Source organism: Emys orbicularis, chromosome 22, assembly GCF_028017835.1.
Source record: "Emys orbicularis isolate rEmyOrb1 chromosome 22, rEmyOrb1.hap1, whole genome shotgun sequence".
In the NCBI taxonomy this organism is placed as follows: Eukaryota; Metazoa; Chordata; order Testudines; family Emydidae; genus Emys; species Emys orbicularis.
The window spans coordinates 15,561,993-15,622,940 of record NC_088704.1 but is presented as its reverse complement, the minus strand read 5'-3'; the positions used below and the strand labels follow the sequence as shown (position 1 = coordinate 15,622,940).

At 47.8% G+C, this 60,948-nt stretch overlaps 2 protein-coding genes and 1 non-coding gene across 3 annotated transcripts; 2 read left to right on the top strand and 1 right to left on the bottom strand.

Moving 5' to 3' along the window:
* Positions 1-2,174: 2,174 nt before the first annotated feature.
* On the top strand, positions 2,175-11,041 carry TNFRSF18 (TNF receptor superfamily member 18). Its single transcript, XM_065421176.1, has 6 exons — positions 2,175-2,340; positions 5,125-5,268; positions 7,509-7,596; positions 8,093-8,190; positions 9,318-9,443; positions 10,899-11,041. Exons 1-6 carry the CDS (start codon positions 2,175-2,177, stop codon positions 11,039-11,041), a joined length of 765 nt encoding a protein of 254 aa, XP_065277248.1.
* Positions 11,042-12,240: 1,199 nt separating this feature from the next.
* TRNAK-UUU (transfer RNA lysine (anticodon UUU)) lies at positions 12,241-12,313 on the top strand. The gene has a single exon. It is a non-coding gene; the product is annotated as a tRNA-Lys (tRNA).
* Positions 12,314-23,102: 10,789 nt separating this feature from the next.
* Positions 23,103-31,001, bottom strand: LOC135893347 (rho guanine nucleotide exchange factor 7-like). The gene is made up of 8 exons (XM_065421140.1): positions 30,918-31,001; positions 29,987-30,059; positions 29,251-29,387; positions 26,994-27,140; positions 25,538-25,624; positions 24,517-24,616; positions 23,828-23,910; positions 23,103-23,174 (listed from the first exon to the last, which is right to left on the bottom strand). The coding sequence occupies exons 1-8, from the start codon at positions 30,999-31,001 to the stop codon at positions 23,103-23,105; spliced, it is 783 nt and encodes a 260-aa protein (XP_065277212.1).
* Between the last annotated feature and the right edge of the window lie 29,947 nt (positions 31,002-60,948).

The window sequence follows — 60,948 nt, the reverse complement described above, 5'->3', positions numbered from 1 at the left end:
TGACAAGTCCAAAAACATATTAGTCAAACAAGTGATTCAATACATCCTCCATCCCTCTTTATTCTATGAATATAAAACTTCACAGGCTCAGGGAACCTAGTCCACAGACCCATAGGATCTACTGATTAGCCACTGCCTGGAGGAAGGGATGGGGCAGTGGTGACAGCCCGGGCCCAGAGAACTCTGGCCCCAAACTGTCCTGGGGCCCCAAGGAGGACTCCGTTGCCACAGAGAGTGTCTGACTCTGAGCAGCTAGAAATTCTCTCTCTGGATAATACAGAGGGATTCACACATGAGTGATTCCCTTGTGGAGATGGGCAGGGGAGAGAGAGCCCAAAGTTTGGGTTACCTTCCCCAAGAGAAATCCATGTTGGGGTTCAGAGAGACATCAAGCTCTGTTGGAATTAAATGATGGGACACAACACATGATGGGCCATATCAGACCCCTGAGTCCATCTAGCCCAGTATCACCCTTCACCCAGATCAGATCAATGGTCCCATCTGTCCTGGTATGCTGCCCCCTCCCTGCTACCCTGGTGTGACAGTCAGGGTCCAGACACCCCAAGGGGAGAACAGGGGGTCTGCACCCCAGAGAGTAAACAATTGAACCAACTGGTTAAATACAATATTATTATGTGTAAAACAATGTCAAGTAAGGCCTTTTAGTAAAGCTCGTAATATTCTGAATGTGATGGTCCTTATGGGATGCATAGACAGACGGTGGTTGTGAATTGATGTATTTGTGTAGGGATAAAACTGTGCTCATAATTCATGCTGCTACCTGCAGCTCCACCTCACAACAGGGAGATGCTCAGCCAGGCAGGAAGGTGGTCAGCCTGAACTCCCCAGCCAGAGAAGACTAGCTCCGAGCACCTAGCACTGTAGAACCTAGAAAAAGACAAGTGAAGGACCACTCAAGTTATTGGGAAAACATTGAAACAACTTGAAACTGAAAAGAAAATCCCAGTCTTGGAAAACTAAGAAAGGAGGGAACTTCTCCCACTTTGTCTTTCTTTCTTTCTTTCAGAAAAATTTGCGAACCCAGTTAAAAGGAAAGGGGTTTGAAGTGAAGGGTACCTAGAACCGAGGGACCGTCTCGAAGGTGGGGGGCTGTCTGTGAAGACTGGATCCCCACTTAGGGCTAAGGGGCACGCTGGGAAACTGAGCAAAGGCAATAGGTAACTTGCACTAGAAGAGGCATTTTTAATGTATAATTGTAAAACCTGAGGTTGTGTCTTTACATTGCTTTTCTGTGTAACTTGGATGTGCTTGCTTCCCCTTACTAGTTCCTCTTTGGATTGGTGTTTTTTCTATTAAAATAAACCTTTGGTTTAGTTTTGCTCCAGACAGGCCTCTGTTGTGCTGCATGGTCTGTGTGTCCCAAAGTGAACGGAAAACTGGGGAGCAGATTTCACTCCTTGGGGGGGAAAAACCAGAGGAGTAAAATCCCAGTGTCCAGTAGTGAAGACCTCCGGGAAATGGATTTGGGGAGACTCAGGACCGGAGGGGCTTTTGAGGTCACCATTCAAGGAGTAACTAGGCTGTTGGAGCCAGGATGAGACCTTTAGGCTTGTAGGCTGGCTACTGGGGTCAAGGCTCTAAGCCATACACAGCACGGCAATACGGCACTAAGGCACCCAAAGTTACCAGGCAGGCGCTGACAGAACCTCTTACTGGTCTGGATGATCCCCAAAACATCAACCGCTGAATGCAACAGAGGTTGAAAACCTGGACTCCCCGGGATTGTCTACACAAGGAGGGATTCCGGAATAGCTCAACATTCAAACCCTTCTTTTATCCAAATTAACTTGCAAGTGTAGACAAACCCCTTTGAAAATTTCCTCCTGCTGCTTCCAGGATGCGCCATCCTCACTGATTTCCTTTGTGAGTGGCCCCTTAACCCTGTCCTTAGTAGCAATTCCAGCCACTTTGTACTGCGTTCAAATAACGAAGCCTTGAGGATAGGTCAATTTTCTCCCTGCCCCCTCCCCTTCGAAACAGAAACTGCGTAGAGGAAGAAAACCACACGTAGGCGGTAGCCACACGCTACAAAAAGTGCTCTGCCAGTTCAGAAAGCATCAGAGAGACAGGCAGCACTTGGTAGAGGCAGAGCTGAAATAAGCCCAGCCGAGGTACCTGAGCTGCAGCAACCCACAGGGAGAGCAGCTTGAGACATGGCCGAGCAAAGAAGACTCCGTCTCCCCAAGCAGGGGATCTGCTTGGTTTTGTTGATGGACCTGTGGCTGAGGGTGGAGCTGGCTCTGGCGACCGAGTGCTCCAATGATGAATTCAAAGTGGTGACCAAGGAGGGTATTACAAACTGTCTCAAGTGCAGCTCAGGTAAGGGGGTGAGGGAAGGTTCCTTCTGTCTTGTCCACGTTGCATGTTGACCATAGAATCAATAAACATGGGGAAGGGAAATTTCAGTGTGACAGGAGCAGCAGTACGTGCAAAGGAAAGAAGAAGCCCGGGCTTCCCCCTTCTTGTTATCAGAGAGGGGCCTAAGCTGCAACATTCAGACCCAAGTGCAGTGTGGGGCTCTCTGGTTTTGGGTTGTCTCTTTGCAGGGATAGGAAGGAGCAGGCTGAAAAATCTGGATCTGGCTTTGGATGCAGAACCATCCCGAAGCTGAGGGGTGGTTTGTTTCCAGCATGTTGGGCCACGCCCAGCTCTCCTTAGGATTCGCTGCCAGATCTCTCAGCCAGCAGGGTAGTCACATCCTCTGCATTTGGGCTAGAAATGCTCTAATGTGTGGGACCAAAAGAGGAGCGCTGGATTCTCCCCCAGCCTTGCAAAATGGGTATCAAATGCCACTAAATCCTAATGCTTTGCACAGGCCTAAATGACAACCAAAGGTGCAAGGTAATAGGGACCCAGGCCCAGAGGCTCAGGGTCATTCCAAACTGTGTGCAGGTCTTAGGATGTTCATGGGAAAATGCAACTGGGACGTGGTGGAATCTCCATCACTTGCAGTCTTGAAGTCAAGATGGGATGTCTTTCTAAATGATATGCTGTAGCTCACTCAGAAGTTATGGGCTTGATGCTGAAATTACTGGGTGAGGTTCTATGGCCTGTCTTATGCAGAAGGTCAGACCAGATGATCATAATGGTCCCTTCTACCTTTAATATCTATAAATTGCCACACCAGCATAGATCTAAGGTTCTTCTGGTCTGTTATCATGTCTATGACAGTGGCCAATGTTGGATGCTTCAGAGCAAACAGTTAATTGTGCACTATACAGCTAGTAGGGATGTACCTTCCTGACCCCGCAACTGATGATCAGCTGATGCTTGGAAGCCATTGTAAATTTTACCCTGGATGGTGTAACAGCAAATGCTTTTCTCATACAGAAATGGCAACATTATCAGCTGTGGTGTTCCATTTTTCTCGCAGGCAGTTTTGCTGCCTAGACAAGGGTTTTGTTGCATTACGTGAAGGTGACGTCAGTGTGATGCTTGCACACAGTGAAGTCCCCTGTCCCCTCCCACCCTAGACTTAAGTGAGTGAGTGGGTCTCATTCCACTTTCCCCGTCTCGCACATCTACCTCAGCCAGTCACACCTTTGAGCTGGCTGTCTCAGCAGAGAGGCCATAGGATGAATGGGCCAAGGGGACTGAATTCCCCTTCAGCCCCGGGGCAGCGCTGAGACACACAAGTGGGGCAGCGTGTGGGGAGATTGTTTTGCTGTCCATGCGGCTCCTGTTCTGTGCATGGAGGGTTTCAGGTCCCCCTGCCAACCCAGCCTCGTTCACCAAAACTAAAATTCACCAGAAGAAAAAGGTAGGTAATCTCATGCCAGCCAATGGCAGCTCAGCAAACCCCAGGGCCTTTATCCTATAAGGTGCTGAGTGACTCGAGTTGGCTGCAAATTGAGGGTGATCAGGAGTGGTTCATTATTAGCCTGTAATTCACAGGCTTTTTATGCACAGAGCAAAGAATTCTAATCTCTCTTTGTTCCTGCAGCTCACTTTCTTTACATGCCAAAGTCATTCCATTAGTTTTGCTCCAAACCATCCAAGAATGGAAAAAATAAAAGGGGCCAATGAGTGACAGGTGAATTGGCGAGTATCAGGTGAATTCCCCAGCATCAGCTCAGGAAATCGCTGTTGCCTGACCACTGCCACATACCTTTTTGTTTGATGTCCTGTTGCACTAATCTGTACTTTCCCGGTTTCGCCCTCAATGTTACCCAACTGCTGGGAAAACATGCAATTCTCTTTCCTCTAAATAGCCCCCTTGGGCCTGGTGTCACAAGCCCTGGCCCTGGCGAATGTGATCAGTCCTTAATTTTCATGACCTCCGGAGTCTCTCACCATTCGCTTTGCTGTTCTGTTTTGTTTTAAAGGGTGTCAGAAATTAGAGATGGGCGCGAGTTGCAGAGTTCAGATCTGGGTTTGGAGCTGAGCTGCTCCTGGTTTGGAAGCGGGAGGGGGTCGGCTCTCTGGTTTTGACTCTGTGCCAATTTATTTTGGAAGCAAATGTCTGAATGCCAGGGAGGGGCAGGGAATGAGAACTGTGGCACTGGTGGTCTGGAATCCTGTGGGCAGCCCTCTGACACAGGGGCTTTGCCCGACTACACAGGGTATTGCCAACAGACAGGAAGCCCGAGGGCTGAATGCAGAGCCCGTTCCTATGCGGTGCTCCCTTTGGTCACTCAGCACCCATCACCTCACAGTACCAAGGCCTGAAATTTCCATTAAGTACCAGTGGGCTGCAACTGCCCGCATTTTTAATATGAAGCATTGCATGCTGGGACATACTGGCTGCATTTTCCTATTAACAGTTGGGACAGCCACGGACTTCTGGGCGCTATCTTTGGCCCCAGGGTTCACCCACCCTGACAACATACTTGGCTCTAGGAATCCCAATGTGCTGGAAAGACACAGTGGGTCAGATTCTCCACATTTTACCTCAGTGCCACCCCACTGACTGAAACAGAGCCCTTCCGGATTTCCACCCGCATAACTGAGAGCGTGTTTGTCCCCATGTCTATATATCCTTCCCAGAGGTACCCTCCTGCCTAGAAGGAGGTTCTCTAGCATCACCCAGTAATGCCCATGGTTAAATAACAAGAGTCAGTTTCTGGTCTCTGTTATACCAAGTCTAACTCTTTGCTTTCCTAGTGACACGCGGCCTTTCGGATCCATGCCCTGACATCCTGAAACCGACCTGTAAGTGTAGTCCTGGGTACCAGTGTAGTAATCTTCCATGTACGACCTGCAGTCCACTCCCTCAGTGCGAGGCGGGGACGGAACTGAACAAATCAGGTAACTATAGGAACGCAAATGAGTCTGCCAAGTTGAGCTCCATAAAGGTGGGGAGGGTCAGCAGACATTGTACATACATTCTCTACATGGGTGCATTCTGGAAGCCTTCTGGTGGTAAGGAGGAGACGGCCCAGCAAGCCACACATCAGCTTTGAAGTGGCTGAAGTCCATGAAGAAAACAGTTCAGATCCTGAAAAAACAAACATTTGCTAGCTCTTTCTGGGCTATTTTGCAGCTCTAAAATGATGGTGGTGGCGGGGCGGGAGGGGAGTTGTAAAAATGTTACCTCAAAAGATGTGGTTTTTTGCAGCCAAACAGGCAAAATGTCAAAATTCTTCACATTTCACTGCAAAAACTCTTCTCTAGTATTTTACTCTATAATAAGATCATCTTTGTGTATTCAGAAATTACATTGAGGAGCGTAATATAAAAACGATGGATGGACAGAGTGAAAATTAGGCCAAATTTCACTCCAAAAGAGTCCTCTTTCTAAGTGTAAACCAACCAAATGCATAGGGTTGGAGGGGGGGAGGGGTCATTAAATTGATCCAATTTCATGAAGTATCAGGTTTCAAATCTAATTGCTAATATTTTGCACAGCTCTGGGGCATAACAGCGAATATTCAAAGAAGGGAAATGAAAAGGGAACTAAAAAACCAGAATAGATGACAAGAAGTTGGAATAGCAGGTTTTAATTTACCTGTGACTCATAGTTTAACAATGGGGAGATAGGGTGGTGTTGTGGTTGAGGCACTCGCCTGAGACCTAGAAGATGTGGACTCAAATCCCAGCTCAGCAACACGCAGGCTTCTTGGGAGACCTTGGCAGGAAAAACATTTAATCTCTCACTGCCTTATTTTTTTATGGATAAAAAAGAGAGAATGATACTTCCCTATCTCACAGGGTGGGTTGACCTTTTCTCATGTCTGTTGCTCTCCTCTGGACTCTTTCCAATTTGTCCACATCTTTCCAAACATGGACAATTACCTCCTGTGTCTTACATACTACGCTCCTCTTAATACACCCCAGAACATTGGCCTTTTTCACAGTTGCATCACGTTGTTGACTCATATTCAGTTTGTGACCCCTATAATCCCCAGATCCTTTTCAGCAGAGCTAAAACCTAGCCAGTTATTCCCCATTTTGTAGTTGTGCATTTGATTTTTCCTTCCTAAGTGAAGTACTTTGCCCTTGTCTTTATTGAATTTCATCTTGTTGATTTCAGATCAATTCTCCAATTTGTCACGGTCATTTTGAATTCTAATCCTGTCCTCCAAAGTACTTTCAACCTCTCCTAGTTTGGTGTCATCTGCATATCTTATAAGCATACTATCCACTCCATTATCTGAGCCATTAATGAAAATATTGAATATTACTGGACCTAGGATTGATCTCTGTAGGATGCCCTTCCAATTTAGCAGTGATAACTACTCTTTGAGTACGGTCTTTCAACCAATTGTGCACCCACCTTATAGTAATTTCCTCTAGACCACATTTCCCAAGTTTGCTTATGAGAATGTTATGTGGGACTGTGCCAAAAGCCTTACTAAAATCAAGATATATCACGTCTATTGCTTCCCACCTGTCCGCTAGCCCAGTAACCCTGTCAAAGAAGAAAATTAAATTGATTTGGCATGATTTGTTCATGACAAATCTATGCTGGCCATTCCTTCTAACCATACTATCCTCCAGGTATCTGCAGATTGATTGTTTATTGATTTGTTCCAGTGTCTTTCCAGGTATTGAAGTTAGGATGACCAGTCTATAATTTCCCAGGTCCTCTTTGTTCCCCTTTCTAAAGGCAGGCACTGTCTTTGCCCTTTTCCAGTCTTCTGGGACCTCACCTGTCCTCCAGGAGTTCTCAAAGATAATGGCTAATGGTTCTGAGATTGCTTCAGTTAGTTCTTTAAATAACCTAGGACGAATTTTCATCAGGTCCTGCCAACTTGAATACATCTAACTTATGTAAATATTTTACCGGTTCTTTCCCTATTTTGACTTGCATTCCTTCCCCTTTGTTGTTAATATTAATTGTGTTGAGTATCTGATCTCCATTAACCTTTTTAGTGAAGACTGAAACAAAATAGACATTAAACCCCTCCCTTTCTTGATGTCATCAGTTATTAGCTCTTCTCTCCATTCTCCATGTTTACTCTCAAATACTTGAAAATGGACCATACTTGTCTTCCTATGGAGCAATGCTGCTGCCCAGAAGTAATCCCCTTTCTTTTCTCTCCTAGGCACCGATCACTTCAAATTCACCTGTGAACCCTGTAAAACTGGAACCTATTCTGACACTCTGAACAGCTGTTGTAGGCCTTGGACTAAGTACGTATTTATGGATAGATCTCTTCTTTGGCAATGTTCATGATACACAACTCAAGTGGCTAATTTTAAATTTTTGTAAAAAATTAAAGCCACAGCAATTAATTATCCAAAAGTCAGCTGGGTTACTATTACAGGTGTTTTTGCTTGGCAGGATATCACATGAATCTTTTCTTTGGTTTCGTACCCAACAAATCTTAAAGTGAAACTCGGTGAAACCAAAAAAACCCCACGTTTTCCACCTACTTTCAGGTCAAAGCCACAAATTGACACAAGCGTGGATACAGTTTGAAATTGGGTCTGGGTGGGATTGAATCTTAACCACCTTCTCAGCAGAACTGGTCCAGTGTATCCAGCGGGAGCAGCCATAATTTGGCCAGCTGTGCTCTAAACGAATAAAAAATAGAGGAAAGAGAAACAGGTGGAGTGGGAGAGAAGGAGGAAGCGGGGGACAGAAACAGAGAGAGATGTTCTTAATGATGCTTTCCCTTTTTCTTAGCTGTGAGAGTTCTGGATTACGAACAATCAGGCCAGGAAATCGTACCCATAATGTGGAATGTGGCATTTTTGGAGATCTGACCCCAGTTCAGCAGCAAGGTACGTCCTGGATGGCAGATCATTTACTTCAGACTCTTCCTTTCCTCAAGGCATTTCAGATTCCAGGCAAAGGCACAATCCTGGGTTTGTGCCATCATGGTTGCTTGGCATGGAAGAAATAACCCTTGAGTTCCCTGCGGTATTTATGAAGCAACATGAATTGCTGAGAAGCGCAGATTTGAACATCATGAAACATTACTACTAATAATAAAAACCATCAAAGGGTCAGGAGGAGAAATGTAGGGGTGGTAATAGAACTGTTCCTTAGCAAACAGATTATCAGAGTTTTCCATCCGGCATCTGCTGCTCTTTACCAGGGCTCTCTCAAGAGACACAATTTAGCCGTTAATCACCCACATTCAAATTTCCTTCTGTCTCTGACTCCCCCACCATGTGCCAGTTGGTGTCACTCACCATGTGCCACTCACCCAGGTGTCAATTAGCAGCAGAACCTGGAAACTCAAGTTACTGATGGAAAAAAATATTGGGCCCCATCCTGACAGGTACCAAGCATCTCTGATGGGGCTCAGAGATCATTGGAGTTGAGGGAACTCAGCAGCCTCAGGCCCTTTGTATGCAGATATCTTTATTTCTACTGGGCCAGGTCACTGGAGCTGCAGTAAGGGTAAACATTTGGTCCATTGCGTTTTATGTTGCTTCAGGGAAACCCTGGGCTGGGTTTGACTTGCACCATGTGACACTCCATTGAAGTCAAAGGTAAATGGATGAAAAGATAGTGCCATAGACATACTAGGTCCTCATTACAACACAGAGAGAGGTGGATGCTCGTGTTTAAGCAATGCAGAGATCGTGCATGCTATCCCTGTTTAAGCAATGCAGATATCGTGCATGCTATCCCTGTTTAAGCAATGCAGACATCGTGCATGCTATCCACAAACAATGATCTCCTGCACACATGTTCCCAGGCCAGTTCTGACCTTTGTGATTAATAACCTGGACTATGGTTTTCCCTTTCCTAGTTTCACAGTTCCCCATCTGACTCAGGCATGGATTAACGCACTTCTCCCTCATTTCCTTGGAAGCATTGGCTTCACTGTAGCATAGGGCTGGGCTGTGGTCAGGTTATCTATGGTCATATATTTCATTTCATCCCCCCTCCTCATCAGATTCCAAGTATACCACCATCCTGGCGATATTGACTGCAATGGGCGTATTCATTCTCATCCTGATGACTTTCTTCCTGCACCTTTGCTTATGGACACTGAAGAAAGAGAAACTGCACATCGTTGAAGGTCAGTGCATCTGTATGGACTATTCCATGGTAACTGAAGGGAGGAAGGCATGGGTCAGTGGTTAAGGCCCTGCGGACTTGGTAGACTTGGGTCAGTTCCCTGCTCCACCATTGACTTCTTATGTGACCTTGGGTAAGCCACTTCAGTTTATGTCTACGCTGCAATCAGAGATGTGATTGCAGCTTAGGTCGGCACACTCACGCTATCCTTAATCTAGCTAGCAAGGCTTAAAATAGCAGTCGAGAGGTGGCAGTCCAGGCTTCAGCGCGAACTGTGCAAACCCTCTTGGGACAGTGGATATGTACTCACATTGCTAGCTCGTGCTGTCGAGTCTTCATTGCTAGGACAGAGAGCTGCATGGGGACCGTGTAGCTACAGAAGTGATGTGTATCACGAAGCAGACACTCTGAATGTATAGGCACCGTTTCCCGGTTTACTTACACAGCAGCAACCAGTGGGGGAGGGCTGGTTTTGTGTGTCTATGCTGCGTGCACAAGTATTTGTGGCCTGCCGGGGGTGCGAGTGTGCGAGGAATGGACAAGCAAAGATTATACTGCCCGCTCTTCTAAAAGTATAATGTAGTTCAGAATCTTGAGCCGTAGTTGGGCTTAATCTATAACAGGCCCCTCCCAACACCGAGGGTCAGATTTTCGTTTGCACTAAGGTACTTGACAGTGCTGTAGCAGTGCAATGGGCCTGTTAAGTGGCAGTAAATACATTCACACACAGTCCAAGGACCCCTTCCCCGTCTGAGCAATGCAAAGGGGCCTTAAGGTATGTCTACACTGCGAAAAAAGGCCCTTGGCAGCGAGTCTCAGAGCCCAGGTCCACTGACTCGGGCTCGTGGGGCTCACGCCGCGGGGCTAACCATAGCAGTGTGGAGTTCGGGCTTGGGCTGGATGCTGGGCTCCGAAACCCGGTGTTGGGGCAGCGAGTCAGAGCCCGAACGTACACCCTGCTCTTTTTCGCCCAGGCTCTGAGACTCGCTGCAGTGTAGACGCACTCTTAGCGTCAATGAGAATCTGTCCCAGTGTTATGGGCAAAGATCCAGTCATATCCTTTCAGGCTCATGATCCATCCACTTGAAGGCAGAAATGAGGCAATCCCTGGCTGAGGGCCTATCATGGAGGTCCCCCCCTAAGCATCCTACTTTCTGGCAGACACTCCAAAACAGGAGGTACTAGCCATTGTGTTGAGGTGTATAGTGCACAGTATATGTTTTCCACGTGGGTTGCAGCACTTGAGATATTTGTGGGCCTCACCTGGACTCATTCCAAGTTCTGAGGCGATACGATACCCTAACATCTCTGGGTAGACAGCAAGAGTGGGCTCATTCATCGCCGTATATGGTGCACCTGTCAGACACCCGTGAAACGCTGCTTCCCCAGTGCACAGCATTGTTCCTTACAACCGCAAATCTAACGTCTGCTCGTTCCCTTGGTGTGCTCCCTACAGAGCCTGACCATCCCAGCTCTCTGCTGCCGCCTGTGTGCCGCCTGGTCGAAGATACTTACAGCTGCCAGTTCCCAGAGGAAGAACATGGAGGCAAAACCGCTGAAGGAAAACTCTCTTATTGCCCTTTTGTGGGGTCACACTGAAGTTGCAGATGGAGTGCAAGCCGCTGCCAGAGGAGCAGGGCTGGGCTTGTCTTTTCAAACGTAGAGTGGAGGAGGGGCAAAGGTGCAATTTTAAACATAGCAGCAAGAAGTGGGCTTTTGTAACAGAGTTCGTGTTAGAAATTGAGGAACAACTAACTCAAGCTGACATTTAGTGCAGCCAGAATCCCTGCTGCATGTTCCTCCTTCTCTGAGTCCAGCCCTTCTGAACTCAGTCTGGGACTAGAATAACCAGATCTGATTTTCCCCTGAGCGTCACATGCTCATGACCCTGAGGTATCTCCCTTACTGCGTGGCATTTCCATGGAGTGTCAGGGTCTCTCCATGAGGGCCTACTGATGCCTCTCTCCTGGCCATGTGAGTATGTCCCTGGGGAACTCAACTGTAGTTTTCATCAGTTGTTTTGCCAAGGTGGCGCATGTGTCTGCTGGGCATATATGAAGGGAGTGGGGGGCGGGGGGGCAAAGTGTGGCTAAAGGACCATATACAATATGCAAGTCTGCAGTCAACCATATTGCATTCTACTTGCCCCGCATTGCCTTCCGTTTGTAGGTGAAAAAGGGGAGCGCTCTCTGAATCTGTGAAATAGTTTTGCTCTCAGGTGGAAACAGGATTTCCTTGACGCTTTTGCTGATGGCGCAAATCTCAGTGCACAGCTCTTGTCCCTATATAGTTTCCAGTCTGAGGCTACGTCACTTAACGCGTCTGTGAGCCCTGCTCTGGAGACAATCAAAGGCCCTTGTGTGTGTTTGCAGAGATTCTTGCAGCAGATCAAGAGCCTTGGCTTAGCGATAGGAGAACATGGGGGTATTTTGGGTTCCATGACACCTCAGAGAACATTTACATGGAGAATTTTTGCCCCGGGAGCCATTTTTGTTTGAGGAATAGTCAATTAAAAATACAAACAATCAGCAACCCAACCTGAGGCCTATTTACAAACCATAAATAATCTGCTTTGTAAATAATCCCCACCCAGCTTCTAAACAAAACAAAGGCTACGACTCACATTTTTGGGCAGGGCCGAGGGAAAATCGTGCCCCCAAGTCCTAGCTCCTCAGCTGGTATAAATTGCCGAAGTGCAATGGACGTGACCAGCAACTTCAGTGGGGCTATGCTGATGTACCACCACTGGTAGAATGAATCCCTTCTGCCTTAATTTAAAAGGCTAACTCCTCAAATTGGCCTGGCTAGCTCAGTTGGTAGCGCATCAGACTTTTAATCTGAGGGGCCAGGGTTCAAGTCCCTGGTCAGGCACAGAGAGTCCATCCTCCTGTGGGATCTCCCAAGAACTTCAAAAGGCACATCCTCCTTCATGTTAGGGGGAGGGATAGCTCAGTGGTTTGAGCATTGGTCTGTTAAACCCCTGGGTTGTGAGTTCAATCCTTGAGGGGGCCATTTGGGGATTTAGTTGGGGATTGGTCTTGCTTTGAGCAGGGGATTGGACTACATGATCTCCTGAGGTCCCTGATATTCTGATTCATCTTTGGGGTCAATCTCCTTCAACGGAGCTACTTTGCATCAAAGGATGATGTGGCCTTTTGGCTAAGACTCAGTGTCTTTCTTTGACACCGTCTGACTGCTATGTAGTTTCCCAGCTCTGCCCTCCCCCCCGTTCCAGGAAAGACTGATAACTTTGGAGAGAAATCTCTTGATGACTAAAAGCTCCCTGAACCAGGATGAGGTTTTGAGTCAGAGTTCATATAAAGAACATGCAAATACCACCTACCTCAAACCAGGACGTCAATTTCCTCCTCTGATTTCTGGCGAGATAATGAAGTGACGCCTATAAGTTAAGGCAAGCACTGGAAATATTAATGCGTGGTGAATAGAAATAGCATTTTTCTATTAAATGATAATAAACTATGTTACCCTTAGCTGTACAGACATGTAAAAAGAATGTAATGCAGTCCCATTGATAAGGCCTGCTCAACAGAGGAATCTCATCAGCTCGGAAGTATTTTGAAAGCAATTCGGTATGTCTCTACAATTCCTGATCGCACATTCTATAATCATTTGGGCTGACTGTTGGATTCCTCACACTGACACGTTCCCGTAATTTCAATGTGTCACCCTCGTACTGCCAGAGCAGGGTTCCATGGGGATTTATTGTTCTAACATTGTTTTGCTTGCTTCCTTTTGTGTGTATTACCAAATGTTGTGATTTTAGTGCAGTAACTGTAAGGGTGAGATCAGGTGGGAAGGATTGTGAGTTATAGCACAGGATGAGAAGTCTGGACTCCTAATGTTGCCACTGTCTTGGTATCTGGCCTTGGGCAAGTCACTTAACCTGTTTGTGTCTCAGTTTCCCTATCTGTAGTAGAGGCATTGTGTCACATAACTGGTGTTTGTAAAGCCTTTGATGCTTCTCCAATGCCTTTCAGCCACAGATTTCAAAGTATAATTCTTACTCGGGAAAAGCAATATTTACTCCTGCGTCCTCCACCCACCACCTTGTGAAATTTGACCAGTTCCCCATTAATTCTTCAACATTTACCATGACTCTCACGGGTGCGGCTAAATCACATCAGCCAAATGATAAAAACGAGGAAGAGAACGGGGTTTGTTCTGCTCCAGCTGTGGAATGTACAGATCCACAGCTGGGGTGAACGGGAGGACCCAGAGGGAACGGACCCCAAAGGATGGCTTTGTCAAAGAGTTTATGTTCTGGTGCACTTATGCTGCTTTGCGCTATCCCAGGGGTTCCCTTGCTACTGTTAAAGTGAATGTCCTCCTTGTTCCAACTTGCCAGCTAAGCAAAGGCTGTTGCTGCTGCCCCAGGTGTGAGTGTTTGGAAGCTGTCATTCTGTGCATTGCTTTAGACAGCCATTTTGTTTATTATGTATGTTTTAAAAAAAAAATCTTCTTGTGACCTTTTGTAAAGGCAAAATAAACATTAGATCTGACTCGTATATCAATGGAGCTGATCTGAAGTGAGCCGAGATTCAGAACAATTGTGGGGGTTTGGGTGGCTGTTTTCTGTTTGTTTTTAAATTCTCTTCTTTTGGCGGATTTATCTCCCTGCCTTTGACTGGACTGAGGAAGTTTTCTCCACTCAGCTCTTCCATAGACACCTGGCTCTTACCCTTGCACACCCCTGCTATTCCACTCCTGTGCCCAGGGCCGGATTAACCATTAGGCTAATAAGGCTATCGCTTTAGGCCCTCCTATTTTTAGGCTCTACTGGTCGAGCAGGGGGCGCGGCTGGATGAGGGGGGAGGCCTTGCTCACTCAGCCCTGCTGGAGCGCTCCTGCCAGCAGGGAAGGCAAAGCAGCCCCCCTGGCTTGGCAGGAGCTCAGCCAGCAGCCTCCCCGCGCTGCAGGAACACGTTGCCGGGGATCTGGTTAACACTGGTGACCGGACGCTAAAAATCCGGTTACCACAGGAACCCGTGCCAGCCGTGGGTGTAGTTTGAGCAGGCATTGCCCCCCCATTTCTCCAGAGCTTTGCTTAGCTGTCGGGGTGGGGGGGGGGTGGGGGAGGAAGAAGCTCCCTCTGTCCCTCTCCTCTGCTGAGGCTGGCTGGCAGCTCCAGGACGCTGGGTCCTAGTGCTTGTCACCATCATCTTCCGTGTGTGCTGGGTCCTGTTTCTGGACAACTGGTGAGTGGCGGGGGGAAGCGGCAGTACCACAGCGGTAGGGTGGGAAGCTTGCACAGAACCTGCCCACACTCTATCCAGCTCCAGCCAGAACTGCTGCCCCTCCCAGGTATAAGGAACGAATTCCCACCCATTTGTAGGAAAACCAAACCAAACCATCCCATTCTGGATCCCAATCCTTTAACTTTTACAGAACCTTCCATCGAGGGGCTTCAGTTTTATGATGCACTGGGTTCAATACTGTATTGAACTGTACTAAAAATCAAAGACATCCAATTTTTTTCTTTGGTGTGTTTTTCTGTACTAGGATGCACAGGCCACCAAGTTCTTCCATTATGCTCAGCCCAGTTCCACAGGCCAACGCATCTCTGTACTTTTAAGGGGTTGCAAAAGCGCTGGAGGAAGCTCAACATACAATGTTGTAGGTTTCTCCCTCCCCTCTCCCGCAAGGATTCTAAATCCACTTCTTAGGAGGCTATGATAGAAAGACTGGCTGAATAGGCTAAAGGCAGGTTCTGTCCATTTGCTGGTTCTCTAGCAGTTCAATCCATCATAAAAATACCTCACATTTGATTTCTTTTGAGTTTCATTCCAAAAATTTAAAGCTAAATAAACCTAAAGTTAGTCCTCATTTTTCTGCCCCAACTCAAACTAACTTCTTTCCCAAGTGGAAAATGTTGGGTAAACCTGGAATGTGATTCGAGACGGGAATGAGAACACAGGCCAATTCCTGCTGACAATTACACCTGGTAGCCTTATTGACTTCAGGGAGAACAGATTTTTGCACAAGACTAGATTTTGGTCCCTTCTGTTTTTTCACACCTGGTATAGGCAGAATCTCATTCACTTTCCTCCCTTAACCTCTGAGCACTTTAAGGGGAAAAGATTAAGCAAGGTCTGCTTGGTTTACACAGGCAAACGAAACAGGAAGCTCTCCCTTCATTCTACACCAGCCTGAAACGAAAAACAGACCTGATGTAACAAGGGTGTCACTACAGCAGTCTTGGTTGGACTGTTCTTTTGAAAGATCCTTAATGGTTCTTTTAAGATGCTGATTTTCAATGAAGTCTTTTTGTTCAGCGCGGCAGAGAACACAACAGGGAATAGCTCTGTTTTGTCAACTCCTGGTCATTCAAAAGCTGAAAGGCTTTAGATTAAGTTTGTTTAATGTTTGTACAGTGATTCTGAGGAGCTAACATGGTACAGAAGTACTAAATATTATGACTGGGCAACCATCTAAAGATCTGTGTCCCTTCTAGCTGTTACCTTTTTCTTACAGAAAGCTTAAAACAAACAAATGCAAACTGTAGGGGGCTGGTGCACACAGAACTCATGCTTAAAAAACCTCGTGTCAGAGCTGCTGATCACACATTCTAGAATAGACAATACTTAGTCCTGCCATAAGTACAGGGGACCGGACTAGATGACCTCTCGAGGTCCCTTCCAGTCCTATGATTCTATTCTATGATTCTAATTGTGGAAGAGCTTGGTGACCAAGTGGCCTGATGTGGTGAATCACTGGAGATTAACTACACAAATTGGGTATCATCCCACAAACTATATTTGGGTTCAATATGAAAACAGTAATTCATTGTCCTCAGCCAGTGCAACACTGGGAGGCAGCTTTCAGAGCAAGACTGCCTAAAATACAATGCCACCCAATGTCATTTTCCCACTGCTATTTCCTCTACTTCACTGGATTTTACTCCTGAGTGGTTTTCTTTTACATAATAAAAGCTGGCTGCCTCCCAGAGTGAGATAGGGTGTGTGGTGTAGAGCAGTGGTTCTCAAACTTTTTTTTTCATGGACCACTTGAAAATTGCTGAGGGTCTCGGTGGACCACTTAATTATCTTTCCAAACATTATTTGTACCGTTAGCTAACTATTGTAAAGCATTTTGGATAAAAGCGCTATATAAAAAAAAACCATAATTAAAAAAAATTTGTTCTACAAATAAAAGCACACAACTCATATTTTAATATCAGTAGTCTTACCTTTCTAATGCAATGGATGTGAGTAGGAGGAGGGGTCACTCCCCTGCCACAGCAGCCACAGAGCTGAGGCTGGGAAGGAGGGACGTTTCTCCCCAGCAGCCGCAGCCCTGGAGCTGGGGAAAGTCACCTCTTTGGCCGCCGCAGCCCTGTATGTCCCAAATTCCCCCCACCCCCTCTTCTCACCCCACTGCCTCCTCCCACCTACCCCTTAATTCCCCCAAGGCCACCACCTCACCGTACATGTGCGTCTTCTCCAGGGTCCAGGCACCTAATTAGTGGAGCCACGCCTGCGTGGCTCCACTAATTAGGTGGGTGGTCCTTCATTCTCTTGTGTGCCACCGCCCAGGCGTGTACCTTAGCGGGAACTATCCATGGACCACCTGAATGGAGCTCATGGACCACCGGTGGTCCACAGACCACAGTTTGAGAACCTCTGGTGTAGAGTCCATAGCTTGCGGGAAACACCTACAGGGCTTGGCTTTGCACTGTGCCCCGTGAAGAGCTGAGGGTAGAAGCACAAGGTGGAAAGAGGTGAGCAGGATGGGGAATGTTGCAGTGTTCATCCTCAGACAAATGAGCACTCCACCACCTAGGAGGAAGGCGGCCTAAGAGAAGGAGAGCGTAGCAGCCCTTGTGCTACCTCTCACTCAGAAGTATCTGTTTGAAGAATTGCGTGTCGCGAGAGTAGAATAAACATGTTAATTTTACATAAATAAATAATATGCAAATATGTATGTAGAGAAATGTTTGATGACTTCATCGGGTTTTTTTTTTACAATATGTCATTCATACTTAGGCCTTTCCCTCCCATTAGCCTTAGGCCCCTCATAACCTTAATCTGGCCCTGCCTGTGCCCTCCAACGGCTCTGCCCACAGTCCAAACCAGCAGTATCATCTATTTTAATCCTCCCTCCCCTCTCAACACCTCCTCTGCTGTAGGAACTGGGGATTTCCAGACAGCCGGGTAAGCCAGTTTTCCAGCTACTTAGTATCATCGGAGCTGGAGAACAGTGCTTAGATAATGCTAACATGGTCAAGAAGGAGAAGCAAAACTGTTTGATAGGCCGGGGACTAGCAGAACAGTTTCAACTCTTGATGGACTAGCAGGTGGCGCTGTCTGTTAGTACTGATGCATTGAACACAGCTATAGTCCATGGGGGAAGTTTGCAGAGTGGCCCATCCACTTTATGCCTGGCTAAAGAAACATTTCTACTTCCTACCTATCTAACTGCTTGCCAAGGACTTATTATGGACGGAAAAGTCAGTTCAGTTCTTGGCGTCTCATGGTTCTGATTCAGGGGGGAAACCCCTAACTGTGCATGATTGTAACTCCTGGGGCATTTCAGCAACAGATGATTGAGACGTGGTTCAAAGAAAACAAAAGTTACCCGTTCAGAGTCCCTAGGCAAAGAAATCTTCATACATTACAGTTTCCGTTCAGAGAGCTCTGTATCTTTATTTGGATCTGTGTTTGTGTCACTGCAAAATTTGAATCTCAGTTCAGGTCTAAATTTCAGTCCCAATCCCAAAAGCACGCGTGTGTGCGCACACGCACACACACACACACACACACACACACACACACACACACACACACACACACACACACACACACACACACACTTTCTCTCTCTCTCTCTCTCCAATATACAATGAAACCTATTCAAAAGTATATGTATAGTATTTTCAAGTATATAAAAGGTTGTTACAAGGAGGAAGGATAAAAATTGTTGTTCTTAACCTCTAAGGACAGGACAAGAAGCAGTGGGCTTAAATTGCAGCAAGGGTGGTTTAGGTTGAATATTAGGAAAAACTTCCTAACTGTCAGGGTGGTTAAGCACTGGAATAAATTGCTCAGGGAGGTGGTGGAATCTCCATCATTGGGGATATTTAAGAGCAGGTTAGACAAACACCTGTCAGGGATGGTCTAGATAATACTTAGTCCTGCCTTGAGTGCAGGGGACTGGACTAGATAACCTCTCGAGGTCTCTTCCAGTTCTGTGATTCTAAACAAGACACCATCCTTCCTGGAAACTATCTTGACCCTAAGAGAGTGACCCCTAGAATGTCTCAAGCATATTGTGTTCAGTTCTTCTTCTCTTTTTATCAGAAGAGCCACCTCCGTCTAGCACCTGTTATTTGTCAATTCCTCAAGCCTCTCTCAAGGCAGATTTTACTGTTTATGGAAAATACACAAGATGTCATTAACAGACCAGAAGTCTGATTAAGCTATGACCCAAAGGCAGATTTCTTAGAAATGGACACCATTTCCTGAGTTACCTGATGCTCTTTTGGTTGTTTATGATAAGAAACAAAACTGTGGGCGGTCAGTTAACATTATAGATGATAGCCCAGACCAGTGGCTTATGGATGGAGAATTCATGTTGAGTTCTGGAAACACCATGAGTAGCGCTTGAAACAAAAATTAAGGGCCCAATCCTGCAGCTCTTACATGAGTAATGTGAGTTGTCCAATGGGAACTGTGGGGGGAGGGATAGCTCAGTGGTTTGAGCATTGGCCTGCTAAACCTAGGGTTGTGAATTCAATCCTTGAGGGGGCCACTTAGGGATCTGGGGCAAAATCCGTATTCAGTCCTGCTAGTGAAGGCAGGGGGCTGGACTCAATGACTTTTCAAGGTCCCTTCCAGTTCTAAGAGATAGGATATCTCCATTAATTTATTTAGCACCTTTAAAAATCAGGCCATTGCTTTAGGCTCCTAAATATGGATGTAATATGGAAAGGGAGGTGCTGACCTCGCTTGGTTAGGTTTAAAAGCCAGTCACTAGCGAACTTGAATGCAAACAGGTAGCAGGTAACAGTGGAGATCAGCATTTCTGTGGCAGTTTGGGTTGCCCCCCATTTCTTTTTTTCTAGGAATAGGGTCTAGGAAAGGAAGACGATGGCTACTGAGGCAGCACTAGAAGTGACCTGAGGAGGTGAGAAGACAAAGAAGATGGTCGGATACAGAAGCTGCAGGATGTACAGCATCCTTGAGTGGGTATCTGCGGGAAGCTACTTATGCATGAAATTCGCTTGACAGAGCTCATGGCAGAGAAGATCCAAGGCTTAGAGATGCCCCTGGAGATGATGGAATTCAGACAAGGATTTGAAGGTATAATGCAGGAGAGGAGAGAGCAGGTGACACAGACAACTCGAGAATTGCGGATACCTGCTGAACAAAAGGACCCGGAGGGTGAAATGCCAGAAGAGGAGGGTGATCCATGGGAGAACATGACCATGAGAACAAGGCAGAGGAAAAGAACAGCTAGTGGTGGCCGAGTAACAGGTTTGCTGCACTGGGGTATGAGCAGGAGAAGGAGGCAGACAATGGGGTGGTGAGGAAGGAAAGAAGGGAAGCCAGTCCCTGCAGAAGAGAGTAAGAGATGATAGAGATTGCCAGGGACCAGAGCCTAAGGAAAAATGAGGATGAAGTATAGAGAACTGCAAGACAGGACATCAGGGCCGGCTCTGGCTTTTTTGCCGCCCCAGGCAAAAAAGCCTCCGGCTGCCCCCCCCCCCCCCCGCGGGGGGGGGCGGAGCCCGGGGGGGGGCGGCGAGCCCCGGCGGGGGCTCCGCTCTCCCCCCGGCGGCCGGGGGCAGGGCGCCGGGGGGGGAGGGCGGCGAGCCCCGGCGGGGGCTCCGCTCTCCCCCCGGCGGCCGGGGCGAGGGCGCCGGAGGGGAGGGCGGCCGGAGCCCTGGGAGGAGGGCGGCGAGCCCCGGCGGGGGCAGGGCGGCGAGAGGGCGGCGAGCCCCGGCTGTGGCCCCGCTCTCCCCGTCGGCCCGAGCGCCGCGCCGCCCCCCTCCAGGTGCCGCCCCAAGCACCAGCTTGGTTGCCTGGTGCCTGGAGCCGGCCCTGCAGGACATAAAACAGATTCATACCAACACAAGGAAGAGACAGGTCTATGTTCATGGCAGATAAATTCAAACTGGAAGAGGTGCAGAGAAAAGCTACTAGGATGATCAGGGGGATGGAGGGCCTATCTTATGAGAGCTTGGCTTGTTTGGCCTAGCAAAAAGAAGGCGATATGATTACTGTGAATCAAGGATGCTCTTGATGCCAACTGGCACAGGGCACGGGCACAGGGATCCCGTGGGTTCACCAAAAGGGATCGTGTAGTTCTCTACTGAAAGCCTGTTTTGCACTGGTCATCCTAACCGTTGTGAGATGTATGGACAGAGAATAAGTGAGGAATTGTGTATATATACTAAGAATATGTTTGCTAGGTCTGTAGGTAAAAGCAGGCCAGTGAAAGGTCGGGTGTCTTGAGACCGATTTCTCCAGACATGGGGCGGGAGACACTTACCTCCCTGGTGGATCACAGGGTATTGTGTGTCATACAATACAATCTATTAGCATGCTGAGTCAAATGCTGTTGAAGTGCTGGCAGAGACTTCAGAAGGAAATTAACAGGAAGAGGTAAACAGTGGGGGTGGGAGGACCCTATTTGAAGGTGAACATCAAAGGTTTGTACTGGTATATTTGGGGGAGCAGAAAGACACCCTTGGCTCCTTCCATGAAGACAAGCTGCCATCTGGCTTGATTTTGTGAAAAGGGGATCTCGAGCCATCTGGTTGAAAACACTGGGAAAAGGACTCGGGATAAGCTATCTTGTAGGAGACAGGGGAATGCCTTGTTTTAAGTTTAGGCTCTAGGAAGTATGGTATGATTTTGTTTTCTGTGTAACCATTTATGTCCAATATTCTTACTCACGATCACTTGAATCTCTGTTTTTAATAATAAACGTATTCTTGTTTTCTCTCTCTCTCTCTCTCTCTCTCTCTCTCTCTCTCTCTCTACAAATCTAAGTGTGGTGGGTTCAGTAAAGTGGGGCTCCTGATTTGACTTTTGCCAGCTTTGGGAATAGCGGATCTGAGAGTTCTGGGAGTCCTCAGTGGACCAGGGGTGCATGCTCCAGAGGGCTGCTCGGAGGACTCAGGGGTCAGTGTGTGCTCATTGCTAACGCCCACAGAGGGAGCATGAGGCCAGTGGACACTTGGAAGGGAGTGCTTGTGTTGCCAGAGGCTGGTGGTTTCAGGGAGCTGATCCACTGCAAGCACGGACCACTGCCTCATGCTAAGGGCAGGTGGTAGTGAGGTGCCTCAGAACCTGGGACCCCCGGGGAAGTGACCCAATTACGCTCTTTAAATACATCCAGGGGGCGGGGGGAAGGGTAAACACCAGGGAGGGAGAAGAGCTATTTAAGCTAAAGGACAACGTTAGCATAAGAACAAATGGGGGTAAACTGGCCCTAAACCACTTCAGGCTGGGAATTAGAAGAGGGTTTCTAACCATCCAAGGAGGGAGGTCCTGGGACAGCCTCCCAGTAGGAGCTGGGAAGCAAACAACTTAATTAGTTTTGAGAGAGAGTGTGATGGGGTTCCTTGTGAGGGTGGGGGGCAGGGCTGGGCAGCCCTTGGGGTCGCTTCTGATTTACATCTAAAAGCTCATGCACAGAGCTTCAGCCAGCCACCTGCAGGGGTCAGGAAGGGATTCCCTTCACTTCCCAATGCATCCCGGTTTTCTTTTTATCAATCTCCTTCCTTGGAAGTGTACGGGATGGCCACGGGCAGACAGGGGCCATTGGATGGGGAGGGCCAGGCCTGTGACATGACACCAAGCAGTCTCTCTCTCAGATGCTTGGCTGGCTGGTTCTCGCTCACAGGCCCAGGGTCTAGCTGATCGCCATATGTCGGGTCAGGAAGGAATTTGCCCCCAACTCAGATTGGCAGTGACGGTGGGTGGGGTGGGGGTCACCTTCCTCTGCAGCAGGTGGGTGCAGGTCACTAGTCAGGATTATCTGGGTATATCACACTTGATTACTTCCCTGCTCCTTCATGGGCCTCAGGCACTGGTGCACCTCCATCCCTCCTAGTCTCTGCCTGTGGCACATACTGGTCTAGTCTCCTCTGGGCTGTGATACTTTGGTCTCATTCTGGGTGCTGGGTTTCGTGTGCGGGTGTTGGTGGCCCGTGCTATACGGGAGGTCAGCCTTGATGATTGGGCGGTCCCGTCTGGCCTTAAACTCTGTCACAGGAATGGTCCTTTCTGCACAAGGCTTGGACTTTTATTCATCCTATTTACACACTACCTTAGGTTATTTCTCTCTCCAAGAAGCAGCAGCCAATAAATAAAGTGATCAAACCAGGAAGGATTCCTCCCCAAGGAGTCTGATCAACCGGGATTATATCCAGGGGGTTCCAACAGGCCATCGGGAACAGCAGCTAATCTGGGCACAAATGAATGAGTCCAGCCGCGGACCATACCCCACAGGGTAGGTTCAGATCGAGGACTCACAATTCAACCTTCTCAGTCTGAAGGGGTTTGGATTCAAGTTGTTTCTGGTCCATCTCTAGTTTTGCCAGTGGTGGGCTCCTTCCTCCAGCATCCTTAGCCATCAGTTTGGCCCCTCCAGTTAGCGCTTTCACTGGGCCTTTTCCATAGGCTCCATAGTTCTAACGCTGCAGCGATTTCTTCGGCACTATTGGTGGTGGCTGGACAGTCACAGTGTCAAGGTTTTGCTCAGGCTGGAACAGATTGATGTCAGCAGATTAATGCACTAATACAGCCATGCTGCTGGAAAGACTTTAAGCGCTTTAAAGATTTTAAGCATTCAGAAAAGGTGCAGCCTTTCTCAATCCAAGTTCTCAAGGGGCTCAGAGCTTTTCTACTTTTAAAAACTTGCAGCCCAGTTCACCATCACCTTTTTGTGAACCCCAAGTATGGTGCAGAGGCAATCAAATGTTCAGTATATGCCATGTGTCTCCCTCTGTGCATGATCCACAGAGCATATGACTCTACTAAAAGTGACTAGCTAGCGGTCTCTGCCCTTTAGGTCAAGCTGTAGTGGCTTATGCTTTCTGCAGTGGAGGTGAGGTGTTCAAACCTCCAGGGTGATTGTATGTGATACACACTTACATTCTGATTAGGAAAAAGTACTGTGGTCCCCCATGATGAACCCTTTAGGTGGGAGGATGAGTTCCAAGGAAGCTGAATGGTCACTCTGAGTGCTAACTGGTTTTGAATCATGGAGGACCCTTATCGGGGGGGTGGGGGGGGTGAGAGGGAGGAGTAGGAGGCGGATAAGCAGTTGTGCGTAAGGTTGGGAAAGTCCCAGGTTGGAAAAGCAGAAGCCACAACAGCCACAGAGCAAAGAAAGTGTATGGGGGTCATGTCTGACGAGGACCTTTTGTAGGTAGAAGAGGCATTTTTCATAATCTTCAGCGGTGGAGCAGGTGACCAGGATCGGTTCCGTCAGGCTTCCTGCCAAGAGAACAGTGAGGCATGTGGGAACGTTTTGGTGCAGGAATAGTCCACGCATCCTTCTTGGCCCATGTGTTATCAGCATACACTGGGAGAGGGCACAGGTATTCCAGCTGCGTCCCAGCAGGCAAAGAGTTAACCCCCCCCCCCGCCTCCTCCCCTCCCTACACCGGCTCAGATCTCTCACAGGTGTACAGGGTGGAGTAATGAGACAGGGCTGGAGCAGATGGGCCAATCAGGGAACACAGAAGACCATAAAAGCCTGATAGCCAGCAGCAAGGCGAGTGCATTGGGGGGTGAGTGCTCCGGCCTGGGTTAGGTGTAGCCTGAGCGGAGGGGTGTGAATGGGAGAGGAGGCTGATTTTATGTAGCTAGAGTCTCTTGTGGTAGAGAAAAGGCAGGGCTCAGATAATGGCTGGGAAGAGGATCCTTCAGTGAGGCTGCTGGATACAGGCAGAGCCTGTAGCCCTATTAGCTAAACACGGCCTGTCTAGTCTAGTGTCCTCACCTGGGGCCACCTTACCACAGGCCTGGACTAAACAGTTACGGAAGGGACAGCTGATTCCATTGCAATGCAAAAATCCTCATGGCACAATCAGTTCTCACCACGATCATCAATCCCAGGCATACCTGTGATTTCAAATTCCAGCCGCCCCAGCACAGCAGATTTCTCCTTTGCCTGGATCCCAGCTAGAGGGAGTTTTCCCTTCAAAGAGAAAAGGAAAGAGAAAATGCCTGCAGTGTACAGGCACAGGGTAGCCTCCCTCTAATAGTGCTCCTGGTGTGCTACGTTATAGAAGCTGCTAGCATCCAGTAAGAGCGGCAGGATGTATGTGTCTATTTAGCAAATACGGATATTTAGGACCCAGCTCTGTCCCTGTGGTTCCTTCGTGTTATTTTTGTTGCTGCATCTTTTGCTCTAGATGCAATGTTCTTATAATTGCAGTTCCTTGGAAAGTAACTGCCTCTGTTTCTGCAGTGCTATTGTAGCGGTGTCAGTCCCAGGATATTAGAGAGACAAGGTGGGTGAGAAGTTGGTCCAGTAAAAGATATTTGCTCACCCACCTTGTCATGCTCAGTTTCTGTTACTCAGCAGTACAGATGTCAGCCCATGTGGCGACTGCTTTGAAGTTTAGGAGCTGAAGTTACCTTGAGCATCCTGGGAGTTAGCTCTGAGCTAGGGCAGAAATGGAGATCAGAGGCCATTTGATACACCACCCCACTGATTTTTAAGGACTCTAACAGAGCCTTACGAGGAATTGCCAGAGAAGAGGTGGGGGAAATGAGAAGGGGTATGAAGTCACCAAGTGCGTCTCCTCAGACTAGTGCAGGATTGCCCAGGCTAGTATTAAATATCCCAAGCATGGTGGTTTCCACAGCTGGGAGAAGATTCCACCGCTCTCATTGTTAGGACACGTTTCCTGATATTCAGTTCAAGTTTTCCTTAGCTCAGCTTCATCCCATCTCTCCTCGTTATTCCTCCCTGGGCCACCCTAATCAACCCCTCTCCCTTCCAACACCTGTAGGGTGGTTCTTGGATTCCCCCCTTAGCTCTCCTTTAACCACGCGCTACAGGCTCGGTAACCTTTCTTCCCAAGACAGTCCCCACACCTGCTTCCTTATTTACCTCATACGCAATGCTGGTTCTCTCTCTGTCGACGGAGAGGAAAACCAGATCCTCTGGAAACAGCACCAATAGCCGCTCTTTAAAGTCCTGCAGAGAGAGGTACATAGCAAAGTCACTAACTTGTACTTAATAGGGCAGTCTTAGCTTGACAGCAGAATGTGTAGTGGTGTAAAATGGGTGTGGAGAGAGATCCTAAATCACAGGGTCACTTTCAAGCATTCAGTCATCATCATCACACACCCCACAAGCAGGTATTTCCCCTTTGTTTGCTATAGCTACAATATAAAATATTGACAGGTCATCTGTCATGGAATGCTAGGCTGCATTATACTGTTCAGCCACTAGGTGTCATGATGTGCAAAATACCGTATTAAAGCTAGCCTTTTTAGTCATACCTGGCAGAGCATTAAAGGATCTTATGATGAACACATCTGGGGTGTATAAGCAAGCTTTGTAGCCAGTCCATATCTGGGACAGAAATACATGACAACATCCTCTACAGTATATATGAGAGAGAATACACAAGGCTTACGAAACTGATCAGTTTAGAATCTGTGTTATTTCCCCCCTCACAGATAGCTGCATGTAAATGCAATGTGTCTGTGTGTTTGTATAGGTATGTACCTCACTCTACATCACAATACACAGGTATTTGATACCTTATGAGTAAGGTGACCAGATGTCCCTATTTTATAGGGACAGTCCCGATATTTGGGGCATTTTCTTCTATAGGTGTCTATTACCCCCCACCCCCGTCCCAATTTTTCACACTTGCTTGTTTTTCACACCCTACTTATGAGGGATATTTTACATACCCACAAATCATCTGTGTCTGTCTCTTTGATACTGTGGTATCCTTTTTCACTAGACTATTTGGCTGACACTTGATTTCTTTTAGATTGCTTATGGAATAATAATGTCGCACAAGCCAAAAGTCATTGATGATCCATTTAGGGTTTCCCAGCCCATGAGAATTCTTGAGATTTAGAAAAGTTCTGCCATTTTAAATTGGGAAGAAACATTGTAATCTTGAAATTTCTTGTGAACCAACAAACCGTGACAAAATTCCAGTTTGGGTTAATCAGATCATTTGGTTTTGACAATTTTGAAATGTTTTATTTTAATTTTGACATTTCCACCCTTCTAACTTTTGTTTGACTCTAAATTTACTAAAATTTTGAAATGAAAAGTCATCTAGCCTCAAAAAAAACCCCAACACTTTTCATTTCAGAAATGTATGTTTCTCAGACAGTTTTAGTTTTGAGGCATCGGCATTTTATGGTGAAAAACTGATAGGTTGAAAAATTCCTGTCCAGCTGTAGTTCCCATATGCACTCATCTAGCTAGGACCCCAGGCTATCTCAGTCCAGTGACTCCATGTGAACCCAAGCTCCAGGGGCTTCCAGTCCTTCTAAGGTGATTCACATGTTTTAGAGCAATAGATGCTGTACGTTACCCCCATGCTGGCATAAGCCACCTGCACCATGGCCAGGTAGTGTATCCGTCCTAGGTGCTGGATGGGTTTCCCTTCCCACTTCAGAATGGTGGTGTAAAACAGATGCTTCATCAGCTTCCGTTTCTTCCACTGCTCATCACATGGAACCTTTTCCGAGACAGATCAGAATGCAATACAGAAGAGAATAAAAATAGAAGTGTGATGTTTGTTGGAGGTTTGAAGGTGTTAGATGAATGTTCCACTGGTTATGGCAGTAGCATAGGATTTAAGAGAGCTGGGCTCGAGTTCCTTCTCTGCCCCAGACTTCCTGTGTGACATTGGGCAAGTCACGTAGCCATTCTGTGCCTCAGTTTCCCATCTGTAAAATGGGGATATTAGCACTGCTTTGCCTCACAGAGATGTTGTGAGGCTAAAGATATTACAGAGTGTGAAGTGCTTAGATACTACAGGAATGGGGTCCATATAAGTACCTTAGATAAATTTGCATCTGAAGCTAAACTTCCCCCAGGTTTGGGAGGGGACATTTCGTGTGATGTGAGGTTCTGTTTTGGCCCAGTTATAGAAATGGGCCTGATCCAAATGAGAATTTCCCCCCAATTCAAAGCTGTTTGGGCCTGGAGTTTTTAATCAGGCCTGTCTCTAAATGGCATAAGAATAAGCCTGAACACCCTTTCCCCTTGTTGGAAGATTTGAGAAAAATATTTAGTCAAGGCCTTTCTCACCAACCAACCACCGTGGCCTATTCTCTCCCCGTCCCTGAGATTTTACACACTTCAGGTTGTTCAGTCCCCTGTGCAGTCTGTAAACCCTACAGCACAGCTACGTTTTAGCACATAGGAGCAGCGGGGACAATCAAGCGGTGCCTTGGTCTTGCTGCACTGGAGTGGAGTGGGCCTTTCTCTGAAAGGGAGACTTAGTGATGGACAGGTTGGGTGAAGCAGGCATTGCTGGAAGGGGGATGAACTGCTAAGGGTAAGGGAGTTACGCATTGGTTAGGTGGGCTTACCCCATATCACACAATAAAGGCCTAATCTGTATCTAGTGGACCATTGATTAGCAATGCATTAGTAGATGTATAAGCAATGGAGATGTAGGTTTTGTAGGCCTGTGTGGGTGTTATAACATCTGTATAATCTTTTAGAGATGGAAAAGTGTGAACAAAGGTTCCTGGCAAAGAATATTAAGATCTGAACACCCTGTTATTGTATTTTTGGGGGTGCTTAGGGAAAACAAGGAAAGTCCCTGTCATGTAACAGGACTGCTAGGTATGTTATTGCTAAAAAGGGGAATAAGATCTAAGAACTCGGTGTGAGCGGTGGGTTTGTCGGCTTTCCTTGGGTTTGTGAGGTAACCCGTGGGCCTGTTCGAATTGGTCCTGAAACATCCTTACACTACGTAGGTGATTGGAAGAAGAGGACCCTTAATTGAACTTTCAGGTGGTCAGGCTCGAGAGAGGAGTGACGGACTAGGCTGGGTCTGGGCTTATCTGAACCTTTCCTAGTTAGAAAGAATGAAGACAGAATTTGAAGGGGAGAACTGGATGAAAAACCTTAAGAATATTCACTGCATTAAAATATGCCATCCCTCAGTAGCATCCAAATGCATGACTATTCTCAACTTCAGTGTACGCCTGTTCTCTGGTAGCACTTCATGACATTGCGTTGTGTCTTATGAGGCTCTGTATGGTACAGGCCAGTAGACACTTCAGACCAAATCTTCCTTTTTGGGACAGTAACTAACAGGAAGGTTGAATGTCTGGCCTGACTAACTATTTCCCTATGGTCTGTCAATCACAGCCCCGTTCTGTGCCTCAGAAAACCAGTCGTTCGGCTGAATGTGTCTCAGCCAGTTAGAAAAACTAAATGCCAGTGGTATGAAAGTTCACAGTGTTTTTAGCAGACTTGCTCTCTACAGCCTATGATGGATCTGTGGTGTCCTCAGGGTGTACACTGGCTTGGAGGAAGGGGTCACATCTCCGTCTAGAGTCTGCCTCCAGCCACTAGAACAGGTTGTTAATTGTCAGTTCAGGTAGCACAGGGTTGTGCTTGGGGTGGCTGGGCTCACTGCAGCTGATGGGCCTGGTGTCCATCGCTCTGGTATTTTGTTTCTGGCCTCGGTGCATCATACCCCCACCTGGGAATGCACAGAGGACTTCAGTCTCTCCGCACTCTGGAGCCACTAATGTTTCCTGCCCCCATCCCATTCACTCCGCATCTACTCCGGGCTTTACCCACCACCAGCAGCAGGGCAGGCTTACCAGGAAAGGAATGATATTGCTGGGGTGGGCTGGACAGTGAGCATTTGCCATCTTGATGTGCTGCTGGATGCTGAGAACCCAGATGTGGAATTCAGCTGGACTCGGGCATGAGATGATCCTGGATTCTATCATGGGCCCTATGGAAGGAAACACACAGCTCTGGCATCCCAGGAAGAAGACAGAACTGCCTCTGGGTCTGATGGGTGAATTCCTCCCACCACCCCAAGACTTCACAAGCTGGTAACCAGCCTTGCAGGCATCTCCTTTGGGACCCGTTCTATTCCTGATGCTGAGACAAGCTCCTCCACATCTTGTGGTCCGTGATGGTGGGTTCTGGGCTAGTCCCCATCAGAATTAGACAGTTGTCCTGCTCTGCTTGAAAAGACACTGGCCTCTAAGAGGTGGGCTCAGCACTTTGAGGGAGCAGATTCAGGAGGATCTATCATTTAGGGTGACTTGAGCACGAAGGGTCACAGTTAACAATGAAGCTTTGCTGGCTTGAGAATCAGTGGCTGCCGCATTTACATGTGAAGATTGGGAATCCCAATGCCCCTAGCCCTGCCTGGGCCTTATCCCTGTTGCATGCGCTTGGCACATGGACACCCCTGTTCACGGGAAGAGGGATGAGGAGGTGCCTGGAATGAACACAGAGACAAGTGGCCCTCTTTCCCCTGTCATCACAAGAGGATCTTCCACCTGTTTAAGCCTTTCACAGGCGTCTAGAAAGAAGGCTTACCCATCATTTCAAACATGCAGCTGGTGTCACTCGGCACATCCCTCACACTCATCCCCGCCAGCGGAAGCAAGCCCTGCAGCAGTGGGGAATTACTGTTAGAAAGCAATCATTGTGACGCCCTCCTCTCCGCGCTCTTTCAGTCATGCCCTCTCCCATAACGCCAGGCTCTACTTCCCCCACATCCAGTGTTTCCCTGCCTCCTGAAAGCTGGTCCCCTACTTCAGGAAAATGAAATGCCACTTGGGCCCAGCTCTTTCAAGGGAGGCAGCATCACCTAGTTGCTAGAGCACTGGACTGGAACTCAGGAGACAGATTTCTGGCTCTGCCGATGACCTTGGGCAAGTAATTGCCCCGCTCTGTGCCTCAGTTTCCCCATCTGTAAAATGGAGATAATGATACTGACATCCTTTGTAAAGAATCTATGGATGAAATCTAGTTCTGCTTTGAGCTCTAGGGATGGAAAGTGATTGGAGGAGTGTGTATTGCTATTATTCAACCCTGCCATGTGGTGTTAAAGTGCTCCCCATGCTAATTCATACACCTACTGTGCCCCTCCCCCCATCACCCTGCCAGGTTGGCACACCCCAAGCTTTGGACAACATGCCTTACTCTTTGATTTGCTCCTGCAGCTCATAATTCTATACATCTGTGATTTCTTTCTCTCCCTTCTGTTGTCTGTTCCCTCCTCATCACGCCCCGATGATGGTCAGGCCGGAACTCCCTCTGGTTTCCTCTGCTTTGGAGTCCCACAGATCGGGACGCTCCTTTTGTAGCTAGAGAGTTTTCTAGTTGAGCCCCTGTTCTGATATTTAGTTACTGTATTTGTGCCACAGACGTACAGCAAAGGGATAGCTTGGGGCCATGATGGATGAAGCCCAGTGCTCCAGTGAACAGGGGCTCTACAAGGTACAAAGGGAACCCTGTGTTTTACCTGGTAGACAAACGCCTTCTTCATGTGATCCACTGATAGAATCAACAGCTGGAAGGGGAACAGCACAATGTACCGTTCGGACATCTCCTGTGGAAATAAGGTTTTATTATCATCATCGTCCTAAAATGTTAAGACATATTTAAAATAAAATATGATCGAGATTAAATTTCCCCAAGCTCCTTGCTGTACCCATTCTTCATCACTGCCGTATTTCGTACATCTATACGTGCTCCCGGTTCCAATAGGGCAGGTTGTTTAAGGGCCGTAGAAGAGAGCTATGCGCTGTGCTGTGTAATGTAGCAGATGGCCCGGGATGAGCCAAAATTCAAGCAAATCGCTACTCTGAATACATGGCCATTCTATAGCACCTTTCCTCTGAGGATCTCAAACACGAATGAACTAACCACAACGCTGCTGCGAGACAAGGAGTTTAGATATTATTTATCCCCATTTTAGCTGCCTCTGTTCGCCTTAACTTCCCTGAGAGCTCCTGTGTAGACATGACCTGAGACATCAGGCTGAGTTTTTCTCAGCTGGAATTCATTCAGTTGTGATCCCATGCAGATCTTACAGAGAGACAATTTATTTGTCATGTTGCATCTGAAGAAGTGAAGTTTTTACCCACGAAAGCTTATGCCCAAATAAATCTGTTAGTCTTTAAGGTGCCACCAGACTCCTTGTTGTTTTTATTTGTCATGTTATTGGAGACAGTAACAAGGGGGAAGCTCTAGGGTTGGTCTGGAAATGTTTTTTTCCCCCTGAAACAATGAAATCCAAAGACTTTTTTTTCTTTTTTGGTGCCAGAAAACTAGATTTTAAAAAAAAAAGTTTTTTTTTTCTTTTCTTTTTTTTTGCTTTTTGATTAAAACATCTCAAAATTCTTTGGACATGCACATTTCCATTTAAACAAACGAAATGTCATCAACACAACATTTTGAATGAAAAACGTCAACCAGTTCTAAGAAGCTCGTGTGAGACCTGTCCACCTTTAGCTGACTTCGGTGAAAAAAGCTGAATTTTTATCTTTCACCCTCAGTCCCAAATTCCCTCCTAACAAAGTATGGCTCCAATTCTGCACTGGGATTTATAGATTCCAAGGCCAGAAGGGACTGTGGTGATCATGTAGTCTGACTTCCTGTATGATACAGGACAGAGAATGTCCCCAAAATAAGTCCCAGAGTGTATCTTTTAGAAAAACATCCAATCTTGATTTAAAAATGGTCAGTGATGGAGAATCTACCATGCCCATTGGTAAATTATTCCAGTGGTTAATAACCCTTGCTGTTAAAAATGTACCTTGTTTCCTGTTGGAATTTGTCTAGCTTCAACTTCCAGACATTGGATTGTGTTATATCTTTGTCTGCTAGATTGAAGAGCTCATGATTAAATATTTGTTCCCCATGTAGGTACTTATAGATTGTAATCAAGTCACCCCTTAACCTTCTCAATAGATTGAGTTCTTTGAGTTTGTCACTATAAGGCAGGTGTTTTCTATTCCTTTAATCATTCTCATGGCTCTTCTCTGAATCCTCTCCTATTTATCATCATCCTTCTTGAATTGTAGTCACCAGAACGGGACACAAGATTCCAGCAGCAGTTGCGCCAGTGCCAAATATAGAGGAGAAATAACCTCTTTTCTCTTACTTGAGATTCCCCTGTTTAGACATCCCAGGATCCCATTAACTCTTTTGGCCACAGCATTGCATTGGAAGCTCATGTTCGGCTGATTATCCACCATGACACCTACATCTTTTTCAGAGTCACTGCTTCTCAGGATAGAGTCCCCCATTCTGTAAGTATGGCTCAGATTCTTTGTTTCCAGACATATACATTTATATTTAACCATATTAAAATGCATATTCTTTGCTGTCCCCACTTTACCACACGATCTGGATCACTCTAAATCAGTGACCTGTCCTCTTCATTTTTTACCACTTCCCCAATTTTTGTGTCATCTGCAAACTTTATCAGTGATAATCGTATGTTTTGTTCCAGGTCATGGATAAAAAATGATAAATAGCGTAGGACCAAGAACCTAGCCCTGCGGGTCCCCACTGAAAACAGACCCGCTCAATGACAAATCCCCATTTATAATTACATTTTCAGATCTATCAGTTAGCCAGTTTTTAATCCATTTAATGTGTGCCATGTTAATTTTATATGGTTCTAGTTTTTTAATCACAAGGTCGTGCAGTACCAGGTCACATGCCTTACAGAAGTCTAAGTATATTACATCAGCACTACTACTTTCATCAACCAAACTTGTAAGCTCATCAAAAAATAAAAGTTATCAAGTTAATTTGACAGGATCTGTTTTCCACAATAGCATGATAGCAGATCCTGTTGTGGGCCCGAGGCCCAAATTACCCCAGTCGTTCTGCTCCTACCATTTAAAAATACATTGCTTTCCCCCCATGCATTTGGGAAATCCCTTGCTAAAGAGACAGAAGGTGCAAACAGAATGAGGATGGTTACCTGCATGTGACAGCTGCGCATAAGAACCAGTGAGGACCATACTATTTCCCCAAGGGAGTGGATGCTCCTCCCTTCCCAGCCAGTGATGGGCTGTGTGACTAGGAAGTTCCTTAGTTCCTCCCGTGTTCTCCCCCACAGCACTTCTGCCTGGAAGCAAAAACAACGTCTCTTTATTAGCCTGGTGGGAAGTGTCCTGAAAAACATGGAAACTGGAGGTGGAACCAATGGAATCTAGGTGCAAACTCCTAGACATTGCTCTGGTGTTTGGATGTAAGGCTCAGAGAGGAAGGGATGGTCTTGGCTTGAACTGAGACTCAGGAGACCTGGACTCAGCGCCCAGCTCCTGCCATTAATCTACTGTGAGATGTCTCTGTGTACAATGGGGCGAAGAGCATTGTGAGGTGCTTCTGGGGACAACACCCAGCATCTGAGCCTGTTTGTGGCCTCTAGGAGCTACCCTGACACAAATCATAATGGCGTTAGACTCACCTGTGGGTTCAGCTCGCTGATCCTCCCCTGAAAATCTTCCTCTTCAGCTAGCCTCAGGTTCTGTGAGAAACAGTGTGTGGATTTGTATGACTGTGTAAAACTGGAGGGGAAAAGACCTCCCCGCACCCTGCGATAATGAGAACCATTCATCATTGTTTGGGGCTCAGGGCCTATCCATGTAATGGTGTCAGGTGCCTTACTGGAGTGGAAAAGCCTAAGCGGTGATGATGACATCATGCCCCATTGAAATAAACAGGCCCGGACTCTCCTACCTGACTCTACACGTGATTCTTGGCTTGTGAGGTTCTGCTTATACTCACACCTCCTGTCTCTGTTGTGGTCACGGGGTCCCTGAGATGGAGGGAGCCTTCACTCTGCGCTTCTGAAATGGACCATTTTCTGTCATGGGAGAGGAAGGGACAGGAAACGGAAGATGAATAGGAGAAGTTCCTTTATTCACTTGTCCTATGGGGTTTATCTAGGTTGTGACATGGACAGGAAAGTTAATGTCATGTTCAGGCAGGAGATTAAATTCTGACATGGCTGTTTCAGCTTTTAACTGCTTGATTGCTAGGAATATTCCAATGGGCTCTAGATCAGAGGTTCTCAAACGGGGGGTCAGGGCCCCTCAGGGGGTCGTGAGGTTATTACATGGGGGGTCGTGAGCTGTCAGTCTCCACCCCAAACCCCGCTTTTCCTCCACCATTTATAATGGTGTTCAATATATGAAAATGTGTTTTTAATTTATAAGGGGAGGTCACACTCAGATGCTTGCTATGTGAAAGGGGTCACCAGTACAAAAGCTTGTACCACTGCTCTAGAGGGAAGGTAACCTCTGTGTATCCAGCAAGGCCATCAAGCTCTTCCAAACATCCAGATTCAAAGACATGCTGCCTACCTGCTACCACCTATTTCCAGCAGCTCCATCTCATCCTGGCATGTCCCCGCTGACGCAGCTTGCCGGGCACTCATGCTGCAGCACCCCATCTCTTCTCACCAACTCCCCCAGGCAAGACACCTGCCCTCAGCCGCTTCAGCCCCCGGGGTCGAGTCCGAAATCGCAGGCTGACGTGCCGACGTGGTCTCTAACAAATGGTCTGTAAGCATGAGGCGAAAGCCCAGATGGCGGGAGGAGAACGTGCCGTGCCCGTCCGCTTACTTGCTCATTAAGAACATGCTTGGGTTAGAGGCAGGAAGATCTGAGATGTAAAAGTGTTTCCTGTTGGTCTGAAAACCTTTCCTCTACCATCCCCCAGTGTCACAGCTTCCGGCTAAGGAGATGGTGGGGGAGGGCAGGGGGGATAAGCAAATGTGACAGTTTGACTGTCAAACCCAACCACAATAAAGAATGAAAGCCATCTTTAATACACACCCGGAGGGATGCCAAGAGCAGGATTTGGGGACAAATTTCCAACTAATGAGGCTGTGGGAGAGTACTGGGAACCAACAGCGGAGCCAGCTGATCACGTAAACACCAGTTATTCCCCCCACACCCCACCTACCCAGGTGGACCTGACTGTGCCTAATTAGTGCATAAGAATGGGCTGGGGGAGGACAAAAGAGTTAAGTAGCCCACTAGCACAGAGGGTAGAAGAAGGCACAGGAAGGAGGTGCTGGCTAGCAGAGCCAGAACCAAGAAGGATCTCTGGGTGGAGAGATCTCTTCCCTCTCCTCAGCAAAGGGCTGAAGAGCAACTGGTACAGGTGATGTATGGATGAGTAAGGTGGTGGGAACAGCCATGTAAGTAAACGCTATGGTGGGTGCTTAGCCATGGATGGGCTCTGAACAGTCTGTGTAGACAGCGCAGTCGATGGGAATAGGACATTGTTCTGCCACAGGGCTTGGTATGGAATAGTCTCCCTAGGGGGGAGAACCCTATTACCAAACCAATTTGAAACTGGACTGAGAATGGGGCTGCGCAGGGCCAGGGTGGGTGGGGAAGATGGGCCTGAATAAAGGTCCTTTTCCTCTTTGTGTTTCTGGGATTCTATGAAACAAAGGGTTTGGTTTTACTTGAATGCTGGCCAGTCAGGTAGTGACTCTGCTAGTACCTGAGGGATTGGTGGACAAAGCAGGAGGGGTCTCTTTCAAGACAGTGGAGGGAGAGGAAGAGGAAAGGGAAAGAGGCGCTGCTGAAGGAAGGGGGGAAAGGAGAGAGAATCATAGAAGATTAGGGTTGGAAGAGACCTCAGGAAGTCATCTAGTCCAACCCCCTGCTCAAAGCAGGACCAACCCCAACTAAATCATCCTAGCCAGGGCTTTGTCAAGCCGGGCCTTAATAACCTCTAAGGATGGAGATTCCACCACCTCCCTAGCTAGAGATGCGAACTGAACTGACTTGGTCCTTGTCCTGCCTCTTGGGATGCTGAGGATAAGTCAACGGGCTCAGGGTTCTAAGCAGAAATAGGCCCGAGCTGTGAAGATTTTACCCAAATCTGAACTTCCTCAACGCTCAGGAGTGCGAGGATCTGGGATTTGGTTTTGCCCATTTTAGAGGCAGGGAGTCAGCTGTAAAATTTGGACTTGGATCTGAACTTCCCCAAAGTTTGGAGGATCTTAGGAGCGGAGCTGGGTTTTGGTCAGGGCTCACTGGCAGTCGGAGCAGTAATCGACTTTGTTAGATGTACCTCATGTCCTGCATCCCATGGACATGAAAGGGTTAACACAAACGGTGGGTGGTTTTGTTTTTTTTTAATGCACAGGCACGAACGGAACTGAAAGGACCGGAAGCAGCTGTGGAGGCCTGTCTAGTGATGCTCTGAGGTGGTGTCACCAGCCTACAGAGCAGCAAACCGTACGTCTGACTCCTCCCCACTCTCGGAAAGCAGCAACCGGTGCTCGCTGCTGAGTTTCATAACACTTCCTGAATGAGTGATGTATGAGAAATGCTCCGCTGAAGCTGAACTGAGCTTCAAGAGTTGCTGGGTGGGCCGAGGGTGCACACAGTCCCTTTATAATAACGTTATGACAGCGAAACTGAAGAACTCTACAGCGTGCAGTAGCATTACTACAGTCTGTGGAATCAGGCCTGCCCTGATTTGCATTAATTAGCCCAGTGGTATTCATTGGGGAAGATCAATCTTTACTCAGCCCTCACCACCAGCAGAACTGAGCTCAAGAATGAGAGTTTGGTTCCAGATCAAGGCTGGGGTGAAGGTTTGGAACTGACAGAGCAGAAATCTCATGAGCTGAAGCCATGCGAGCTAGCTGGTTTTTGCAAGATTTCTGCCATCTTGGGCCAAAATCTCATGGGAAAAATCTCTTCCAAATCAGAACCAGAAGGCAGGTTGCTTCTGGTTTAGGATCCAACCTTGGAGGGGGATCTCCAAATCCAATAACCCTCAGTCTCTACATTTGAAGGGGCTCGGGGCCCCAGTTTTAGGTGTTTTACCTACCTCTGTCCCCCAGTGTAACTGATCTGCGGCCATAAGCCATCAGGGATTTTCAAGCAATAAAACCATCAGCCACCAAAGTGACACATTCCTCCGTGATGTAACGCCATTGAGTTCTATGGAAACACACCGGAGAGGAATTTAGCCCAAGATATTTGATTTGGGCCAGGCCAGTTATCAGCAGAAAAAAACATCCTAGGTCCAGGGGAAATGAATGTTTGCATTAGCCCTGTCCCTCACTGCAAGGCCCTTGCTAATCAGGGCGGCCATATGAGCCTTTCTTTATGTCCACCAGTGGGACCGGTACCGTAGACCAGCTGCTGGTGTTTTAACTACAGTGGCTCAGAGCAGGCCCAGGCAAGAACGTGACTGCTGGCACCTTGTCCGCACTAGTGATTTAAGCACCGCTGGAGAGGCAGGCTGGCTCTGGAATAGTCAGGGAAGCTCATTTCGCAACCTCTGATGTGTTTGATGGTTCTAAAGACAGACTGCTGCCTCGGCTCAGCTGGAGCTAGCCGAGCACTGGCTTTCCAGGTCTGTCTTCACCATGCTCAGAAAAGCATGAGCGCTGCAAACAGTGGTTGGTTTGTGTGGGGTGGGGGAAGCCAAGGAAATCCCCTCCCTCTGCGTGGGCACCTTGTGCAGAGACTCTTTGCCGCCAGCGAGGGGAGGAGAACGCAAAGGGTGGGTCCTGTGCCCTCTTCTGACGACACGAGGGGCTTACCCGTGATTTACTGGGGATGTGCGGGGATTGGAGGGAGCCACACATGGTGGTTGGGAAAGTGCAGGCCCCAGCAGATAGCGTCTGGTCATGGGACCACCTTATGCTCACACAGATCCGGGGGATGTACCCTGGGAGGGGAATTATTGAGCGCTGAGAGCCAGGGAAGGGAAGACTCACAAGCCCTGAATGACATGCTATGGTAGGATGAGACGATCAGGCACAACCTGGGACATTAGGTCTCCTTCGCCCTTCAGCCTCGCACCTCATTTGGAACGAGTCCTGCTCTGGCCAGGGCCGTGCGGGGCGGGGTGGGGACGGTGTTTTTTACACGGGCCTGGCACACAGATAGTCCCTAAGGCTACATCGCCACTACCAGCTAGAGCTGTGACTCTGCTGCTCGTGTACACGGCCTCGCACTACTTCTCATCAAGCTCGTGTGAGTGCGAAGGGCAGGGCAGCCACCGTAGCACGCAAGAACGGCAGCGGAGGTACGGCTGAGCCATGCTGAGAACATACCCCTAGCTCATAGTGTAGATGTGGCCTAAATCAGATTAGGAACTGCTGCCTTTCCCATGATCCTCTGCAATGAGAGAGGTCACGGGCTGAAAATAGGATTGGATTGCACACTCTGCCACTGACTCCCTCTGTGACTCTGGGCCAGTCACTTTGACTCCTGGTGCCTTAGTTTCCCTCTCTATAAAATGGGGGCTTACTGCACGGGAAGCGCGTGTGGGGGGAAAGGGCCTTGTGCGGCTCTGTTCAGACTGATACGATGCTATTTAAGTACGATTATTAAATGTGTACAGGCAGGATTTTACAGAAAAGCCCACTCGTGTTTCAGTGCAAACAGGAATGCTGTTCAGGAGTCCTGCCTTCGAGCCGCTATGGTTCCAAGCATCACGAAGGTGACTCACTTGGGACTAGTTTGTTGCATGGGGCCCTCCCGCTGACCCTTCTGCAGAGCAAAGAGGGGCTTGGAAAAGACCACACCTCTGAGTGGTCAGAGCTGGAGGACCTGTGCCTTGTTCCCTGCCATAGTGTGGTGTCCAGAAAAGAGGGTGGGCCCTTGTAGCTGGGGGAGAGGCAGCAGAACAAAGTGCAGCAGGATGGGGGTGGGAATGATTCATCCCAGGTGGAAGTGGAATGTACCACTATAGAAAGTATTATGCCATTAACCATCTCTCTGCAGACCATGCAAGAGAGGGCTGGGAAATCTCACTAGCTTAACTGACAGAAGAACATAAAAACTGCCATACTGGGTCAGACCAAAGGTCCATCTAGCCCAGTATCCTGTCTGCCGACAGTGGCCAATGCCAGGTGCCCCAGAGGGAATGAACAGAACAGGGAATCATCAAGTGATCCATCCCCTGTTGCCCAACCCCAACTTCTGGCAAACAGAGGCTAGGGACACCAGACCTCTATACCAGTGGTGCTTAACCCGCAGCCCGTGGGCCTCTTGCGGCCCAAACAGCACATAGCTGCGGCCCATGTGACAGCCTCAGGGCCATGCAGGTAGTATAAATATTGTGTCGATGTGGCCTGATTTAACACAGAGAGAGCTGCATATGCAGCCCACGACGGTAAATAGGTTGAGAACCACGGCTCTATACGATCATGCTAATAGAATTGTGAATAATAGATCCCTGGAACATGAGTGCCTGGTGCATAAACAAGAACACGTGCACATATATCTGGAATAATACATGATTAGGAGTGCACATTACATACATAATTGCACAGGACACACAATGGCATACATGGGTATAACTGAGTCTGCTCAGCTGCCATGAAAAGATACACTCTGGAAGAGGACATCACACTCTGTGGTTTCAGTCTCATTCCATGGATTTATAGGATGATGCTATTATTTAAAAAACAAAAATCAAAGTGCAATGGTCTTTCTAAATTGACAGCTGTGTGCAGGAGGAGGGGAGTGAACCATATTGATTATGGGGGGGGGGGTTACATTGGTGGTCAGTAGTCAGTGTATTGCACAATCATCTCTCTCTTTCTTTTAAAATAACAAAACAGCTTTTAAAAATCAGTGACTGTTTCCAAAAAATGCTTAGATACGTCACAGATATATAGAATGTTTGGGGTTTTTTTATGTTCCTTATAGGAAAGCATCATGTATTCAACACACAGCGATCTCAGTCTAAGACCCGCGATGGGACACCTTTTTCTGATCATCTGGAGGCGGCTCGGCACCCTGGGATACAGCCACTGCTTTGCTGTCACTGGTCGATGGTGTTTCCTTGGCTGTGGGGTGGGTCAGGGGTTGGCAGAGCGGCTTGGAGTGGCCTCCCAAGCAAGGCAAGCTACCTGAGACCTTGGACTGGAGGTGCAGAGAGACCATCTGGGAGCTGGTGAAGGCCAGGTCTTCTTTAGTGGATGTGGGAGATTTAATCCCGAAGGTCTGCTGTAACCACACGCCATAAGCGGTCTCTTTTAAAGCAGCAGCTGTGGGAACGATAGTGCTGGCCGTGTCCTTCTCTGAGCCATCGTCCGTGCGGTGCTTTGCCAGGCTACCTTCCGCTGAGAATGTCAGAGGCCTAATAATGTACTGGCTGCACGTACTGCTCACCTGGCCGCTTCGGGCTGTGGGTTTGAAAGGATGGCAGGCGTAGATGCTGTGTATGTCAGTGACCTGCACCTGTGGCATAGTTAAGACAGTTCTCTGGGAAACCTTCTGAGGAGGGGAGATGGTGTTTTCCCCAGAGTCACTTGGTTTCTTTGGAGGCTTCTCTGCCGCTTTGGGAGAATGCCGAGCAAGGTGGCTGGTGCTTTCCGTCAATGACCTTTGGTTCCTAGAGATACCCAGGGCGTTCCTGGTCTTTGAGGATCTCGGTCCAGCTTCAGACGTACCCCGGTTATGGAGCAGCACAAAATGGCTCTGTGTCCGCAAAGGTAAAATCCTCTGGCCTTTCAAGCTCTTGTTGAAAATCTCAAGAGCCAAATCTGTGACAGAAGACATAATCATGACATGGCTAAACACCTCTACACACACACACACCAAACTATACTGCACACTCTCACGTCTGTCATAAACCTCTTGTGCAACTCACAAGTCCCTCTGTGCCTCAGTTCCCCATTGGTAAAATGGGGACAATGGCTTTGCCCTACCTTACAGGGCTGCTGTGAGGATAACTACATTAAATACTATGCTAATGGGGGCCATATAAATGCCCAAGTCGGATAGACCGTGCATGCGTGTTGCTAATCCCTGTGCCTGCAAAAGAATGTGCATGTGAAAGCTGCACTTGCAGGAATGTCTGGGTACAATTTGAAGGGCTGTTTATAAAAACGCAGCCCACACATTTTACATAAAAGTAAGAGAAAACATCTTCAGACACATGTTCTGCCCTGAATGAGCAGGTGGCTAAAAACAGCAACAATCCTAAACAGTCTTGGGTAGGATTTTCAAAAGCACCTAAGTGATGTTGGAGCACAAGTCCCACTGAAAGTCAATAGGACTAAGTCCCATAAGTGCTTTTGAGAGTCCCAGCCTTAGTGCACAAAGGGGCCCACGCCAGTTTTGCCAGCAGGTCTGTCCATTGATTGCAATGGGCATTAGACCCATCCAGAGTTTGAGATCCATGAAAACCCTTATGCAAACAGAACCTGACTTGACTCCTATTCTGTATAATGCCCAAAGCCATGTTGTTGTGCCTTTGCTGCAGGTGGGCATGTCTCATGGAGAGCATTGGGGAAGCTGAGACATGGACTGCAGGGCTCTTTACTTACCCAGAGTCCCATTAACCACGGTGGGGATGATGTCCTGCAGCACTGCACAGTTGGTGTGCAACGCAGGGTTTGCGTTCATCTCCAGGAGCCAGACCTAAAAAGAGATGAGCACAGACAAGAGCCTGAAAGCTACATTTATTCCCCCACAGTTTGCACCGATGCTGATTCATGAACGTGAGAACAGGCTGCGCGAAATCAAGCCAACACATGCCAAAATATAAGCAAGGGGCTAACCACGTCTCCAGTCTGACTGTGACCTGACTAGCGCTGTGCAAAACTTTCATAATGAGCCCTGCAGTCAGGTGACGTTCACCAAGCTTGTGGTTTCATTAAAAAACAGACACTCGTGAGGTTTGCTGAAATTTGTGAATCTGTTGTTAAGAGGTAGCCATTTGCAGGGCTTAACAACACCAGCTTTATTGAGCCTACTAAGTTAGGAACAACGCTACATATTCTTTTGTGCTCTTTATATTAACTATCTACACATACATGTGTATATCTACCTATGTCTTTTTTATATAGTCCTTCCATAACATCTGTCAAGTGAGTTTGGAATGAACCTGTGGCAAAGTTGTACAGGTAGTTAGGGTCGAAGCTTTGACAAGCCTGATTTCAAGTGAGCCTGAGATCAAGATTAAGCACCATGAGGGCCTGGTTTCAAATGAACCCAGGGCCTTGATTCCAGGGCTTGAGTTCTAAGCAAGACTAGGGCCAAGTTTTGGTTTCAGCTGGAAACCACGTGAAACATTGACTTTGCATGTCTGGGTTAAATTCAGCTTGGTTTCCTTTGAATTCTCAGGCTCTTTCAAATCCGAGGGTGCAAGTGAGACACAGCAGTGATGAAACCAGAGCAAATGCTCACACAAATCTGTACACAACAAAGCAACTGAGTCGTGCACGGTTCCATTAAAACCCCAACAAATTTAAAGCCCAGTGAGCTAAACCCCTCTATTCAGCCTCTGCGTCCAGCACAGGTTCTCCAACTCATGCTGAGAACTTGCTAGGAGATTCAGAGCATTCAGCCGTTTGCAGGGAGGCAGAAAAGGAGGTGTACGCACATAATTGTCCTAAGACTGACTAGTGCTCTGATGTTGAAATGCTGTGGAGAAAGAGCCCATCATTAGAAGCAGCCAGTGTGTCTTCCTCAACAAGCGTTCCTGCCTTCTCCCCTAGAAATAAATCACTTGAATTAGTAATTTTCCCTTCACCTCTCCCCCTCTTTTACTGAGAGGAAAAATAAAACTCTCAATTCTCCATTTGTTTAGGGAAATGAAAAGACACAAAAAGGGGCTTTGAAACGTGGATTGTCTCCTTCAGAAGAGTAGAAATGAAAGCAAAGGCAGCTCTCATTGAAATGGAAATATTTTATCGGTACCACTAGAGGGCACCTAAGCTCCATTGATAGCTTCTGGCAAATATTCTTTCCCCATCTTTGAAAACTTTGCTCAGCGCCCCCAATACAAGATCATAAGATTTTGTCCTGACAGATGAACCTTTACAAATGTCTGGGTTAGTGTCTTGTTTCCCTTTCATGCTTTCAAGTGAAACAGACAAACAGAAGGAGCAAAGCTCTCCATGCTACCTCTCTTATATGGCCTCCATCAGTATAGGTCAGTGGTTCTCAGCTCACGGCATGTGGGCTGCTTGTGGCCCAATCAGCACACAGCTGCAGCCCATGTGACATCCTCAGGGCCATCCAGGCAGTATATATATTGTGTGGATGCGGCCCACATAACACCTAGAGAGCTGCCTCTATGACCCACAATAGAAAATAAGTTGAGAACCACTGGTACAGCTTCTGAGTGTCTTGTATGTTTTCAATGTATTGATCCTCACAACAACCCTGTGATGTAGGGACGTACTTTTATTCCTGTTTTGCAGATGGACAGAGAGACAAAGTGACTTGCCCAAGGTCAGGCAGGAAACCAAATCTCTACACAGGGGTGGATCCAGGTACCAGCGCAGCAAGCCGGTCGCTGTGAGGGCGGCAGGCAGGCGGGTTTCAGCTACGCGCCTGCGGGAGGCCCGCCGGTCCCATGGCTTCGGCGGCAATTCGGCGGCGGGGACGCCGATGGCGCGGTACAGGCGGACCGCCCGCAGGCGCGCCACCAAAAGCCGCCTGCCTGCCACGCTTGGGGCAGCAAAAAACATAGAGCCGCCCCTGCCTCTCCAGATCAGTGAATTGAACCCTGGGTTCCTGTGTCCATAACCACTGGACCATCCCTCCTCTCCTGGCTTTCTAACCTATGAAAGGGAACTGGTAAACTGCAAGTTCCTCAAGGCTGGGCACATGCCTTCTTTCATTCTTTAAATAGCACTGGATACAGTCAGCATTTGACAAATGACCTTTTATTATCAACTACTTAATTTCTTTTTTTCTATTCTGTTTGGTTCTTATACAGCTCTCATCATTGTAGCATCTGAGCACCTGTGGCTAGAATCTATCCCATGGTACTTTGCAGCTAATGGCTACCAATGGACCTGATTCTGTGTTACTTCTGCACCCACCACTCCTACTGCCTCAGGCAGGGCCGGCTCCAGGGTTTTTGCCACCCCAAGCGGCGGAAAAAAACAAAAAAAAAGTCGCGATCGGCGGCAGCTCCACCGCACCGCTTTCTTCTTCGGCGGCAATTCGGCGGCAGGTCCTTCCCTCCGAGAGGGACAGGGACCCTCCGCCGAATTGCCGCTGAAGAGCCTGACGTGCCGCCCCTTCCCCTTGCTCAGCTGGTGCCTGGAGCCGGCCCTGGCCTCAGGGGTCTGAGCATTGGGGCTCAGAAGAAATGCAGGTTTGGGTGAGAGTGATTCTTTTTCCCAAGAATTTTGACCTCGAGAAGTGACGTCCTATAAATGGTGTGGTCCTTTGTGCGCTGCTTAATTGTAGCAGCTGGCCAAGTGGAAAGTAAAGATTTCTTTGGGGTCTCTGAAAATAATAGGGGATAGTGCTGGTGTCTTACTTAGCAGCCCATCTCCCAGGGGACTCTAATATTCAAGACCACATGGAATTTATTGCTGGGTCTGTAATAATGGCTGCATTCGATACACCTCATCGCAACATATGATATAAATGGGGTTGTTCTCACTCACACCCGGTGTCACACTCTATTGACTTCAATGGAATTACTCCTGCTTTACGCCAGCGCCAGTGAGATCCAAACTAGGCCTCAGTTCTTTGTCCCATTGCTTTAAGTCCTTTGAGATGCACAGAACTGGAGTGAAAGCGGCATTTTCCCCTTTTGTTTTGTTCCAAAGGTGCCTTATCTTAGCTTGTTCACAGAAAAAACCAGGTGGGACCTGAGTGCCTGGCCAGAATCCATGAGCTTCTGCGTCTCTCTGAAACTGATTTTCTTTGTGGCTCTGAACAACACATTTAGGGCCAGTTTTTCAAAGGGACTTAGGTACCTAAAGATGTAAATAGGTTCCTAGTGGGGTTTTCAAATGCCCCTAAGCAAGTTAGGTGCCTAATTCCCATTTAGGGTCACCAGATGTCCCGTTTTTATAGGGACAGTCCCGGTTTTTGGGGACTTTTTTCTTATATAGGCATCTGTTACCCCCCACCTCCTGTCCCGTTTTTCACAGTTGCTATCTGGTCACCCTATTCCCATTGAAATCTATGTGAGCTGGCGCTAGGTGCTCTTGAGAATCCCATTAGACTCCTAGCTGCATTTTCAGGGGCCTACATACCCTTGACCTCTCTGGGACAGATTTTCAAAAAAGCTCAGCTTGCATTTAGCCACCTAAATAAGGGTCAGATGTTCAGACGTACTCAGCCCCCAACAGCCCCCATTGGGGCACCTCCGGTGAGATTTTCAAAAGGGCCTAGCACCCACTGTGCTCAACTTGTTTGAAAACCTGAGTATTTATTTTGGTGCCTGGATGGGTGCTGGTGGGGCTTTGTTTGTTTAACTTTCTGACTTCTGTGTCTGTTTCCTTATGTACAAAATAGGAATACTGCAACTTACCTGCCTAGGAAAGGTGTTGTGCAGATTCACTAGTTAATGTTGGTACAGTGCCTTGAAGATCTAAAGAGCTGTTTAATACTATGAACGATTTAATACTATGAACTGCAGAAGAAGCAAAATCCCAACACCAAACAAAGGTCATGCTTAAAAATAAAATAACTAAATTACCCTTTTTACTCTCTGGACATAAAAAAGGGAAGCTGTGCTTCCACACTGTTTTCCTCCAGTCCTGTTCTCTAGTCTCTGCAGGGCATACCCGTTGGGTGAGGCCATTTACTCTCCCTAGGGCAGTTTAGTTTTCCCGTGGCACGTATAACTCCTGCCATGTTACGTCTTTTAGCCAGCGGCTTTGTCAACAAAAGGCAGCCCTTATAAAAGCTACAATGGGTAGTGGTTATTCTGCTGCTCTTGCCTCCCCCCCCCCCCCCCCCCCGGGCTTGTTATGTGTTATCTCTTGTGTTGCCTTTGAAACTAGTTGTGGAGTAAATATGGTTCCATCAATGCATACACCTTGGGGGGGGGGGGGATGCATGTGCTTATACACACAAACAGTGATCTGTGTGGGTTACCTTGGAGCGTGCGTTCTTGCCAGGAAAGTAACATTTAAAAGATTTAGCCTCCATAACTAATTAAGAAGATACTGGCTACAGCTGCAACCTCAGATACAAACTCCTTCACCCCTTTGGGGGGCTGGGGGGGGTGCAGAGATTTGTGCTTATTTTGCATGTGAATCCCCAGCTCAGAAGCAGCTTTGCAGGGCTGGTGCTGAGTGTGGTCCCAAGCCCAGAGCTCTGTGGGGCCCACGTTTGTACAGCACCTAGCCGCGATGGGGTCCTGATCCATAATCACCGCACTGCAGCCAATTAATAATAATACTAAAGAGGCCTGGTCTCAGGTTACAGTGTGGATGAGGCTGAAATCCTGAGCGCACTGGAGTAGTGAGAGGGGCTTTCAGTCTCTGTTGAACTCCCCACAAGGGAACCAATTAGCGCTGCCAAAGGTCACAAAGTTAGCTGGCAGATTCTCCCCCGCACCCAAAGCAGGTTTTATCCGGAGCTCCTGAAATTGGCCTGGAACTCTCTGTCGCACCACTCCAGGGCCCCAACAATCTCAGGAGCGAGTGGGCAGCAGGGCCATTGAAATGAATGGAATTGCACCTGTTCACAGCAGGGGTGACTTTGGCCCTTTATCCCCAACGTGTTTGGCTTTCACAAATTGGCAGGCAAAGCTGGAGTCTGCTCTTCCGTGGCTGGATGGCTGAATCCATTTATTGCTACTAAAAGATCCACACGCCTGTCTCCCTGAGGAGAGCGGCCCTTCCTGTCAGCTGCTTCCCTGACTGGAGACCATTTAAATGAACTCACCCTAAGCCCTGGGTCTTGTGCCCTGGGTCTTGGCAAAACTATTTGAGGAGACAGAACAGCTGTGCCAAACAAGCGCTCCCCTCCCATGCCCTCCTCCTCGCAGCTGAGACAAGAGTGGTCGGCGCTGCAGAGGGGTTGTGGGTCCTTTCCACGGGCCTTGTTTGCATGCACGCGGCAACCAATGTGCTGCAGTCCATGCTCTGGGACAGAAATGCCTTTCAAAGACTGCGCCAGGCAAATGCGGGACCCTGGAGCCCTCCTGGGGAGAGATTCAGGGGTGTTTAGACATTTGGAACAAGGAGGAAGGAAGGGCGTGGATGGGAGAAAGCTCAAATTAGCCCTTTCTACCGGCACTTTCCCTCCCGTCAATTCACGCCTTTAACTGTGTGTATATGAATTTGGTGCTGGACGCACAGCTCTGGGGGAGACCACCTGTACCTATAGCACAGCTCCAGCACAAGCATTGTTGATGCAAGCTTCCCCCGTCCCACCTACGTTCCTCATTCTGGAGGGAGTTCCAGGTGTGAGAGAAGAGCTCCATCCATGTGACCCAGTTAGCCCTCAGTTTCCCGGCTTAGACTGACAACCAAGGGGACATGCCACACTGCCCTAAAGACACCCCCACCCTCCAAGGTTTGTATCATCTAGGCCACTGGAAATCCATCAGATGGCAACGTCTTTCAATCCCTTTCATCCTGGACCGGAGCTGAAGACGTAACGGAACTCAAAAGTGATGCCTGACACTATAAAGCCCTTCAGCCATCCAGCCTGTCCCTCCACCCTGTTTTACAGCCACGCCCTTCCACGTGGGCCGTTGGGGAATGAGAAACATGAACATCACAGCCGCACCCCTTTAGAAGGGGAGCCCTGCTCTGGTGCAGAACACAGCACATTCATGCATCTCATTTCCTCTGATGTGAATCAGACTCCACTGAAGTCACTGGTGTATGGTGAAGAGGAGAACCAGGCCCATTGTGTGTGATGGGTGCAGATCCCTACACAACAGGAAGCCCAGCCAGGAACTACACAATCACCCCAGCAACCATGGTATTCATACAGACGTTAACACTGGGTTAAAGGCGCTGGGCCTGAGTCTCCTCTCTCTTCTACCACTTCTACCCTGAGGTATCTCCACTGACTTCAGTGAAGTTTTTTCTAATTGACAGTGGTGTACGTGAACGGAGAATCAGGTTCATTGTCTCCCTACAGGACAAGAGAACCGGGAAGAGCCTGCGATAAACAAATACAGACATAAATTCCTGCTTTACTCCCTTTACCCACTTTAACAGACTTCCAAACCCGCTCATCACTGCTGGGTCTCCAGTTTCTCAGCACTGAAATCCCCCCCCCCCCCCACGGCTATAGATCAAACCATTCTAAAGTAACCGATCTGTTTATCTGTCCATATACAAAATACATAGAGACGTAATAGTCTCCAGGGGCCATGTTTGCACTGAAGTGGAGCTAACGCTTTTAATTAACCACAGAGGGATTGCCAGACTAGAGTGATATTGGATCTCCCTTTCTATTTCAGGTTTACACAGCCAGGGCTTTGCATGCCAACATTGCAAAAAGACAATTGCCACCGAAATTTGAGACGTGCCAGTTTCTATGTCTTTGCCATTAACTCTCTCTTGCCATTGATTTCCTGCACAAAGGACACTATTGTGTGGGCACCGTGCCCTGTGCTGCATACATGACTGCCATTCTGTAGTAGGGTTTGCTGGAATATGTTTGAGTTAGCGTCTGTGTTAGCAACCGGTCTACAAAAGCAAAGTGAACCAGATGGCTTTCTGTTGTGTTCAGGACAGGTGGTTCTATAGGACTTTGATGCTTTGAGGCAACGTGATGGTTATAGCCAGTCCCTTCCCCTCTCTTCTCTTTCTTTCTCTGTTTGTACTTCCCAATTTACCACTTTATTCTGTGATTCTGTCAGTTCTCCCCAGCTAAGTCGTGTTGGGATGGATCAATACGTGGATGGCAAACCTACGAGGAACATCTAGAAAGTTCTGCTGGTGACTGGCTGATCAGTAAACGATCCAGTGCCACAGCATAGCCTTGAAAGGGTCTCTGTGTTGTTGGAGTTTCGATGCTACTCAGCTGGTGTAAATCAGGATAGCTCCTTCGAAGTCAAGGCAGATGCATTGATTGATACAAGCTGAGTATCCGGCCCGCCATCTTTCAGAGGCGATGTAAAATTGAGACCGGGGGCTTCTGGTCACTAAAGATCCCATGCTATTTTTTGCTATTAAATCCACATTCCTGCCCAAATTCCAATCACAGTTTTAACTGGATAAAGTATTCACTTCCCACCCTAAACTGTTATGGAAGGGTTGCTATGCGCTGTTAAACATTTGGCTCCTTCCTCCTCAGAAGTGGCTGCATGCATAAAGGGAACAAGATTTTGCTAAATACCTTAAAGTTTTCGTCAATCAAGAAATCACAGCCAATGAGATCAAAGTAGCCCAGTTTACATTCCAGCTTGGACTTGACAGCCAGGAAGCACTGCATCATGATTTGCTGCATTCTCTTCTGAAAGACACACAATAACGGCATCGTAGGGTCAGTCCAAACACACAGGAGCACAGCGTCTTAGTCGCGACACGGACAACCGACCCAGCAAACTTTCCCCTTCCCTGTCTCTATAGAGACGGCTTCCCAGGTTTGTAAAGTGAGAGGATTTGAGAGCCAAATCACATGTGAAACGGGGCACAAAACCCACATCTCAGGGCAGGATTTTCCCATCTAAGTGTTATTTCCAGAGACACCCACTATCTCCAGAGTGGATTTTCTCATATTAGGCGGGCCATGGAGCCATTCCAGCTGAGATCATAAGACCCACGGACCCTGTTGGCTTGTGAACAACATTTCCTCACAAGCCTTCCCTTCTTCAAGCAGACAGCCACCCCCTGTGCTCCTTCTCCGGTTGGAAGCTTGAGGCCAAATACTGCTTACCGGATAACATAATATGCGACCTTCACCCATCTCTCTGACATCCTCCTTGGGGGCTGCTTTTGAACCCACTACTCCACAGCTATCACACTGACTGCACCATGGAACTGAGCCTGGATCCTCACTCAGAACGAGTGTTTATTTCCTAGAAATACTTCTTCATTTACTCTTTTAAAAGGGACAACCAGACTTGGGGTCAAATGTGGTAATTGACAATTCACAGACTCCCTGAGTTTTGTGTTCAAGAAGCCAAAAACGTAGGGCAAAACGGAGCAGCCGCTTCCAGGTTTTGCTTGGTTTTGAGTTGAACTGATTGTGTTTTATGGTTTCTGTCCAATAACCTGAGCCCAGGCTGGTGAAAAGGTTTCAGAACGGCAGTGAAACTTTTGGCAAACTTAGCCCGAGTTGCGTCCTAGCTGGTTCCCTAAGGTTTTGGGTGAAAAACCTAATGCTCTCTTAATGTTTTTAGCATTTAATTTCCTTTGGGTTTCGTTTTAAACAGCAGCAGAACCACAACAAAGCTTAACAGCCCTTGTCCTTTCTGAGCTCTGCTCCCTTCATTTCCATCCACCGCGTATGTTTCAAGCTGCGTGGAACCTTACGGCACCATCCGGGTCACGCTGATGAACCGGCTGGCCCCAGAGACTCCATCCCTAACTTCCTTCCCCTCTCGGCCTGTGCAAGATGGGAGTGCGGGGTGGAAATCAAGCCTTTTAGGTCTGTCCCACTCTTCATGATAGGAGGGGTTATCCAGCCACAATCTGGAGGATTCTCTGCACCTTGAAGTCTTTAAACCACATGTTGAGGACTTCAATAGCTCAGACATAGGTCAGCGGGTTGTTACAGGACTGGGTGGGTGAGATTCTGTGGCCTGCGTTGTGCAGGAGGTCAGACCAGAAGATCATAATGGTCCCTTCTGACCTTAAAGTCTATGAGTCCCACTGCAAGGGTAAGGAATGGTGTCCCTAGCCTCTGTTTGTCAAAGGTTGGAGATGGATGGCAGGAGAGAGATCACTTGATCATTGCCTGTTAGGTTCACTCCCTCTGGGGCACCTGGCATTGGCCACTGTCGGTAGACAGGATACTGGGCTAGATGGACCTTTGGTCTGACCCGGTACAGCCGTTCTTATGTTCTTATGTTAAGAACAGCGTGTATGTGAAGGGATCCGGCCATAAATGAACGGGCTTATACAAAGTGCGGTCACACTTCGGCTTGAGTCCTATCAAGCTGGACATCTCTTTGACACCCCTTGACTTGTCACTGTAGTACCGTGGCATTGGATTGAAAGCCTGGATAACACTAGGTTTCAGAGTAGCAGCCGTGTTAGTCTGTATCTGCAAAAAGTCTCTAAGGTGCCACAAGTACTCCTGTTCTTTTTGTGGATAACACTAGAGCACTCCTCCAGGTAATTGCTGCCCATCACCCTCTTTCATGACAAGTCACCTCAAAGTGTGATGTAAAAATAAAATCTACATTGACATGAACAAGACGAAAGACTCCAGTAGTTTTTGATGCATATTTTAGGGTGGTTTTTAACAGTAAAATGCTGCCGCATTCAGCATCTGCTGATAAACGGTTACTATGGTGCTGCCAATCCCTTCTCCTCACTTGATGCACCTCTGTTTCCCCTCAGGCACCTGAGAAGCAAGCAGATTTGCCCTCCCTCCTGTTCCAGGAAGCCTAATTAATGCTGCGCATGCACTCGGGCTCCCCGTACACTCACAGTGAACACGGTGAAGACCCAGTCCTTGGGGAGGCCCTTGGCTTGCCTGAATTTATCATTAACGTAGCTGTTAAAGCGCTCCATCCGCCACACCGTCTCCTCCTTCAGCTGACTGTACAGGGGGTTTTTCTTCTGCATGTACTGGAGGGGAAAGGGGGGATGGAGAAAGCAAAGGGATGGTGAGTTAAAAGGCTTAGATTTCCCCCTCCCTGCCCTGAGGAATGGGGAGGGGAAGAGAGGAATGGTTATAAAGGAACCAGATTCAAGCCATATTCTGACTTGCCATCTGTCCCAAAAGATGGGAAAACAAGCGGATCCAAAGTAAGCACTGCAGAAGGAAGGCTATGGGCTGGGATTTGTGGCCAGTCTGTTCTTCCCAAGCACCCTTGCTCAGAGGGTTTAGCTCTGATGGCTTTAGGGCTCTGGCTCCCATGTCAGAATTCCCGGCTGGAAGATCCAGACTTGTTTTGCTTTGGGACCCTGCTCAGGAAGGTGCTGGGTACCCACAATCCCCATTGGCCTCTTGGAGGTCAGGGTGCAGGTCGGCCCCTTGAATTGCTAAGATGCGTGAGTTCGCTGACACCCTGGGAAATATGGGGGTGGGTGAGATGAGACCTGGAGTCCTAGAGCTTGATCCTGCAGGATGTTACTAAGTCGTGCTGAGTGCCCTCAATGTCCATTGAAGTCAGTGGGCGTTAAGGGCGCTCAGTGCCTTGAAGCATCGATCCCTTGATGCGCAAGTTTCAGGCAGCCCGAATGCAATCAGAACTAGGGGTGCAGTGTGGACACAAGGATAGTCTGCGCACACCCTGTGTCCTACCTAGCGGTCACAGTGCAGAGAGGACCTGCTAGAAAGTGCCACATAGCCAAGCCTGAAAGTCCATTTGCTTCCCAGCCTGGAGGTGAAGTGACTTGGCCAAGGAGACACAGCGAGTCAGTGACAGAGCTGGGAACAGAGTCCAGAGGCCTGATTCTCAGTTGCATTAAGGCCCTGTGATGCTGCTTGGAGTGGGGATAAACAGCCACGAGAACACTCGCTGCACAAGCCTTCCCCAGCCCCTCCCAGCACTCTACCCCAGCCCTGCTTGCAGCCCCAGGACTAAGGGTTGGATTGGAGGCCTGCTGGGAACATGGCACTGTACTGCAGCTATTCTCGGCTTCCCGGGGACCCATGCGGAGCCATGAGAAACAGCCTCATGGAGGGCAGGACCCTGTATGGCCCCAGAATATACTGAATGCTCCAAAGGTGGCTTAAAACTACATTAACCCCCTTCCCCATTCCCTGCCCAAGTCCTGGAATGAAGTCACTGAGAATCAGACCCTGGGACTGGGAGTCCCATACTCCCCCAGTCCCCTGCTCTATATTATCCTTTTCCTTCCCCTCCCCTGGCTGCTGCCTAGATGATACCAGCTGAGGGGCAGGCAGCCTGTGATGCATGCTTACAGCAGACCCCATTACCCAGCAACTGTGTTAAAGCAGCAGCAGCAGTGTTGTTTTTAAAAAGGCATTTCTCTTTGTGAGCACAGAGCCCGCTGCTCACCATGCTCCCGGCCTAGTGTAACCCTCCTCGACACGACCAGGAATAAACCCACTTCCGGAGAGCATCTCTCTGCTGGCGAGGGAGCGCCTGGGAAACATGCACATGTGTGTATCTCCAGAGGAAACCAGGGAGAGGGAGTTTCAATTCCGCTGGCTCATTAATCCTTGGGTAAGGTGGAGCCTTATCAAGCCCTGGGTGTTTGCATCGGCCAGGGAGAGATAAATCCCCTCTCCTTATGCAACAGCTGGGCAGGATTGCAAACGTATCTGCCATGCAATCGCTGCTAAGCTGCAAAACTTCTGATTAGTGGAGCTGTCTGCCACGCGGCTCACCCTGGTTTCAGCTGAATGCACTGTCCCCTGGGCGGGGCACGAGGCAAACGAGGCCTCGCACTTGTTGATCCCCATGACGTGTCAGCAGAGGGGTCCTTTGTCTTCCCACACCCACCTGTCCTCATAAGATAAGTGCAGATGGGCTCCTGCCAGCGTGTGCCCCCTGAAAACAGAGGGCCTGATCCTGCGAGGTGCTGAGCATCTGCAGCAGCTCCCCACAAGGACCCGGCCCTGGACGGGACAAACTTCATCTTGTCAAAGGAAAAAGACAAGTTTCTAAAAAATAATGGGACAAATCCTCAGTTGGTGTAAATCAATGGAGCTCCATTCATTTCAATGGGGTGCACTGATTTACACCAGCCGAGGGTCTGGCCCAATAACTACAAATTTGATTTGGGCTGAGAGAACCTTTCACAGATGGTTTATAAAACACGGCAAAGCTCTTTAAAAAAAGCGGGGGGGGTTGGCGATGGAAACACACACAACAGCAGCTTTCCTTCCAAGGTTTCATGATCCAGTTTCAGATTCCCTTGTGCTTGCTTGGGAAACAAAATCAGCCCCGCTCTGTTGATGAGCTGTTGCCTGACTCCTGGGACGGAAAGCCACTGAATGGCTGGCAGGGGTGTATTAATGAGGTGGCGTGGGAGAAAGGGAGTGTTTGTCCTCGGTGCAAGACGTCGGCTCCCCCAGATGTGTCCTTAGCTGGGATTAGATGAAGGTAAAATGCAAAACTAAGACAGGGACCAGCAGCAAAACTGGGATCTGGGCCAGAATTTCGAACATGAATCAGGGTTTTGGTTTGAGTACATCTGCAAACAAAGTGGATCAAATGTGCTAACGTTGGTTCATATACTTCAATGGACCGAAATCAGATATGAATTTGGCCCGTACATAGACTGTAAGCTCTTTGAGGGAGGGACTGGCTTTTTGTTCTGTGTTTGTACAGCGCCTGGCACAGTGGGGTCCTGTCCATGACTGGGGCTCCTAGGTGCTAGGGTAATACAATAACACATACAATAATAATAATAATGAATTAATCATTGAAACTGGATGCCAAATTAGTCATAGGCTCTGTGTAAGTTTACAAATAAATACATTTGGAACAAAGCTTTGATTCTACACTTTCTGTGTCCAGCTATAGATGATTGTGCATTTAACCCCAAACAGGGCTGGTGTTTAGCAAAGCAAAGTTCACTGCAGCAAGAGGAGCAAGCTACCTTGTTATCCAACTGCAGGGTGTTTTCGTAGAGGTGCTCTGTGGGAAATGGTTCTGCTTGACATTTGAAACATACCAGAGAAAAATGGCTGGCTTCCTTGCGTGGGGGAGGCAGGACAACATGGACAGAATCAAGTGTAGTTTGAAAAAAAGTCCTACATGTTGCCAGCTGCTCAGGTGAGTTATCTTCCCCCCCTCTTCCCGACAGGTTTCTAGGTAATTTATGCTCTGCTAATAAGCACCTGTCCCTTGTTTGATGTCAGTTGTGCCAGAGGGTCTCACCTGAGCACTTGAAATCCCCTGTGCACAGCCCTCGAGTTGAGCAAACAACTCTGTTCCAGGAAAACAAGTTGATAATAGCGTATATTGCAGAAAGTGGCTATAATCCGTGTCCTGAGTTACCCTTCTGCAATAACAATAAAACTCCTGCAAGAACCAAAGTGGGTGAGCCTGGGAGATCTCCCTACCTGTCTCTTTGGAACACACCATTCCGCTGGAGGGAGCAAATGCATTACAGGCAAAATGGTTTTCTTCCCTGTGGTTTCTTTCCTAAGTGCCCGTTTACCCTCTACCGCCGGGGTCAGCCCTAGCTGTTGTGAAGCAAAACCTCCAGCAGACTTTGGTCACCTGCTTAGCATACGTTGAGCAGTGGGATCACCAGGGGCCGTGGAACTGAGGGGGGGTGGGCAGGTGTGTGTGGAAATATTGGGGGTGGCGGATCAATGTCTCCACCCCCCACCCCACCCACTGGTTTGCACCCTCACAATACATTGTGGGGGTTCGAGCGGCATCCAGCTGCATTCTGGCCCCACGTGCACGGGAGGGAAGTGGGGGCAGAGAGGAGAGCAGGACCTGGAGGAGGGACTGGAGCAGCCACCGCAGCACGTGAGACTGGGCCAGCCACTGGGGAGCAAGTAGGACTCCCTGGCCCAGCCCAGGTCCTGCCTTCTAGCTGCCATGGGTCCTGGCACAGACACTCATCCTGGGGGAGGGGCAGGAGTAAATGCACCAACCACCAGGGCAGGTGGGGGACAGGAGAGGGCACCAAAACCTGGGCAGAGGTCAGGGTGCCCGTCACCGGGCACTGGGCACCAGCTGCTATCGAAATGCCATAGGAATGGCCGTAGGACCTACCAGGATGCCCCTTCACAGCCTGGATCCAATTCTTCCCCTCCCCCGAGAGTCTCAATAGCTTGCCTTGTTCCCCCTCCTATCCCTCTGCCTCCTCATTCACAGGAAGCTTCTGCTCTCCTTAGGGGTTGTTACTAGCGGGAGAGAGGGTGGGATGGGCGTTCGGCAGATAACAGGCCCAGTGCAAGGATCTCACTTGGAGGTAGCAAAGCTGGCAAAGATCAAGGTTTAATTCCAAGAGCTAGCCAGAGACATGCTTTATTAAAGACACTTTTGCATGCTGCATGATTATTAGTTATTTGAATTATGGTAGCCCCATATCGGTCAAGGGACATATTGTCCCTGTCCCAAAGAGCTTACGATCTGCATACCCAAGACAGACTAAGGGAAAAGAGACCCAGAGAGGGGAACTGTCTCACCTAAGATCACGCAACAGATCAGTGGCAGAGAACAGAATCCAAATTCAGTATTCTGTCCATTTGGCCATAATGCATTTGTGATCCTGATCCAATCACTCCCATACCAGCCAAAGTGCTAGGGTCACATACTCATGAACCACATCAGTAGCCTCTCACCTCCTGCTTTTGGGAGTCCCGTCTGTCAGAACTGCCTCTCAGCATGCACCTAAATCAACTTCCCCACTTGCTAATAGTGACACCTCTAGTCCATCATTTTACCGAACTATGGGCACAAAAGGGATCTCCTGGCACTATCCAATCAGATCACACAGGATGGACAGATGGATATAGTTTCAGTTTACCTGATTGGTCAGATGAGCAGTGAGATCATCGGAAGTGGCATCGTAGTGGGTGCAGGTAAGTCGGACATAGCCATGGCCGAAAAATAATACATAAGGCACCGTGCAGGCAATGAGGAGGTAAGAACGGACATCAAACTTCTTCCCCTCTAGGAGCAGAGGCTTTTGGATATACCTGCCAGAGCGAAAGTGCAAGCTGTGACATCAAGAAAGGGCTTGAAGGGCTGTAGCATGGGGAGCTAACAGCTCACTCCTGTTGCCATTGATTTCAGTTGACCCAGGATCAGCCTCTGATCACTTTACTCCATAAGTTCGGATTTAGATCAATGGGAGTGAGAGGCTACCCAAACAGATTAAGTTTAACAGAAGCTGAAAGCTGATGAACAAAACCAAATGACCCACTAAACTGCTACTTTCTTGTCCTATCTTTCCCTTCCCCTCACTTCTGTTGACATTTGGGCCCGATCCAGTCATCCGTGCTCAGGCAAAACTCCCAGTGGAGTCAAATGGGAGAGTGGTTTGAGTGAGGAGTGCAGATGCAGGTCCCTCTGTGTGTAAATAACAATGTCCCTTAAAGTATTCAGTGTAGTTGTAGCCATGTCAGCCCCAGGATATTAAAGAGACAAGGTGGGTGAGCTAATATCTTTGATTGGATGAACTTCTGTTGATGAGAGAGACAAGCTTCCGACCAACAGAATTTGGTTCTATAAAACATACTACCTCACCCACCTTCTCTCTCTCTGTCCCTTAAAGTGTAGTTCTGCTCTGAAAAGCAACCGTGTTAAAGCGGCAACATTTCACTCATCAGATCTATGGCTTGTGTGTGTATTCAGCGTCATATCAGAGCTGCTGACTTTACTCACTAAAATATATTAGCACTTTAGCATCTCTCAACTGTGTTGAGCCACCACAGTGCAAGTGACATGGATTCTTTTCTAGCTCATGCGTCATCAACAGACCTGTCAAATAGGCTGACCAGGTTTGAGCTAGAAAGAAACCCTCTAGACTTTTAGCTGTGAGGTTGCGTTTGCGAGGTAGGCAGTTAGAAAAACACCCATCTTTTAACTTGTAAATAGAGCAGGTTGGTTAAAAAAGTTCGGGGGCAATTATAGAAAGTCATTTTCCATAACAGACAACACTTCAACTCTCATCCTATTCATGTCCCCCAGCTCTGATTGCTTTTAGCAGTGACATTAACATTCGTTGATAGCGATGTCATAATTCAGTCCTACCATGGAAGTGGCCGTGTTGCTACAAACTCGAGTTCTCACTGAGTTACTCAAATAACTAAGGTACACTAACATTATAGCTACCCTGGGACAAATCTTGAGAGATGCTGTCCCATTAAAAACTAAGGCCCAGATTCAATAAAGTATTTACGTGGCTAACTCCCATTGGAAAGGGTTCAGAGAAGAGCCCCAAGAATGGTTAACGGATTAGAAAACCTGCCTTATAGTGATAGACTCCAAAAGCTCAGTCTATTTAGCTTAACAGAGAAGAAGGTTAAGGGGTGACTTGATTACAGTCCATAAATATCTACGCGGGGAACAAAGATTTAATAATGGCTCTTCCGTCTCGCAGAGAAAGGTATGACATGATCCAGTGGCTGAAAACTGAAGCTAGTCAGATTTAGATTGGAAATAAGACATACATTTTTAACAGTGAGAATAATTAACCGTTGGAACAAGTTATCAAAGGTTGTGATGGATTCAGCATCACTGGAATTTTTAAATCAAGCTGGGATGTTTTTTCTGTACTATCTTCTCTAGGAATTATTTTGGGGAAGTTCTATGGCTTGTGCTATAGAGGAAGGCAGACTAGACAAGGACAGACCACTGAATCAATGGAATTAATATAGCCAGAATAACGGGGTAGCCCCCCGCCCCCTTCTGCTGTAGGACTCGGGGCAGTTCCCAGAAGGGGAATTTCGGGCAGCATGTCATACTGGAGAGTTTCTTTTCTGCCTGCCTGAAAACAAGGGACACATTGCAGAAGGTAGAAAGTGAAAGATTAAATTTCTTGACACCTCCAGATAAATCAGCTTGCCCTCCCACTCCCCACTGGCAGCACAGCTCTCCAGTTCATGCTGCGTTTTCTAGTTGGTTTAAAAACTCTATAGTCTCATTACACACGACAAAACAAACCCATTCATCTTATGGTCTAAACCAACATTTCTTTGTGGACACTGACAGCAGAGGGCACTGTTAGGACGCAAAGTGAAATGGCAGGAAGAGAAGCTGAGCATTTGAACACTAAAGGAATAAAAGCTTATGCCACATTTGTAGAGTGGGATGGAATTAAAGAGTGACTAATATTTACTGGAGAGTATACAGAGTTTGCATTTGAATACAAAGAACCCGTCACACACAGCCATCGCCGGAGTGATATCATTTAGGAACAGTACGCCGTCCCTTCTCACGAAAGGGGGGTGGACATTTATGTGGATAACAAGAATACCCAGAGTTCTAAGAGTTAAAACTAACAACATTTTTGGACGGGATGGTAAACCTCATCCCTAAGCCTGTCTCTCACTATTGGAGATCAGGATTTGGGGTCGGGAAAGAATTTTCCCTCAGGTCAGGTTGGCAGAGGACCTTTCTCTGCAGCATTGGGACCAATCACACACTGGTTTGAACTAGAGTAAAATAGTGGGTTCTCTGTAACTTCAAGTCTTTAAACCAAGCTTTGAGGACTTCAGTAACTGAGCCAGAAGTCATAGGTCTGTTACAGGAGAGGGTGGGGGAGGTTCTGTGATCTGAGATGTCCAAGAGGTCAGACTAGATGATCATGGTGGTCCCTTCTGGCCTTAAAGTCTATGAGGATGAGACCTAATGTGGGGGGCAGATTACCCCCATGTGCTACTTTAGGGTTCTTACAGCTTCCGCTGAATCATGTGATATTGGTCACTGTTGGAAACAGGATACCGGACAAATGGACCTTGGGTTTGATCCAGGCTATCAATTCCTCTGCTTCTATGTGCCAGCTACTACATACACATACCTGTCCTACCACAGAAGGGCTGGCAGTTCAGACTTGCCCTCTTACAAGGCTCTCCTGTCCACCCCAACTAGACCGGCTAATACCTTCCTTATAGAGAGATTTATCGTAATAGTCTGACAAAGATAAAATGGACTAATTGCTTGAGTTGGCTGGGAAGGTTGGAGTTTTGTGTTCTCGACTTTCTGGGATAAAGTTGCTAAGTTGTAATATCAGAATGTTTGAGTTGTGACCCAGTGGCATGGTGGGGTGATGCAAACAGCACCATGATGGAACACGCTAATGTCACATTATGATAAATTTGTCATGCCCTTAGTATATCGCACTATGATGTTGGCATGCCATGTGGCATGTCACACCTTGATCACACTATATTATGTCATGATAATGTAGTATTGGTCAGTGCCCTGGAAGCCTAGCTTCAAGATTACTGAACCAAACAACCACTTAGAATCCAGGCTGTCCCATGAAAGCCAGGAGGGGTGTCTGTGACTTGCAGCTCATTATAGAAATAATGACAATACTTTGCACCTCTGTAGTGCATCTCATTCACGAAGCTCAAGGCACTCTAGAAAAATCAATGAATTAATCAACCCAGCTCTCACTTGGGAGCTGAGTATTTCCTATCCTTATTTCAAAGATGGGGAACTGAGAGCAGCTTAGTGAGTTGCCTAAGGACACAGGGTGAGTCAGTAGAAAGATTATGCAGTGAAGAACTCTTATCTGGATCCGTCTGGGCACATGCCCATTCTGGATTCTTTGTGGCAGGGATCATATTTTGTTCTGCGTTTGTACTGTGCCTAGCACAATGGAGTCCAGGGTCAAGACTAGGGCTCATAAGAGTTATGGTAATGCAAATAATTAATAATAACAATAATTCTCGAGCACCACCAGCAAAATGGAATGAACCCTGTCTTATGTGACCACTCAAGGGACCAACAAATATTGGTTGGATAAGGAGGTGTCTAATAAAGAGGGGCTGAGTTGTGTATTATGGGTGTGGATTTTCACAGGCTCTCAGGGTTGGCTTTGTTTCTGCTCCTATTAAAATGACTCCCATTGACTTCTGTGGGAACATAGGTGCTAAGCCACTGCTGAGTGCTTTTGAAACACACACCCCTTTATTTTTGGGGACAGTTTGGGGCAGTGCCTTAGAATGGGAGATTACCAAGGAAGGGCCTCTTGTATGGGGTTCACTGTACTGATAGTTTGAAATCTAACTCACACCTTGGTG

Coding starts and splice junctions, on each gene's coding strand:
- TNFRSF18 (XM_065421176.1), top strand. CDS start 2,175: ATGGCCGAGCAAAGAAGACTCCGTCTCCCCAAGCAGGGGATCTGCTTG. Junction 2,341..5,124: donor CTGTCTCAAGTGCAGCTCAG/GTAAGGGGGTGA, acceptor TTGCTTTCCTAG/TGACACGCGGCCTTTCGGAT. Junction 7,597..8,092: donor TGTTGTAGGCCTTGGACTAA/GTACGTATTTAT, acceptor CCTTTTTCTTAG/CTGTGAGAGTTCTGGATTAC.
- LOC135893347 (XM_065421140.1), bottom strand. CDS start 31,001: ATGTCCGAACGGTACATTGTGCTGTTCCCCTTCCAGCTGTTGATTCTA. Junction 23,911..24,516: donor GCCTGGGATTGATGATCGTG/GTGAGAACTGAT, acceptor TTCTCTTGGCAG/GAAGCCTGACGGAACCGATC. Junction 23,175..23,827: donor TCTACCTACAAAAGGTCCTC/GTCAGACATGAC, acceptor AATCTGTTCCAG/CCTGAGCAAAACCTTGACAC.